At 54.3% G+C, this 62,639-nt stretch overlaps 1 protein-coding gene across 2 annotated transcripts, besides 6 other annotated features; it reads left to right on the top strand.

Annotated features, from left to right (window-relative positions):
* Window positions 10,552-36,315, top strand: HMX1 (H6 family homeobox 1). 2 transcript variants are annotated; one of them, NM_001306142.2, is made up of 2 exons: window positions 10,552-11,170; window positions 36,067-36,315. In NM_001306142.2, the coding sequence occupies exons 1-2, from the start codon at window positions 10,777-10,779 to the stop codon at window positions 36,243-36,245; spliced, it is 573 nt and encodes a 190-aa protein (NP_001293071.1). In that variant the 5' UTR covers window positions 10,552-10,776; the 3' UTR covers window positions 36,246-36,315. The 2 variants fall into 2 exon arrangements, with proteins under 2 accessions (NP_001293071.1, NP_061815.2); NM_018942.3 differs by lacking the exon at window positions 36,067-36,315 and adding an exon at window positions 14,046-15,343.
* Window positions 21,503-22,120: an enhancer, noted in NCBI's record as "H3K27ac-H3K4me1 hESC enhancer chr4:8861997-8862614 (GRCh37/hg19 assembly coordinates)". NCBI's record gives its function as "activates a minimal SCP1, AML or CMV promoter by ChIP-STARR-seq in naive H9 embryonic stem cells {active_cell/tissue: H9 hESC(naive)}" and the evidence as "EXISTENCE:reporter gene assay evidence [ECO:0000049][PMID:30033119]".
* Window positions 22,121-22,739: an enhancer, noted in NCBI's record as "H3K27ac-H3K4me1 hESC enhancer chr4:8861378-8861996 (GRCh37/hg19 assembly coordinates)". NCBI's record gives its function as "activates a minimal SCP1, AML or CMV promoter by ChIP-STARR-seq in naive H9 embryonic stem cells {active_cell/tissue: H9 hESC(naive)}" and the evidence as "EXISTENCE:reporter gene assay evidence [ECO:0000049][PMID:30033119]".
* Window positions 23,328-23,870: an enhancer, noted in NCBI's record as "H3K4me1 hESC enhancer chr4:8860247-8860789 (GRCh37/hg19 assembly coordinates)". NCBI's record gives its function as "activates a minimal SCP1, AML or CMV promoter by ChIP-STARR-seq in naive H9 embryonic stem cells {active_cell/tissue: H9 hESC(naive)}" and the evidence as "EXISTENCE:reporter gene assay evidence [ECO:0000049][PMID:30033119]".
* Window positions 24,416-24,959: an enhancer, noted in NCBI's record as "H3K4me1 hESC enhancer chr4:8859158-8859701 (GRCh37/hg19 assembly coordinates)". NCBI's record gives its function as "activates a minimal SCP1, AML or CMV promoter by ChIP-STARR-seq in naive H9 embryonic stem cells {active_cell/tissue: H9 hESC(naive)}" and the evidence as "EXISTENCE:reporter gene assay evidence [ECO:0000049][PMID:30033119]".
* Window positions 24,960-25,504: an enhancer, noted in NCBI's record as "H3K4me1 hESC enhancer chr4:8858613-8859157 (GRCh37/hg19 assembly coordinates)". NCBI's record gives its function as "activates a minimal SCP1, AML or CMV promoter by ChIP-STARR-seq in naive H9 embryonic stem cells {active_cell/tissue: H9 hESC(naive)}" and the evidence as "EXISTENCE:reporter gene assay evidence [ECO:0000049][PMID:30033119]".
* Window positions 44,519-45,132: an enhancer, noted in NCBI's record as "NANOG-H3K4me1 hESC enhancer chr4:8838985-8839598 (GRCh37/hg19 assembly coordinates)". NCBI's record gives its function as "activates a minimal SCP1, AML or CMV promoter by ChIP-STARR-seq in naive H9 embryonic stem cells {active_cell/tissue: H9 hESC(naive)}" and the evidence as "EXISTENCE:reporter gene assay evidence [ECO:0000049][PMID:30033119]".

Raw genomic sequence — 62,639 nt, 5'->3', positions numbered from 1 at the left:
GGGGCGGGCAGGAGGAGGAGTCCAGTTTGACTCTCAGCAGCGCCCTCCCTGCCCTCCCCGCCTCCCCGCCCTCCCCGCCGCACCCGCTGCAGATGCAGGCCTCCCCTCCCATCCTGAGTTACCCACCCACCCACACCAGGCTCCAGAAGGGTGGGTGCCAGTGACATATTCACTGCAACTCACCAGTCCCCTGACTTTGAGTAAAGACCAATTTACACCCCAGAGAGTAGCCACTACTTACACTCCTCAGTCTGGCAAAGCCTTAAGAAGGAGCTGTGCTACCTATAGGCAGAGGATTTGGGAGAGGCGTCCTCTATGGCGCTGGTGGAAGGCCCAGGGGGGTCAGTCTTTTGGAAAAGCAATCTGGAAAATTGGAGTAACATCAGTGACTACACACACCCAGCCCATTAGGCCCATCAGTACTACACCCAGGAATCTCTCTGGTAGAAACAGCCCCACCAGCACCTAAGGAGGCAGCGGCAGGTTTCTTCACAGGCCCACACGGCTGCAGGGTTATCTGCTGTCACCAGCACTGGAGACAGAGTGAATCCCGTGAATGGGGAGATGCAGAAACGCCCCACCACCACCACCATGGAAATGAGTGCAGCCACTAAACAGGGAGTGGAGGCTAAACCAGAAGACAGAGAGGGGTTTTCAGGGCCCACTGGATGGGAAAGAAACAGGCAGAAGAATGTGTGTCATGGATAGAACACACAGAAAACGGTGAGCCCGAAACCCTACTGCTTGTACATTGCAGCCACACGTGCTTGCGTTGCTCTGCGTCTCTGCAGGATTCACTGAGCATCGAGAGGCAGAGCGATGTGTAAAGACATCGAGCTGGCGATGCAGGATTTGGAGGGGGATGGGATGGGAATGGGTGGGTTCCTGATGGGCCACACAGAGCCTGTGACCCCATGGGCGGGAACGGGACCTGGTATCCATCTGGGTGACATGGCAGGATGTATGGCTGTGGGGGCATGTCAAGGGGGTAGGGCTGTGTGGGCACCTATACGGACCCGTGGGGTGTGTGTCTGTGTGTGTGTGTGTGTGTGTGTGTGTGTGTGTGTGTGTAGGGGGATGTGTGAGGCGTTTACAGGGTGAGGTGTGTATACAGGGGTGTGTGTCAGTGTAGACAGGGGACTGTGTGAGGAGTTTATGGGGAGAGGTGTGCATAAGGGGTTGTGTGGGTGTGGACAGGCACGTGTTTTCATATGTGTGTGTTAAGGCAGGGGTGTGGGTCTGTGTGAATAGGTTTGTAGATTGTGTCTGTGTGCATGGGCCTGTGTGGACCTGGATGGATGTGTGTGGGTGTGTTTCTGTGTGGACGGGGGCGTGGGTGTGTGTGAGGGTGGGGCTGTGTGGGTGCAGGTGTGGATGGTGTGTGTTTATGTGACTGTGTGGGGGTGTGGAGGGATGGGTCTGTGGGCGTCGGTGAGTGTGGGGTGTGCGTGTGTGTTTCGGCCTTTGTCTGCCTAAAGAGATGCCAGGTGAGACCATCCCAGAATGCTGACGGGAGTCTCAGAGTGGTGCGCTTACAGACGGCCTGTTATCTCCGCATCGTGGAGGATCTGTCCAGTTCTCTGTGTTCAGCATGTATTTATATACTATAAAAAGCCATTTTTGTTGTGGAAAAAGAAGGTTGAGGTAAAGGCAGAGACACTGAGGGCCCAAAGGGGCAGCCTGGGCACCGTGAGGCATGGGCCAGGTTTACGCACGTTGGGTTCAGATGGGCTGCGCCAGCGACCTGTGCCCCACCTCGGCTTGTGGGGCTGTGGGGGGTGCCCGAGTCAAGGTGCTGTATGAACTGTGTTTTTTGCTGGTGTTGGTATGTGTTCATTCCTTTATCAGATGAAGAAATTGAGGCTCGGAGAGGCCAAGTGGAGGCTCAGGGTGGCAGAGCAGACTTGGTGGGTCTGGGCGCAGAGCCCACCCTTCCTGCCTCCTCCAGTAGGTAAGGGGGTGACCCCAGGGCCTCCATGGCTACGCTCTGACTCTCCCTCATTTTCACATCGGTGGGTCCATGGCATGTGAAACTGCTGCCCTGCTCCGCCCCCACACACCTGCACATGTGAACCTGGAGGGCCCTCCCAGTCTTTCAGGACCCCCACACCTCTTCCACATCCTTTACTCTCCTTCCACAGCTGGGCAGCCTCTTCGTACCCCAAGCTTCTGTCAGCCTCTACTAAGGGCCAGACACCCCTGACCACCTCTAAGTTATCTCTTTGGTGACTTTTCAGTGTTTCCATTCCATTTTTTTTTTCAAGAAGGGCAGCAGACATTTTAAAAAATTAATACTTGCACTTGGTACAAAACTGAAACCATGAAGTTCTGAACAGCGCAGAGAGGCAGAGGTCGTCCCACCTCTGTTTCCAGCACCCGGTTCTGCTCCAGCGAGGTTCTCTCATCCCTGCCCACAGATAACCTTGTCCGGGGGCTGCAGGAGCCAAGGAATGCTGGGTGCCTTAGAGCCACAGGACTGTATTCTCTCACGGTTCTGGAAGCCAACATCAGGCTGTGGGCAGAGCCAGGCTCTCTCTGAGGCTCTAGGGAAAGATGAGGCCCAGGCCTTTCTGCAGCCTCTGGTGGGTCCCTGGCTGTGGCAGCACTGTCCCCACCTCCGCCTCCACCTTCCCACGGCATCTCCCTGGGTGCGTGTCTGTGTCCACGTTTTCCCTTGTTATAAGAACACCAGTCATGTTGGATCAGAGCCCACCCATCTCCAGCATGACCTCATCTGAACTAATTACATCCGCAACCACCCTATTTCCAAATAACGTCACCTTCTGAGGTTCTGGGGGTTAGGACTTCAACATGTGAATTTTAGGACACAATTCAACCCATGATAGAGGCACACATCATCAACCGTCAATGCATACGTCGACACATGGTTCTTATGTTGACGTAGGTACCAATGGACATTAACCCCCCACCCTTTACTCACTTCCTGTCCTCTACTTGTCTGATTACCTCAATGGGTCCTCGGGGTGGCCGCATAACAAGTGCACCCCATTCTTTCTCCCAGCTGCATAACGCACCAGTGTGACGATGAACGCCTGTGTGCGTCACAGCTTCTGATCCACATGAAGGGTGTTTCCATTGTTTGAAATTACAAATCCTGCGCAGGGAATAAGCTGGGGCGGGGGAGGGGGGTGAATGGGGGACATCATCAGGCCCCACAAGTCCTTGTGGGGTTTTCTGAGCATCCACGAGGAGCCCAGCACGGAGTCTACAGCCAGGCTCAGGTGGAAAGTGGCTGCCAAACCTGTTGAAGCTTCTGACTTCTGCCCGCCTCCGATGTTGGGTGGGGGGCTTGTTCCCTGCCCACCTCCTGCAGCCCTCCCAAGACCCTCCTACGGAAAGGATTGCTAAGCCTGGAATTTTCCTCCAGACTTAACCAGGGATGCCTGGGCCAAACATTTCCCCAGCACCCCGAGCATGAGCATGTGCTCCCCCGCTGCAAGGAAGTCCCGTTGGGTCACGGCATCCATTCTAAGACCAACAGGGCCAAGCGTCTAGACGGGTGGGGTTCCTGTGCTGGCCGGCTGTGGTTTCCAGAAACTTCCCTCTGGCTCCTTGGGAAAAGGCTCTCTCCACCGTGGCTGCCCTAGCCCTGTGTTCCAGACTTGTTCCTCCAGCCCCAAGTCACTTCTAATCAAGGTCACCGGCAGCCTGAGACGGCTGCAGGTCCCCCGTGATTTGGGGAACTCAGAGCACAAATCTGTGCTCCATTGTGGAAACCAAAACCTACCCACCTCGAGGTGCTCTTGATATTAAAACCAGATATTCCCACACCCGGAGCCTTAAAGTGACCACAGCTTCACGTATCTTCATGGAGACCGGGAGAGGCTGGCGTCCAGCGGGCTGTGGCTGAGTGCAAGGCCAGTCTACCTCCAGTGCCTGATTTTGGCATCACACTTCTGAAAGTCATCACCAGAGCATCCATCCTCCAGGCGGTTTCCTGGGGACAGAGGTCCCGAGTTGGGTGTGCACCGTCACTGTCTCCCCCCAGCCACTGCAGCCACTCCCACGGGGCCTCATTATGTCAATTTCCACAGGAAGAAGCGGTGCTCAGGACGATGAATAGCGCTGTCTTCCTGCTGCTTCCATGGCAGAGCTGGGACCCAAACTCACAAATTTCTGCCTTTGTAATGGGCTCTGAGAAGAGAGGTTCTCCAAAGCCAGTCTACCTGCAGGTGTGCTGGGGCCTGCCACACACTATGAAATCAGCGGGGAGGGGCGGGGGACAATGGGGTCCTGGGTGAGGGGGGCAGGCGGTGTTCTCTGCCCAGTTCTTTTCATTGTTGCCTATGTTTGAAAGTTTTCAAAATCGAAAGAAAGTTAAGAGGGAAATCCTGCATTGAATGGAGGGCAAGGGAGCCCAGCTCGGTGGCCCTGGCACAGGGCAGGTGCTGGGGCCAGGCCCTGGGGTTGGGGGAGGAGCAGCCCCATGGGCACAGCGTCCCCTCCCGGGGGTGGCTTTGTTGGAGCCGCTGTCCCTGCTGAGGGGCCAGACGTTGGCGCGTCTGCCTCCCAGGCTGGCTGTGGGCAGGTGGAGGGGACCCTTCCCAGGGACTCCAGCGGCGGAGGCGGCTTCTCAGCTGGCCCCGGCGGTTCCAGGCTCCAGGGCAGTCTCCAGCCTGCAGGGAGCCAGGCTTGGGGGACGCGCACATGAGGCTGTATCCCGGGTGGGCCTTCCCTGGGAGAATGGCACCCATGACTGCCTCAGCTCCCCGGGACAATGAGTGAGCCCAGGCAGGGAGAGGGCTGAACCCCATTGCTGCAAGACCTGTGCAACCAGGAATGCCGAGGTCAACATCTTTCCCCTCCCCCTCCTTCCATCCCTCCCCTCCTCTCCATGCCTCCCCTCCGCTTCTCCCCATCCCTCCTGCACACTTCCCCTTCCCTTCCCTCTCTCCCTCCATATTCCTCCCCTTCTTCCTACCTCCTCTTTTCTCCTTCTTCTTCCTCCTCTCTCCTTCCCCCTCCATTTCTCCTCCCACTCCTTCTTCCCTTCCACCCCCTCTTCCTTCCTCCTCCCATCTCCTCCTCCTCAGGCCCAGTCCTTCCCTCTCTTTTCACTTCCTTCTCCCCCTTTCTTCTCCCTCTCCTCTCCCCTCTCCTCTCCTCTCCCCACTCCTCTCCTCTCTCCCCTCTGGTCCACCAGCCTTTGGGCGTGGTAGTTTATGAAAATTCTTCTCTTTCCAGTTTCTAAAGAGAGACTTTCACAAGGAAGGAATGGCTAGACCCCCAGAAGGCAGCCACAGTAGGTTTTGAACATTTTGATCTTTTTCAAAGCATTTGGTGTCTTTCAGTGTATGCGGAAGGCTTGTGTATGCGGTGATCTGCACTCCCCATATCCCAGCCCAGGGGTGGGCGTTCCTGCTGTTCCCCTCAACAGCGGGGTACATCAAGGTCCCTCAAGGGCAGTGACTTGCTCACACCTTAGTGGGCCAGCGGCTGAGCTGGAGTGAGGTGCCCTAGTTCCGATCCACATCTCCACAGCTGCAAGGACATTTCCTGCTGGCTGCGACGTGGGGATCAGACTAAGACAACGAGAATGTCTCGAGACTGTACTGCTCCCCAGGCCTGAGCGTGAGGGGCTAAAGGGAGAAAATAAGACACAGCCAGGTTCAACAGCCAACAGTTGCCTGGGGCCCCCTCCCTCCACACCCACCGACACTGTGTCTGGCCCCACAGACAGTGGAGATGGGCCTCGGCTTGCCCCTGCCTTCAGGGGGCATTATTGCTCATCCCTGGGCCATGCTGAGAACCTCCACTTGCACCTCCTCATCTCCTGTCCACCCTGCATATGGGTGGTGTTCAGATGACTCTTCCTAGGGTCCAGCTTTAACCCTGCCTCCCCAGCTCAACAACCTTCAGTGGCTCCCCATTGCTTTGCAAATTAAGAACCGAACCGTATTCTTCAGCTCGGCATGCAGGGGTCTTCATAACCAGACCCCAATTCATCATTTTTCCCTCCTTCCCAGCAGCTGTCTCATATAAACCCAACCCTCTAGCTTCCTAACATGCTCAGCTCTGCACCCTCTCAGCAAGCAGAGACCTATCACCCTAAATGCCAGGTTTCCCTTCATACCTGTCACAGCGTCACATGTATAAAAGTCAGATGAGACCAAGTGCTGGCGAAGATGTGAGGAAACAGAAATAGATACAGCTCTTGTGGAGGATGATTCTGAAGTGCTTCACGAAGGTGAGTCTGTATAGATCCATCGCCCCAGGATTCCCATTCTCGGGCATTCATCCCCAGAAAAACTCAGGCTCTTACAGGAAGATGGACTGGTCTGTTCATTCCAATGTTATTTGCAAAAGCGGAGAGTCAGCCTACAGATAGGAAGCAGCCTACAGATAGATCTCCCACCAGGGGAATAAGCTGCCCTGTGGCACCTGGGCTGAATGAATGACCGCAACGGTATTTCTCATTGTTCAGTCTGACAATGTGACTTCCACATTCTTCCTACTGAGAGCTGGGTCCATGTCCCTTCCCTTGAACCTTGATGAGAGCTGTGACTGCTCCAATCAATAAGTATAGCAGAGGGTTCTCTTTCTTCTCACTCTCTCTCTTTCTCTCTCCCTCGGTCTCCGGCCTCCTCCACTTGTCCTGGGAACCCGTGCTGTGAGGAGGCCCAGGTCACATAGGGAGGCCCCAAGCAAGGGTCCCTGAGTGCACAGCCAGCATCAGCTTTTGGATAAAAGATCAAATGGGCTTTGAGAAGAGTCCACCACCCCGGCCCCCGGCTTTGAGTCTTCCAGAGGAGACCCAGATTTCAGGAATTGGAGAGAAGCCATCCCTGACTTGGAGTGAGCATCAGATCCACGGCTGTTCCACACTACGAAGGTTTGGGGAAACACGTGATAGAAACGGAACCGTGGCACATGTGAGTGCTGAGCTGTGCAGAGAGCATAAAGAGGAAATGAGCACTGCTGCATTGGCCAGCATGTCATTGACTTCAAACATATACTTTCAAAATGACAAGTAGTGGAGGTGTGAAATGTCATACTGTTTCTATAAATTAAGACACAAGAGCAGGTACGTGGGGCCGCACAGGTGACGTCAGGACGGGTAAGACTGGGATGAGGGATGAAACAAGCAAGAAAATAGAAAACTTAAAATGGACATTCTCTAAAACTTCCAAAAGAAAAAAGTTGATTAAAAGGAAACCAAACATACGCCAGCGGCTGTGGTTTGCCTCCCCAGATCTATGCTCTGTGGATTCTTCCCACTCACTCATCTGGCTGCTAGCATCCAGCGAGGCACTGGGGACACCGGTGAGGAGGGCTTAGGCCCTGTCAGGCACCTCCCTGTCCAGTTGAGAAGGGCACTGGGTTCCCTGGAGGGCGTTTGCTGGAAGTTCCAAGGTGGGTCAGGATACAAGGGAGAGGATGCACGGCAGGCGCAGGAGGGGAGGGAGGCCTAGGGACTAAAGTGGACAGGGAGGTGGTGGGCTTGGTGGCGCCCTGCCTGCATGGAAGGATGGCTGTGGGTTGGGGATGTGTGTGTGTGTGTGTGTGTGCCCTCACAGGGATGGGGAGACAGGAAGGTGACAACTCATTCACTTTGAGACGTTTTGCTTTTTTTGGATGGGGGAGTCCTTCAGTCCCAGAATTCGGACGTGTCCAACAGTGATCAGAAATCTTGAACCGTGCTCCTGGGAGGGCAAGAAACCCCGACTGAAGGTGACGGCTTTGCGGGGTCAGCCTCCGAGCGCGAGGAGCACGCATCCCGACCTCCCCCTGCCCTGCCCGAGACTGTTCTTGGGCCGTGAACTGCGAGCCTCTCTGACCTGGGGCGCATCGAAATGCGCCACGCCGCGAAGGTAGCGATTCCCGCTTGCGCCTCCGCCGGCAATTCTGTCTCCAAACTGGGCGTCGCCACTCACCTGGACGCAGGACTTCGATCCTGGCCGGCTCCGCCACCAGCACCGAGCACAGAGGCAGTGGCCTGGGCGAGCACCAGTCCGGTCAGTTCGCGCGTCCTGGTCTGACCCTGCGCTTTAGCGTCAACAATCTGCCCAATTGCCCACACCTACGCCTCGCCGACCAGGCTTCGCCGCTGCAGTTGTCGCTGGAAAGTCTCTGGGACCCGGCGTGGGAGACTCAGAGTGTGGACGCGCCAGCCTCTGCCCAGCTGGCGCCCGCTCTCTCCGCAACCCCCAGACAGCGGGCGCCCAGAGGAAAAGGGTGCACGGTCCTCGCTTCGGATCCACCGCCCCTCTTCGCTCCCATCCCAGGCCCCACGCGGCAGTGTGTGGAAGCGCCCCTCTCATGCGCGCCCCCCAGAGGCAGTGGGAAGACACCCGCGAGCGTTATGCGCTCAGGGCCACCACCCGCCTGGTGGTGGCCAGCCTCTACTCCCAACAACCTGGCACCGTCAGGGACGCGTATCGTCCGCAGTTATAGGATCAGAGACACAAGACGCCTCCTCCAGGGCCACACAACCCTAGAGCGGAGGGAATTAGAACTCAGACTCAGAGGAAGCCCGCCAGGCCTGAGGGAGAAATGGAAATGCCACCAACCTGGGCAGGCGCGTGGCTGGACGGGGCAGGAGTGTCCAGGCGCCTCTCACAGACAGACCCAGGGGAGCCTGTGTGAACTGGACGGCTATCAGAAAAACACTTCTCCCCACAGACATTGTCTTTTTATCTGGCCCCTCTCTGGCCTCAGTTTCCTTATCTGTCAAAAGCGCCCTAGTGTAGACGGTGTCTGCCCCAAGGCTAGCGCTCCAAACTAATCGAATCGGGCGCTCTGTCCCAATTTCCTTGGCCCAGCCCCCTCTGGCTGGGGTACCTCTGCTCCTTGGAGTCTCTCTGACCCTGGACATCCCAGGGAGCAGGGCTTGGGAGACCTCAGCTCCTCCCTAAGATCCCAACTCTCTCCACTTTGGCTTAGTGGCCTCATCAACAACATGGAGGGAGGAGCCCCCATCTGTGGGCTGCCTCCAGGCTAAACAACCCGGGGAGTCCCTGTCATTGATTATTTTTGCCCCTCTTGGGCTAGGATGCCGGGGAAAAGGAGATGGGCTGAGCATCTTGTCCTAGAGTCCCTGGAAAAGTCCTCCCACTCGAGATCGCGGCAGCCACTGAGCACTAGAGGTCCTTCCTGGCAGCCGCCAGAAAGCGCACCCAGGACACGCTCCCAAGAGGCGCACCATTTTGTCTCTGCGAACCCAGGCCGCGAGGGCCCAGCTGGCTAGGCCTCAGCCGCTCCTGGAGCCCCACCGCCCTGCCAACCAGCCGGACTCCGGGGCATCAGTGAAGGAATTCCAGGCTTGCCGGAGCCACCTACCCTCTGGGGGAGTCTCTTCTCTCTTCTCCCGTCAGTTTTCTCCGCTGAAAAATGGGGGCGATGCTCCCTCCACCGTGCTTTTTTGGAAGAATTAAACAAAGCGGAAGCCCCAGGCCTGCGGTCACCTCCGGGAACGCGGGCGGTACTCGGGTGGAGAGGGGCCCGGGGCTGGCCCTGGGAGGATGGATGTATCTCTGCGAAATAACTCGCATCGGGTGAAGCCGGCTTAACCCGCGCGTCCGCGCAGTGACCTAATGTAGGTAAGTCTGAAGTCGACGCCGGAACGGAGACAGCTCCAGGGTGCGTTATGTTCCCGAACTTCCCGCTGCAGATATGGGAGGACCTCCCCACCCCTTTAGAGCGAAGAAACGGAGGCACAACGAGGGAAGGGGCCTGCCCCCAAGACCTTCGCCCAGGGCAGAGGCTGGGCCAAAAGCTCCCACCCCCTTCTAAGGCCCTGGCTTCCCCTGGAGCGGGCGGTGGGGGTGCTGGCGCGGTGAAGACCTGCTTGGTAACATCGAGCGGGCTGCCAGCGGAGCCCTGTGGTTGCACTTCCTTACATACTGGTACCGAGCCCGGGAACTGAAGAGTTCTACCGAACTACAGTTGGCATTGAAAGCATCTTTCCTTAAGTGCAAATATTAAGATATGCCACATTTCGCAGTCCTGTTTTGGCAGTGTTCCCATTTTTAAATTACACACAAAGTCTTAAATAAAAAAATGTGGCCCAGCCTCTTGCAGTTTCTTGGGAGCCCCGGGGTCTCCACGCCGCCCTCCACACACACACAGCCATTCAAACGCACACTCGTGCACACACCACGCGCGCGCACACACACAGTTACTCACGGTCGGTCCAACACCCTCCTCGCAGCGGGGTAATTACGGCTCTGGCCGGACGGTGATTGGCCAGCCCGTTCCTCATCGGGGCCCCACAGCCAATGGGTGGCCGCTCAGCCCAGGCCCCGCCCCCACGGAGCGGGTGGCGCGGGACGGGGGAACTGATCACGCGGGATCGGACCCGGCGCGACCCCCCGCCTGCGCCCGGGGCCGCCCGCCCTCGGCTGCGCCGCTGCCCGCGCGCTCAGGTCTGGGCAGCGTCTCCCGGCAGCGGCCGCGCTCGGGGCCGGCGCAGCGTCCTCGGGGCTCAGCGGGCCGCCCTCCCGGCCCAGCCCGCGACCCCCCGCCCCTGCTGGCCCCTCCCCCTCCCCGCCCCCAGTGAGGCCGCCCCGGCGGCGACCAGAACGGCGACCTGAAAGGCGAGCCAGGCGGCTGCCCGATCAGCTGTCGGCGCGCACTCGCTCCCGGCCCGGCCCAGCCCAGCCCGGCGCGGAGGCCGCCGCCTGCCCTGCGGGGCCCGACGCCAGCGGTCCGGGTAGCAGCTCCAGGGCCGGCCCGCGCGTGCGCCCGGGAGCCGCGCGCCACCATCCCCAGCGGGGACCGAGGAGCCCGGCCGAGCCCGAGAAGCCCGCGGCCGCGATGCCTGACGAGCTGACGGAGCCCGGGCGCGCCACGCCGGCCCGCGCCTCCTCCTTCCTCATCGAGAACCTGCTGGCGGCCGAGGCCAAGGGCGCAGGGCGCGCGACCCAGGGCGACGGCAGCCGGGAGGACGAGGAGGAGGACGACGACGACCCCGAAGACGAGGACGCCGAGCAGGCGCGGCGGCGACGGCTACAGCGGCGGCGACAGTTGCTCGCGGGCACCGGGCCCGGCGGGGAGGCGCGGGCCCGTGCGCTGCTCGGGCCGGGCGCGCTGGGCCTCGGTCCTCGGCCGCCCCCCGGTCCCGGGCCGCCCTTCGCTCTGGGCTGCGGAGGCGCAGCGCGCTGGTACCCACGGGCGCACGGTGGCTATGGAGGCGGCCTCAGTCCTGACAGTGAGTGAGGGCGCGGGGAGGGTGGGTCAGGCGGTGGGGCCCGACTTCCTCCCTGCGCATTTGCTGGGGGACTTCGGGCTCGTCGCCGCCCGTTCTGGGCCATCCTCTCCCTTCTGTGGAACGGCGTCTGGGCCTTGTGGGGCCCCCAGGAGCCCCTGGTTGGGCTGGTTTGGAGGCCCACCCTCTGGGGCAGGAGCTCCGCTAACGAGGAGGTTTTGCAGGCCATAGCTTCACCCATTGCCGGGCTCCTCCGGTCCCAGGGAGGCTGGGGACAGGGGACAACAGGAGGCCAAAGAAAAAAGAAAGGAGAGTGAAAGAGGATAGGGAAAGATACAGGAGAAGGCGAAAGAGGCTGAGAAAGAAAATGGGAGGATGGAGGAAGAAAGGAATGTGCTGCGGGAGAGAGAATGGGGTGGGGGGAGGGGAAGATGCAGGAAAAAGAAACCCAAGAGTGATCCGAGAGAGAAAAGAGGAGGAAGAGATGGAGGGAAAGGGAGACAAAGTAGCATCAGACGTGGAAAAATAAAAGGGGGCATTGAGCAGAGGGTGCAGTGTTGTGGGGGTGGGGCCGGGGAGGGGAGCCATCTAACATGGCAGCTGTGCCCCCCCAGAGTCCTGTTTCCTCTGTGCCCGCTGCAGACAGCCTGGGGCAGGGGCCTGGGTCTCCCTCTTGGTCCTTGAGGGGCATGGGCTGTGCCAGGCAAGAAGGGAGCCTGTTCTGAGGCCCCCAGTCCAACCCCTCTCTCTTCTTTTTCTGCCCCTCCCCCTCCTTGCCTTTGTTCCCTGCTGAGGGCTTGAGACTGGGGCTGGGGGTTCTCAACCCCAGAACCCCTTTGCCCCCTTGCTTGGGTATCTGACCCCTTAGTTCTGCTTCCCCTCCCCAGGGTTCCAGGGTCGCTGCCTCCCTTTTGTACCTGCCCTTTAGGAAGACCCCTGGGAGGAAGGCCAGGAAAGCCAGTCCAACCCCCCAAGCCCTGGCTTAGCCAGCCCCCCACCCCCAACACAGCCTTTGGACCTTGAGGCCAGCTGAGGACGTGGGCCCTCTGCAGGCTCCGGCTCTGGGATCCATGCTGTCCTCTGTATGAATATTAGTGTGTGCTGGGGAGTAAGTGGCCTACGACCCTCACTCACTTGTTAGATAACCCTTTCCATGTCGTGGAGTGATCCTTTGCAAAAGCCCCCACATCTCGGCACCCACACTCAGGAAGTCTAGGCCCCCACCCCCTTCACGTAGACTTGAGCAGGGCTTCCGTGGTTTCCCAGAAATCGAGCGACTCTGTCTAGTGCCCTTCTGGGGGAGACTATGGAAAGGGTTTCTCAGGGTGAAATTTGTTCTCCACTCATCCCTGGGGTGCATCCCCTCCTGCAGCCCAGGTGGCACCCCTGCAGAGGCGGCTCCCCCTTATTTCGTGCCATGCGGGTTAGGGTCCCACTTCCTCACTGGAGCTGGCAAGTCAGCCTAGTGCCTTGTGGCAGCACATGGGCCTCTGTGAGTTTGGGGTATTGGGGGGAGGCAGGGACTCCCCAGATCTAGTAGCATGCACCACAACCTGCTGCCTGACTCCCCTGTGGGTGCTGTGAGGGCACACACCATGGGGATTGGCCACGGGCGTGAGTGGGATGTGCACACTCCTTGGGCATGAGGCACAGAGCTGGAACCACGCACAGAAGCCCACCAGTGTGCGCACCCCTTGCATGAGCGTGCAAATGCTGCAAATACACTGCAGGCACACACCCGGCCGAGTGCACAGCCTTCCAGGGGCCCAGGGCCAGGCCAAACTCTGCCTCCACCTCTAACCTGTCAACCTGGGCCTGCCCTTTGCACGGGAGGCTCCAGACCAAGGCAGAAAAGCAGCGGGTCCGAGTCAGCCTCCAGAGCCCTGCAGTGGGAGGCTGCTGCCCTCTTCAATCTGGGCAAGTGCTTCTGGGTCCCGGCTGGCCTCTTTAACCTGACATCATCCCTTGCCAGCCTGTGGGCCTCTTCTTGTTCCTAGGAGATGAGTAGGGGAGCTTGGTACTTGGAACATGAACTCAGACACCGCCTGTGAGCTTCTGGTTTCAGCCCAAACCCATGAGGCTGAACCTCCAGTCTTGAAAGTGTTTGGGGCAGGACTCAGCTGCTGCATGTTGCTTAGAGTGGCATGTGCCCGTGTTCCCTTTGAGCATGATTGTGGCTGGTGTGGACTTGCCTTGTGGACACTGGGTCAGGGCTACAGGAGTATGTGGTGTGGGGGTGACAGCCTCACCTGATGGGAGTTCTCTTTTGGGGATCCTTTGCATTGGTTTGTCCTCCTACTATGGAATGTTTCTGTGCAAGCGGGCAGAGGGCGCGGGAAGAGGCCTGTGAACTCTTCATTCCTCCTTCTGGGGAGCTTGGCGTGGGGCTGGATGCCAGGTGGCAGGGGGTGTCCTGTGCTTGTTTTTCGGTGTGAACATTTCTCGGAAGGACATCTTTCCTCTTGTCCCGGGACTTCTGCGGGAGGTTTGTGTGTTTTTCCGGGCCGCCCGTGGTGCAGCTGGGAGTGGGGAGTGCTCACTGGGGTCAGCCTGCTTTTCTTGTGTAGTATTTTTGTTTCTTTTCTTTGCTCTGCATCCCTTTGTTGTCCTCTGGCATGGGTGTGCGTTTGTGTTTGTGTGTTGCGGGGTGTTGGTGTGTTGCGGGGTGTTGGTTTGGAGCTGCTGCCTGGTCTCTGGGCCGCCTCCCACGGTTCTGACAATGTGTGCATCCCCAGAGCTGCTGGGTGCCCAGCCCTGTGCTGGAAGGTCTTCCTGCTTGTGGCTGTGAGCGACCTCAAGGTGGGGACGGCTGGCCTCAGTGATTGAGTCTGGTAATCAGTGCCCTAGAACCAACGGTGGTGCCCTCTCTCCCCTGCAGCCAGCGACCGGGACTCACCGGAGACGGGCGAGGAGATGGGCCGTGCGGAGGGCGCCTGGCCGCGAGGCCCCGGGCCGGGAGCGGTGCAGCGGGAGGCAGCGGAGCTGGCGGCGCGTGGCCCGGCGGCCGGCACGGAGGAGGCGTCGGAGCTGGCCGAGGTCCCTGCGGCGGCTGGGGAGACACGCGGCGGCGTTGGCGTGGGCGGCGGCCGAAAGAAGAAGACGCGCACAGTCTTCTCCCGCAGCCAGGTCTTCCAGCTGGAATCCACCTTCGACCTGAAGCGCTACCTGAGCAGCGCCGAGCGCGCCGGCCTGGCCGCCTCCCTGCAGCTCACCGAGACGCAGGTTAAGATCTGGTTCCAGAACCGCCGCAACAAGTGGAAGCGGCAGCTGGCAGCCGAGCTGGAGGCGGCCAGCCTGTCCCCGCCGGGAGCGCAGCGCCTGGTCCGCGTGCCGGTGCTCTACCACGAAAGCCCCCCGGCCGCAGCCGCCGCTGGGCCCCCGGCCACCCTGCCCTTCCCGCTGGCGCCCGCCGCGCCCGCGCCGCCCCCACCGCTGCTCGGCTTCTCCGGGGCCCTCGCCTACCCGCTGGCCGCCTTCCCGGCCGCCGCCTCCGTGCCCTTTCTGCGGGCGCAGATGCCTGGCCTGGTGTGAGCCCCGCCTGCCGGGCCCTCTCCCCACGACCCTGTGGACCTGTGTGGACGCGCGATTCAGCGGCAGGCGCAGGGCTCAGGGGGCGTTAGGGAAGGGATGGTCGCTCCTGCGGCCTCCTAGATACCTCGGGAGCGCAGGCCGCGGCCGGGCGGGCCTCAGCTTCTGTGGGGAGCGCCTCTAGAATGTAATGGGACGCCCCACCCATTTGCCAGGCTGGATCCCCACTCGAACAGGGGGCCATGCAGAGACTCTGGGCTGCGCAGCCCCCGGCGCCACGGCCACCCCCCGGCCTCAGCGAGGAGCGGTCGGCCATGGCCACCCGGGGCAGCTGCCCTCAGGCCAAGCCCAGCGCAACAAAGGAAAACTACGAACCGGCTGTCCAAGGCTGAGCGGTGACTGTCCCCACAGACTGCCCCCAACACTAAACGTCCCTTTCCTGGGACCCAGACAGCAGGCCGGCCCGGAGGGCTGTGCTACCCCTCTCGCGGGTGCTGGTGGAGAAAGGACCCTGGACCTGTGGGTCCCATCGTCCGTTCCAGGAGCAGGCAGGCTGGGGCTCTCTGCAGACGTCGCAGCCTCCGGGTTGTTGTTTTTTTAAATGAATCTACTTATTTGCGTATGGAATAAAAAGGGACATTTTCTGGACAGTTTCACTGCTTTGTGATCACGAGGGCAGAGACAGCTCAAGCTGCGCTGGGTGCCGTCCCTCCTGGGAGCACCTTTCAGTGCTGACTGGGGACACCTGGAGCCCAGGGCTGGGCCAGGTGCAGGTGGGCAGGGCAGACCCTAGTCGGAGGTGATGAGCGCTGTGCCCCTCTTCTATGACACACCACAGGGAAGGGCCAGGAGCCGGGAGTAGGGAGGAGGAAGTGATGATGGTGTGTCCCAAGTTCTAGAGCCTTGACTGAAACCGAAAGGCAGGAGCAGGTGAAGGCAGAGGCCCACTGATGGCCGCTGGCATTCGTCACAGGGGCTCGGCTGTGTGGCGCCCCGTGTGCACAGCCATTTCCTATCTGGTATGGAATTTTTCTTTGGGCCAAAACAAAGCCGTGGCACTCAAGGTCAGGCCACCGTGCTCTTGCCTTGGGTCTTCCTCCCGGCCTGCAGTCTCTGGTCTCTGGTCAGCTGGAGGACTCAGGTGGTGGACAAAGCTGTTCACGGCCGGTGATGATGGGATCTGAAGGAGAGCTCGTTCCCCTATTCTGGGCCACTGGGGCCACCCCACCTCCATCAGCCCCAAGCTGGCTGCTTTTGGGTGGGGGAGGGACAGTATTTGGTGTGTGTTTCAGCCTAGGAGAAATATGTTGTTCGGGTTTGAAAAGTTCACTTCCATGGCAGAATTGAGCCCCTAAGAAAACCCATCTCCCTGTCCTGCTTCACTTGGGTGTAGACGCTCCCCGGGTGAGATGGGCAGCAGCCGGGCCATACGCTGGTCTTGGGGCAATCAAGGTAGCGCCAGACGGCCAAGGAGAGCGTGCAGTGGGCCTGGGGGTCAGTGCATCTGTGTGTCTCTACCATCCAGCTCCTGACCCAGAATCATGTCCTCCAAGCCCCAGCCCCCGCCCCGGCCCATCAGTTGGTTCCTTACTGTGAGGCCAGGGTTCCAGCAAGCCCAGGGGGCCTCCTTCAGCCTCTGGGCCCGCAGGTCCACACCTCTGGGTTCCAGGCCCTGTGTCATGACAGCGTGGGCATTTTGAGAGATTCTTAGAGAGGGCAGCCATCCTTGGCCTTGCAGCAGGCCTCCCCCAACCCAGTCCCCACCCTGCAGGCTTGTTGCTGCCTGGGCCCCCTCCAGCCCTTCCCAGGCTTGTGTCCGGGCTCCCTCGCTGCTTTGGGGCTGCGCCCCAACTGCTTTCCTGGCTAAACCAGGAAGTCCGTTCTCACTCGGTTTCATCTGGGAGGGACTCAGGTTAGGCCTCAATAAAACTAATGAAAGCTCCCTGTTGGCGGCCATGAGGGGCAAGGGGTGTCCCAGGAGGCTCTTCGTGGCCACTCAGGCAAAGTCCCAACCCTCACCCCCCGCCCCTTCTGACCCCTCTCCCCACTGGGCCCTCTAGACCTCGCACCCCTGACTCAGGCTCCTGGGACCCTCGCCCTCTGGGCTTCTGTCGCTTTTGTGCTGGCCTCACCCAGTCACCGGGACACATCGCTGCGAGTCCAGGAAAGGGGCCAGGGCACAGCCGGCGACACCGCGGAGCCTCCGAGTCCCACACAGGCCCAGCAAGCAGAAGCAGCAGCAGTAGCCTCTCCTTTTGAGGTCCAGGCACTGTGTGCCGGTGGCACTGCCTCGGCCTTCCCAACGGCGATGCTACTCAGACTGGCGAGGCCTCGGGCACTCGCACCACGAGGACGCCTGCCTCCTCGGCCCTATTAGAAGGGGGTCATTGAAGCTCAGGCCAAAGGGGTTATCGCTGTGATGCAACTGTTTTATTCGACTGCTTCTGGCCGATGTGGGTGCAGTCCCAAGGTTGTGTGGTGACTGCAGGGTGCCTCTTAGCGCAGTGGTGGCGCCCAGGTCCTCAGGCGAATCCCCTTACAGGCGGTTCAGTCAGCACTGGAGCCCTTCACAGGTGGCCTTAACCACTCCAGGAGTCACCTGACTCCGGGCCACCAGGAAGCTGGAAGGGTGAGAGCCCTATGGGTGCCAGTTTTAGATCGTCCACTCTGGCTACTAGGGAACCATGGAACCGGTCACCAAGCCTAGTCTTGGCAGCCAGCATCAGAGGGTGCAGGGTCTACACAGTTCAAATGCAGGGTAGATTTGGAGAGAGTGGATGTGTCTTTCGATAGAATTAATTAAAAATCGGGCTGGAGAGCGTCTTATGGGCCTCGACTCAGGGCTTGCCCTGGTGGGAAGGAGGGAGCCGGCGTGGGAGGAGGGGACCGTTCCAGAGCTCAGGGAAGGGCTGGGGCCTGGAACACTGTTAAGAGAGAAAACAGATCCCAAGCTGGATTAGGCCAACTGGGCGCAGGGAAGCTGGCCCTGCCCTGTTATCCGTGGGGCTCTGGCGTCTTGGGGCTGGCACCAAAGGCAGAACAAACCAGAGAAAAGCAGTGTAGGACCTGGAACCCAGAGAGCCCTGGAGAGCAAGCGGGACCAGGCTGGGGGCAAGCAGGGGGTACGCCTGGCCCCTCTGAGTCCTGAGCTCCGGCGCCATCGATCGCGGGTGCACCTCGAGCGCGTTGGCTCCACCACTGGCAGAAGATGAATGGCTTCGATCTGCCTCCACCACATGCGCCATGCACCCTCCCCCCTCGCGGGTTCCACCCACCTCCTCACCCTCTCCGCACCTGAGTCCGGATTCCAGCCACCCTGAGCTGCTCAGGGCTTCCAGTTGCACAGCTCCGAGCACCAGTGGGTGCAGCGGGCTCTGGACATCCTGGACACACGCCTATACTGGACCCAGTCCGACTTCCCCATGACCGTAATCACACCCCTTCTCTCCTCCAGGCCTCCGTTTCCCCACCGCACACCTATGGTGAGAACTAGGGTCTGTAATTTGTAAATGCTGGGCCTCCTGTGATTTGAGTGAGGCCAACAGGACATCCCTCCCCAGCTCCCAGGGCCCATGCTGTGGTGGGACTGGTGGGTGACCCACCTCCTCTGGGCCTCTCAGTGCTCTGGGACTATAAAAGCTGAATCCCCACTGGAGCTGGCCTGAGAGGTGGGAAATCAGCTCCCCACCCTGCCCCAGTGTTGGGCATCTGGGACCTCCAAAGGCAGAGTCCATACCCAGAGCACCAGGAAAGGCCACTACGGTGGTGTTTGGGCGTGGAGGATGTGCTGTCTGGGCTTAACGGTCCTGTCCTCGGGAAATGACTATAGAGCAGAGATTCCCAGCCTAGGTCAAATTCCACAGGGATCGGAGCTACTGGAATCCTGGAGGCCGACCTGGGCCTGCCCCATTTCCCCTAGGTGGTCCCACCGCCCTTGGCCACTCCAGGCCCTTGGCCGAGAGAGCAGGCAGCAACCAGGGCTCTGTCCTCCCTGCTTCCTCCAAAGCCAAAATGAGAGACAGGCAGGTACCCAGGCAGTGCCCTTGGAGGTGTGGATTCCCCCGCGCGCTCCACCCAGCTTGGCCTTTGCACTCCCGAACCCCCATGGGGCTCCTCTGCCCGCCGACTCCCATTCAGGCGGGAGCACCCTGAGAAGATCCTCATCAGGTGCAGGGGAGGGGTGCCCAGTGCCCTCACCCATCCGCATGCAGGGAGGTTTCCCAGATCCTTGGCTCTGAGCCCACTCCGAAGGCAACCCAGCTGGGCGGAGACGGAAGGCTCTGGACTCTGGCTGGGTGAGCAGCACCAGGGAGGCGGGAGAGGCCGGGTGGGCTTCTCTTTCCCTTTCTGTCAGTGCCTCTCCCCCAAGAGTCTTTCGTGGCCTTCCGCCCCACCTTGCAACTTGTTGGAAAGGGAAACCGGGGTTCTGAGAGGGGCAGGAATTCTGGAGCACGGTGGCACTGAGGCTCCCCGGCGCCCTCCTCCACCCGCCTGAGGGAGGCCAGCGGGCTACTCCTGCGCTGGTGCTGCTGCTGTTCCTCCCCGCCTGTGCACTCATATGCTTCATACCCTTCGGCCACCCTGCCCTTCTGGTAGCCAGAGTGGGCATGCCTATCCAGGGTCCCGCTGGGAAGTGGGTCCCAGCCACCGGAAATTCGTTCGCTGGGCCTCCTGGACTCGCCGATCCCCAGGTCCCCAAGGCGGATCACCCAATGAATGACTGCCCTGGAGGGAAACGGAGAGGTGGACACCCCTTCATAGGTGGGCCGGAGAGGGGACAGCCCTGTCCTCACAGAGCTAAGCTCTGCGTGTCATGCACGGAAGGACACACAGGATCGGGCGCCGAGAACAGCTAAGTGGTCGAAGAGCCAGCCTCACCGCCTGGGGAGCAAACGGCCCTCGCCACGTTCTGGAGCTGTGGGGCTGAGTTTTTGTTTATTTTTTATTACAAAAGTAATAGTGCTTTTTATTATCTGGACATTGCAGTGAAGTTCAAATGGAAATACGTCTGCACTTCCAACATCAAAAGCCAACTGCCTTTGAGTGTGGATTTACTGGGAATTGTAACTTAAGCCGTATTGTTATTTTAAAAAAAGTTATTATCAGTGAAAATGCATTTATGTATTCAGTGAAAATGTGTCTGTGTTTGCTTTATAATAAGGCAACAAAAATAAGTTAGTACAAATAAAAGGAGGCCAATAGAGGGAACTAGATTGGTCACGGTTTAAGAACTGTGGGATAGGGGTGGGTACACGGGAATTCACTTGAAGCCTCCCTCGATTTTGTTTTATATTTGAAAACTTCCATAATAAAATGTTTCAAAAAGTGACTACCAAGAAACATTAGGGGTTTGTGCTCCCCAGCGGCTGAATCTCTGCCTGGGGCTGTTTTGGTTGCAGGTTTATCTACGCCCAATCGGGGTCTCACTTTGGTCCAGCTTGCACTCTGCTTTTAAATTTTTTTCTACTTAGCTAGAATGTTCGCATTTAAACCCATTAACGTGGTCTCTGTAGAATGATTTCAGTCTTAACCCTTCCTCTTTTCCACGCAGCTTTCCCGGCCTCCGCCCCTTCTCCACTGGTCGTGGTGCCCCCTCCGGGTTCCCCCACCCAGGGCACCTGGCGCCGGGGCGTCGCCTCCGCTGGGGAGGCCTCAGACCGCGTCGAGGACATATCAGGGAGGACGGACAAGGGCTGAAGGGTCCTTGGCGCCGCCTCCCGGCTCCCCAGCCCGAGTCACCCACGCGGACGTGGTTCCGACTTCGCTGCAGTGTTTGGGAGGTTGCGCGCAGCGGCCTCCTCTTGGTCCCGGGTGCGTTGTCTTTGGTTTCCGGGCACTTCCTTGACGCACTCGGCGTGCTTGGTCTGCAGCGCCCGACCCACGCGAAAGGTGCGCCCCGCCATCAAGAGGATGGGCGCCTTGATCCCGGGGCTCTGAGGGTCCAGACAGACGCCAGAGAGAGGCGCAGAGGCCCCTGGAACGACGGCGCCCCAGGCCAGAGCTGTGGGCCTCCTCGGGTTTCGCCAACCGCCCGGGAAGGCGCCTGGCGGACACTCCTGAAGCGCAGCCTCGGCCGTGCCCCCGGGGCTCCGCCTACGCTGCTCCGCGGTCCCCTTCGCCTGTCTTCTTCCGATGCTCCTCTGCTCGTCCCTCTTCGCGGCGCACGAGGATCCCGCGCGCGCGTGCATCTGCCCTGGTCACCGAGGCTCCCCCGTCGTTCCCTACCCCCCTTTCCCGAGCGTGATTCTCCCTACTTCTGACCGGCCCGAGTCGGGGTCGGGGAGACAGGGCGTGTTTATTTCTTTGCGGAGAGGCTCCTCGGCACAGGCCGCGGGAAGCGCGGCCTCCGGGGCGCAGCGGCGCTCTGATCCCGACCCGCCCCTCCCAGGCCCCGCGTCGCCCGGTCGGGCAGTGGGAAGTCGGTGCCGCAGCTTCTGGTCCGGGCCCTGCCTGCCCCGCTGGGGCCCTGGAGCCAGGTTCATCCCTGCTCGGCCTGCGCTTCCCAGCAGGTAGAGGAGGGCAGCGGCGCCCGGACCCGCGGGGCTGCCCGACCTAGATGGAACGGAACCCCGACAGTGGCGCCAGCTCCGCTGTGTCCGGGACCCCGCGGACGCGACTCGGCCCCGCCTCTTCACCGTCTCCGGCCGCCCGGGACCTTCCCAGCTCGCGGCCCTCCCGGGCGCCCCGCCCCCTCCCCGCGGTTCCGGCCCCGCCCCCTCCCCCGCCCTCGCCCCCGCCCCCGCCCGGCTCACCTGGCGTCTCTCTGGCGTCTGGAAGTCTGGCTCAGCCTTCAGCCTCGCCCCTCAGTTCTCACCTCGCCACTTCTCGCTCCCCTCCCCTACCCGGCCCCTTACCCCTCGGGGTCTGCACAGTGGAGCCGTCCGGTCTCCGCACCGCCACCCCGAGAAGGGCGGTGAGCTCAAGCTGCGGGCAGGGCATGGGGCTGCGGAGAAGGGAGGCGTCTGATCCGCCCGGGCCTCCTTAGGCTTCTGGAAGGAAGCGGTGTTAACCCGAAGGCTAGAGCGGAGCGAAGCTCGAGGCGCGCAGGTGGAGACACGGCGGGCCGCCTTGCGTCTTAGCCCGTGGCGGGGGACGCGGGGCTCTCTGCCGCCTGGCCCCTTCGGGTCGAGCCCTTCCCTCCCCACTCCCCAGGAAGGGTTAGATTCCTGGACCGTGCGCGGTGCCTTCACTGGCCCGCTGTGTGGCTTTGGGAAAGTCACTTCATCTCTCTGAGCCCGTCTTGCCCATCTGCGGAGTGGTCATCGTAGCGGGGGTGAAGGCGGCGCGATGTAATGACGGGAGCGCGGGTGCATTGCTTGCTGCTGTGTACACAGCCTTCCGTGTTCCCGCTCAGCACCCACCATGACCCGGAGCACCTCCGAGGCGCTCAACGCACGGGCCGGTCCCCTCAGCCTGTGCCCGGACTCCTGCAGTATATCGGTCCCAGCGGTTTTGGCCCCGGGTATAGGAAAGGCCAGGGGGCGCCCCCACTTCCATTTGGCGCGCAGTCATGCTCTCACTGGGGCACCAGGGCAGCCACGCCGCGCGCACCCGGGGGTGTCCAGGCACCAGGGCCCTGCTGACCCGCGCACTTGTGCGCAACGGCGCTCCACGAACTCGGCTTCGCCCCTGACGCAGTTCGCGCTGTCAGCACCGCCGTTGGCCCCGTCGGGGCTCTGCCGGTTCTAATGGGGACCTAAGCCCTCCACTCCCACCACGGGCAGTTGTGCCTCCTTGCTCCCAACAACATGGTGGCGGGAATTGGGTATCCAGAGGTGGACACAGATCCGGGCCCAGAGCCGTGGGCCACTGCCCGCGCCTGCTCTGGAATGGCGAATGGCCCTTCCGCCTCCCCTGGAAGCTTTCTTCGGGCCGGGACGGGAGCTGATCAGCCCTTTGCCCGCCTTGTTCCACGGTATTCCCACGATGACGAAGGGGCGGGGGGATGTCCTCATTCGGGTCCCAGTGCGACTCCACGTCACATAGACCACGCACGTGTGTAGAGAAGGCAGAGACTCTGTCCCCATTTCTCTAGTGGCGGCAATGACAGGGCGAGGAGATGAGGATGCTGAGCCCAGCTCACCCCTGGTCTGGGTGAGTGGGGGAGGGTGTCAGCTCCGGAGGTCTCGCACCCTCCCCACTTCCTCAATCCTCCTCTCCCTCTTCCAGCGGGCTCTCCACATGGGGGTCTGAGAGGCAGTACCCTTGTGCCCCCAGGCTGCACCTCAGAGGGCCCCATACTGTGGAGTGCCTTTTATTTTTGGAATTTTCTAAGTCCCGCGGGCCTTTTCTGGGATTGGGGTGGAAGCTCTAAGCCAGCTCAGACCTGTAAGGCCCAGGTTCTGGGAGGGCTGTCAATCGGGACTAGAGAAATCGTGCTAACGGGATGGTGCTGACATTATGAGTTTGCGATGACTAAAACTGTTTATATAGACAAGAATCCCCCATATTTGCCTGAGGTTCCTCATATCCTGGGGGTGGCACTGTCAAGAGGCGTGGGGGGGGGCCAGCCTTGGAGCGAGCCCGCCTCCCCAGCAGACCCTTAGCCTGCTAGAAGAGACCTTGGCCAACTCTATCTCACCTGTGCCCATTTTACAGATAAGCCCAGTGTGGCCCCAGGAGAGGCAGAGGTGGGCTGCCCAGAAGCCAAATCCACCGGCCTCCTTCCTCCCCACTCTGCTCCTGCACCCAGCAAGGAGTGGGTCCAGCCAGGAGGGCACACCCCACCACAAGGGGTGCCCCAGGAACCAGAGGGGCTATTGCACCCCCCACCACCACCACCACCGCGTGACGAAGAGAGGAGGGAATGGGAGGGCCCAGTGGAAACCGAGTCTTTGAAGAAGCTCGCCCACCCCAGTGTCCCCCCAGGACCTCCCAGTGACGATGCTCCGAGAGTTTCATTCTCGACGGGGCCCAGTGGAGGAATGCACTCAGGACCGACTCCAGGACCTTCGTTTTTCGTTGCCTGGAGCTCAGCGTCCCTAGCGGGCCCGGGGCATTGGTGTATGTGTGCCTGAGTGTCACGGTGCCGACCTCTCCCGGCCGCCAGAAGCGAGGCCCCGGCCGCCCGGGGGCCTGCGCTCAGGGGGCACTCCCCCCATGACGTCCGGGCGAGGGGACTGCACAAGGTAGGGGCTGGCACCTCTCTCTCCCGAATGGACCTAGGCCTCCTGCCGGACTCAAAGGAGCTCAAATAGGCGCCTGGGTCTTGGGGCTCTGGCTAGTTCCTGGGGTCTTGCCGCGCCTGGCCCAGAAGCGCATCCCCAGCCGCGCCGGCCTGTTTTCTTCTGCGAAAATTGCGAGGCTGCTCCCTTTTGCCCCCTCACCCCTCGGTGTGTCTGTCTCGCTCTTTCTCTGCCGGTCGGCATCTCTTTCTGCTTCTCCGGACCTCTCTGCCTCGGCTTCTCACCCCCTCCCGCGGTCGCCGCTGCGCCTTTCCTAGAGCGCTCTCGGGGCTCCAGCTCCGCGCGCGTAACCGCAGCGTCAGCACATCCGGGCCTCGCTCATTTGATTTGGGTTTGTTTCTTAAATCGCGAAAATCCATTTCCCCCAAATGGACGGGGGCCTCGACCGGCTTGGGGGCGGTCGGCCTGCTGCCCCCTCCCCCACGCCGGTCCCCGAGGCCCGGCATTGATCCCCGTCTTACAGTACATCGCATTAGCCCTAATGGCTTAGCTGATGCTTCAACTTCTTTTTCGTTAAAAGCCACCCCTCGGCTTCACCCCTCCTCCGCCTCCTCTCCCCGAGCGCCCGAAGCCCTACTCTCTCAGGACCCACTGGCCCGTAGAGACGCGGCTCCTGGAACTGGGGCCCGGGGCTCGGCACGGCGCGTGTGGATGACCCTGGAGGAGCGCACTTCTCTGGGCAGGGGCAAGGGCAAGGGGAGGAGGAGGGAGGGGCTGCGGCAGTTTGGGATCCTCAAGGACCTCGAGTCCCCTGTCGCGTAAAATGCACGATTTAGACACAATCCAACCAGAAACGTCCAAAATTGTTTCCCGAACCCCCAGACTCAGACCCAGGGCGAACGGCGGAACGATCCGGAAGCTGGGAGACCCCTGCGTGCTCGCAGAGAGGCTCCAGGCTTCTGGGCTGCGGGTTCCACAGGCAGGGGGGCGGGGGGGTGCGGAGGCCGAGGCCAGGGATGGGCTCTAGGTCAGCCGTCACTTCCGAGAGAAGCTGGGCCGGAACCCGCGCCCCACCGGGTGCGGAAACTCGGGGTGAGACCTGGGAGGCCCGGCGCAGCAGGGAAGCCGCGGGGGAAGGAGGAAGGAGAAAGCGGAGGCTGCCCCAGACCCCGCCTCCTGCCTCCTACCTGGGGAGGGGGCCCCACGGGCAACAAGAATGCCACTCCAGGGGAAGGCCGCCGCCGCCCGACCCTCCAGGACTGAGGCTCCGGCTGGGCGAGGTTGGCGGCCTGGAGGCGGCTGCAGGGGAGGAAGTGGGGACGGCGTCCAACCCCATCTGTCCCCGACGCTTCCTCGGCGGCTGCATTGCATTTAATGTCGCAAGGAGACTCTGTTCGTTATTTTAAAAATTCAGAAAATTACAAGCACTGAAAACAAAAGGCATCCCAAGTTCGACTACCTGGAGATAGCCAGAGTTTCGGTTTGTTATTGAGATGGTCCGCTGTGTCGCCCAGGCTGGAGTGCAGTGTCGCGATCAGGGCTCACTGCAGCCTCCATTTCCTGGGCTCGAGTGATCCTCCCATCTCAGTCTCCGAGTAGCTGGGACTTCAGGCGCGGCCACCACGCCCGGCTAATTTTTATTTTTTGTAGAGAAGGGGTGCTGTATGTTGCCCAGGCTCGTCGTGAACTCCTAAGCTCAAGTGGTCCGTCTGCCTCGGCCTCCCCAAGTGTTGGGATTACAGGCTTGAGCCACTGCGCCCGACCAGAGTTTTTGATAAAGATTTTCCCTCATGATGTATGTAGTTTTTAAACAAGCAATGCATCGCCAAGGCACGAAATTCGAACGTATAACCAGGTAGAAGATGGAAAGCCTCCCTCCCCTCCTTCTTCAAAATGGGAAGTGAATGTACTTAGGGAGAAAAGCACAAATTTAAGAGTGCAATCAGAGGAATTTTGATAAATGTGCACACCCGTGTAGCCACCACCCGCATCCCCATTTTTTTAAGAAAGAAAAATGTCTACATAGACGCCTAAACGGTTTAAATTCAGAGAGACCTAGTGCCCCCTTCTTCCTCCCCTTCCCCTGCCCGGCCTCTTCTCCTCCTCCTAGTCTTCATTTGTACCAGAGCTACTCAGCACACAACTTAAAATGTCCTCCACTTCTACAAAGAGCATAAACCACTACCAGAAGAGATTCCTCATCCCACCCCCACCGGAGGACACAGCTGTCAACCCCGCCAGCTCTTTCTGCTTCTACCTGCCTCTATATTTCTAAATAGGACGCTTCTGCCACGATTGCTTGAATTCATTTTTTCGGTTCTTTCTTTTTTAAAAGGAATCTATCAACTGTCTATGTCTTGTCTGGAAGGTGGGAAGTTCACTTGCTCACATGCCACTCAAAAGCACTCAGGGCCCTTCCCTCCCTCTCTCCATTGGACTGAGCTGAGACGGTCCAGCGCTCACAGCGGCTTCCCATGAACAACCTGCACAGCTGGGCGTGCACTATGAGCACACGTTTGTTCTATACTAGTGGCCTTTTCCCCCTTGGTTTTCTGTGGTCCTGTTGTTCATCTGTCCCCAAGCTCCCTTCCAGCATGCTACTGTCCGCTGGAGGGCGTAGATCCCCAGGGACCCCACCACATTGAGTGGGGAGGGGGAGGGCAGGCTGGCCCCGTACAGGAACCTCCTCTTTCCAGCTCCCGCTGGATCCTGCTTTCAGAGAGCAAGTCCAGAGGCTTCTGCAGGTCAGCAGGCAGATTGGCTCTCACTCCCAGCCTCCCACACTCCCCAGGCCCTTCCTGCCCTCACGTGCACCTCCTCAGCTGCTTGAAACTTTCTCTGCGACTTCTGGGTCACATTTCACTCCCGGTTCACACCCAAGCACAGACTGGGAGTCTCCAAGGGTCCTGGCCACATCCCTGGGCTGCAGAGTGTCCTGGAGGGTGAATCCTTGACCTTGCTAAGTGCCAGGTGAGAGAACCTTCTGGACCTCTGCCAGAACTCTTGCACCTGGTGGGTCACCCGGCAGCTGGCCATCTGTCCAGGGCACTCACCTCGACCCCCAGAGTGTGCTAGGAGACCTCCCGCCTGGCCCCCAGCAGTCTCAGGTCCACCCATCGTTGCCTCCCTTGCATTCCCTGAGGTCACGGCTGTTTCTTGTCTGACTTTCTTGTGAGACTGTGAGCTCCTTGGGGACAAGATTCAGGCTCTGCCATCCCAGCAAGCTGCTCAGGGCAGCCAGAGGTAGGCATCATCACTGATAAACGGGTGAATGAGACAGCAGCTTCATCCTCACCGCAGCCACACAGTGGAGGTCAGCCTTGCACAGCCAATTAGCTGCAGCTTGAATCCAGGTCTGTAAAATGAATCTAACAGCGTGGGTCTTCCTGGTCTGTGATGAGGCTGGAGCAGGAGCCTGACGGGCTCATCTGCGTGGAGTCCACGGGGGAGAGGGACTGCAGGCGCTGGGGGAAGCCCATGGTGGAGCGTGGGCGTCACTCCTGTTCTTGGCTGAGGGATGGTTGCCTGCTGGTGTCTGCTGTGTGGTGACTCACTGTACTTAGCAGGACACGTGTGTTTCATGCATAAGAAAGATGTGGGGGAAGAAAGAAGTTGAGTGCTTCTCATGTGCTAGGATTCCCATTGTTCACTGAAATTGTTTTGCACGCTTCTGTATTTACAGATTCATTTTAGGAAGTAGAATGAATCCCTCCCTGTGATTATAGCTACAAAATGGTTTGAAGTGTGCTGGGTGATGTTGGACTTACTACTGTTACTTTAGACTTCATGTTTTGAATGTTTTTCTTCGTATTGTTCTTAGGAATTAGGGTTCTCCAAAGAAAGAGAATCAATAGAATAGTTAGATAGACAGAGAGACAGGGAGCACATATGCAATTTTAAGAAATTCTCTGGCATGAGCGTGTGGTCTGGCAAGCCCAAAGTTTGTAGTGCAGGTTGGCAGGCTGGGAGTTCAGGCAAGAGCCGATGTGGCAGTGTTGAGGACAGATTCCACAGGGAGCAGGCTGGCAGCCCAGGCAGAGTTTGTGTTGCAGCCTGGAAGGGAATTCCTGCTGCTTGGGGGAACCTCAGTGTTTGCACTTCAGGCCTTTAATCCATGTGAAGTTTAACACCCCTCCTTGACATAAACACACAGGAGTGTCCCAGCAGTGATATTTTCACTGGCATTATGGCAAATGTGTACCTGGATTTGAGCAGCCTCTGTGAGCCTCAGGCTCTTCATCCCATTCAGGGTTCTCCCCGGCATCAGCCTGTATGGGGCCCAGGCCCTGCTGGGGGATTGAGCCCAGCCCTCAGCACAGCTGTTACCCTCCAGGGGTGGCCGACAGCCCCTGAGCACTTCCCTGGAGGTGTAGCAGGATCTGTCGACCCCCCACTGCCTGGCTGCGAGCTCCTGGAGGGCAGGGACTTGTGTCCTTCACATCAGGCCTCCAGGACCCATTCGAGGCAGGGTAAGACAGGGAGAAGGGGTGGGTGGGGATGGACAGCTGTTTCTCGCACACCATGCAGGGATCAGCAGGAAGGGATGGCAGGGCAGGGCCATGGGTCGGCTCAGGGCACACACTTCCTCTCAGGCTGGTTCAAGATGTAAACGCAAAAGCAAAAAGCTTTATAAAAAGATTAAAAATACTCATACATTTTTATCTGATCTCAGAGTGAGGAAAGGGGGATCCATTCTTCCCCCGCCCCCCTTTTTTTTGAGATGGAATTTTGCTCTTGTTGCCCAGGCTGGAGTGCAGTGGTGTGATCTCGGCTCACTGCAACCTCCACCTCCCGGGTTCAAACAATTCTCCTGTCTCAGCCTCCCCGAGTAGCTGAGATTACAGGGGCCCACCACCACACCCAGCTAATTTCTGTATTTTTAGTAGAGACGGGGTTTCATCATATTGGTCAGGCTGGTCTTGAACTCCTGACCTCAGGTGATCCGCCCGCCTTGGCCTGCCAAAGTGCTGGGATTACAGGTGTGAGCCACCATGCCCAGCCGCATTCTCCCCTTTTACCTTTTACTAATTGAACCCTTCTGGATTTCAGTTGGGCACTTAGCTAAAGACTACATTTCCCAGCCTCCCTTGCAGCTCAGCCCGGTCACATGATGTGGTTCTGACCAGTGAGCATGAGATGTGCAGCGGGCAACATCTGGATAGATCTTTGACTTATCAGGAAGTTGGGTGACCCTCAAACTCTCCTTCTTGGCTGCCTGGAATGGGGCTGTGATGGTCAGGTGAGGACAATTTAGTTACAGCAAAGCAGAGCCTCGGATAGAAGGAGCCAGGTCCCTGGTGACCTGGGGCAGAGCTGTCCTACCTCCTGGATGGTTTACCAGCTTCACTCATTTATTTGTTTGTGAGAAACAAACAAAACTTTCTGTCTTGTGTAAGCTACCATGACTTGGCTTCCATTTAAGAAATAGAGTCAATACCCTAATACAGGAGGCTCTTGTAAACTGGGCCAGTCAGAATCTGTGTTTGGCTGCTGACAGGGCACTGACCACAGTGGGAGGTGGGCAGCCCAGGGCTAGTGTGGCCAGGAACCCAGGGACTCCTTCTATCTTGCTTTTTTTTTTTTGGCCATCCTTAGTGGATAAGTTTCATCCTCCAGGTCACAGAATGGCTGCTGAAGCACCAGCTCTCACATTCCTGTTTTATTCAGGAATAAGGGGAAGGGCAAGAGGCAAAGGTGGGCCTCCTCTCAGCTTTTAGAGATAGCCCAGAAGCCTCTTTCACTGATTTCTGCTTTCGTTTCTCTGGCTACCCCTATCTTCAAAGAGTTTTGTTGCTAAAGCAGAGGGGACAGTATTTATTGGGAGGCAACTTGGAAGCCCTGCACAGAGGGGAAAATTCACAAAAGAGAATGCTGTCAGTTTTGGCCACAAAGCACCAAAACCAGGACTTGTAAAGCCCTTCAGCTGCACCAGTGACCTGGTTCTTCCCCAGCCCCGGAGGCTGACTCCCGTGAGCTCAGACACAGGGGTGGGATGCGTCCAGTTCCCCACACCCAGGCCCCGCGTGTGCAGCCTCCTGTGAGGCAGCGTGGTGCAGAGCAGGGAGCCCGGGCATTGGAGTCAGGCCGACCTGGAGGAAGTCTCAGCCCCCTGTTTCCTGGCTGTGTGGCTTTGTCCAAGGCTTCCGACCTCTCTGATCTACCACTTCCTCATCTGTCCTAGGTGCTCAAAAAATGATAGCCAAGGTCGTTACAGCTGCTCCGTGACAAAGTGCAGTGGAGCAGATGCAGGGCGTGAGGGCCTGGGTTTCAGGCGGCTCCAGCAGGTTCGACACCTCCCTGCAGCCGCGTTCACTGGATGTCTGCCTTGCTGGCTGAGCCCATCTGTTATTTTTATTACAAATTGCCACTAAATTGGCTTCACCCAAGGTCTGTTACCCAAAATAACATGAGTGATTGCCCATTGAATGCAGGGTCAATACTCATCACGCTCTCCTTGCCCACAGCCCCTTGGAGCCAGAGCCGGGGCTTGGAAGGGTCAGGAGAGGTGGAGACCCTGGATTGCACTCCCACTGCAGTGTCTAGGGACGAGAGGGGCTGCCTGCCCGGGAACCAGCTTGAGCCCTTTATGGTTTTCTGTTGGTGCCTCCTTGACACAGGACGCAGGTTCGAGGCCCTCCCATCTCTGCCTGGAGCTGTCTCCAGCCCGCTGCCTGGCCTCGGGGCATGAGCGGAGGAAAGTGTGTCCCCACAGTGCCCAGGCCTGGGCTGCTGGTGGGAATGATGGTCTTTCCAGGATGTCAGGGAAGCCCACCCCACTGGGAAGCAGGAGGAAGAGTCCTTGGACTTGGGGGTTAGACTTCAGGCTCCTGTTTTATGATGGAGAAATGGAGGCCCCGAGAGGCCCAGTGACTGGCCCACAGGCCCATGGCAGATTCATGCCTGAGACGACCGTGGGTCCCAGGCCTCCTCTTTCCCTTCGGGGGCATCCTGGCCTCAGGCCCGCAGAGCCTCTGGTGATCCGTGAGTGGGCCTCAGGGGGTCTTGTATCCAACTGATGTGTCTGTGCTTGTTCTACAGAGGGCCCTTGGATGGCATCAGAGCTTACAAGGTGCCCCGACCGGTGATGAACCATGAGACCTCCTAGGAGTAATGTGCTGGCTGCCTTCGCTTCTCAGCTGCCCCTTGGGGTGCATTGTACACCCGCGGGAGCCATGGAGGGAAGCTGTGAGAATGCCCACCTCTGCATCCTGTCCTGTCGAGGGCCTGGGTCTCTCCCAAGCTGGATCTAGGCCATCCCTGAGCACAGCCTGTGGGAAAGAAAGCCTGGGATGGGAGTGGGGGCCATTCGTAGGCCTTCTGTTCTGCCACGAAGACCCGAACCCTCTTCAGATCCCAGCCTGTCCTTCCTGTGTTGTAAGGCCCCAAACCAAAGGGGGCCCTCAGGCTTGAGTCAGACACACGGGGTCTGGTCTCCCTGCTCAGTAACGACGGCTGCTTGGGCAGCTGGCTAAGGTGCTCCAAGCCTCTGTTTTTGTGTTTGCAAATGGGAATGCCGTTCAGAATTCCAGAAGCCTGGAGAGTGTCTGCCAGGGCCCCGTGCTAGGCACGAAGACCCAGAAATGGATTCCAGACTCCCTGCCCTGGGGGAGCCCAGTCCGGCCAAGGGGGCAGCTGTGTCTGGAGAGGCAGTGTACTCTCTGGGGCACCCAGCACATGTGGGCACTGTCCTGGAGACCAGGATTCCAGACAACACTGGCGGCAACAGTCCCAGCCTCTCAGGAGCCTGGGTCCAGCAGGAGAGATGCCGGATCCAGACCAGGAGCGAAGACCGAGTCGCAGGGCTGGGTGAGTGGAGTGGTGACGCCCACCCGCGGGGAAGGGCAGGCGCTAACACTGGTGTTCCAGGGAGGCGGAGGGGCAGATAGCCAGAAGAATATTCTGAACTGAAGGGATGGTGTGAACACAGGTAGGAGGTGGGATGGGGTGTGGTGGAGGCGATTGTGGGCAAGTCATGTGTTGTGGGGTGAGGTGCGGATGCTGTGGGAGCCTGAGAGGCCTGGAGTCCAGGGAGCTGGCCAGGGAGGGCAGCAGAGGCTAGGCCTGGAGGAGGGCGCAGTCTGCCCCCCAGCCAGGAGCCTGGGCTTAATCCTGCAGCCCGAGGTCAGGGTAAGGGACAGTGCTTGGAGGGGCCACAATGAGCTTCAGCAGGGCCAGTGGAGACCGGGGCGGTGGGGATGGAGACAACACCTCCAGGAACCCCACCGGAAGGGGTCGGGGCAGAGCTGACCACCCCAAGGTGGTGCCTGGGACTCCCACACTGTGCAGAGGCTCCCCACAGGCAGGCGGGCACGGGCAGAGGTCGGCTCTGAGGGGCAAAGATGTGAGGGTCAGGTGCTGGGCTGAACCTGGGTTTCCGGGAACCCCCATCTGTTTCCCAGCGGTCTGCAACCTGGGCTCTTCCACTCCTTACCCAGCCCCAGCCAGCACCCTGTCTACCTTCACTCATTCAGTCAACAGACTCACCGTGTGCCTATCAGGTGCCAGGCTTGCCACGTGAGACACTCTTCGGCACATGGGTGGGCTGAGGGGGGTTGTGGGGCTGTGGGAGAAGGAGGCCCAGAGAAACCAACACCCACAGGGTTTGGGACACACCCTTGGCCACTTCCTTTGTCACCTGCCCACCTGTGTCCCTCCCATCGGGCCCCCCTGACAGGAAGCAAGGGCAGAGAACCCTCATCTGAAGACTCCGGGCTGAGGGTGGAGTTAAATGACAAATGGCAGACCACACCCGATGCCCGGAGGGGCTGTTCCAGCTCAGAGACCTCCTGTGAGGGTCCCCATTTCTTCCTGCCCTACCCAGCAAGGGCAGAGGATTGGAAGAGAGGGAGAAAAACCCCTGGGGTTGCATCCACATGGGCCTGATGACAGTTGAAGACCGCACGCTGGGGCCGGGGGGACCCCAGGAGAGCTGCCCTGCGTGTGTCTCCGTGAGTGTCCTGGGGCTGCCGGGACCAAGGGCCACAGGCAATGGGCTTCAGACAATTGAAATGTTTTATCTTGCAGTTCTGGGGACCACAAGTCTGAGCCCCAGGCGTCGGTCGGGCTGTGCCCCTCCAGAGGCTCTAGAGGAGAGCCCTTCCTGCCCCCTCCAGCTTCTGATGGCATCTGGCAATCTGTGGCTCAAGGCCACGTGGTGCCAGCTGAGTGCCCGCCTTCTCCTTGGCTTCACGCTGCCCTGCCTCTAGTGAGTCTGTGTCCAAAGTTCTCTTTGTCCTCACACACCACTCAGCTTGGGGTAGGGCCCTGCCTGCATTTCAGCTTGCTTACCTCAGGAAGACCCTATTTCCAAATAAACTCCCGTTCTGGGGTGCTGCCGGTCAGGACCTCCCCATACACATTTGGGAGGACACAGTTCAGCTCATGACAGCTGCCATGGTTGGACCCGTCTCACAACCTCATGAAAAGGCTTCATCCCACACTTCATACCCCCGTTTCACAGATGGGAAAATCGAGGCTCTGAGAGAAGACGTCCACGATGGAGCAGCGGGCAGGGGGAGGAGGCCCACCCCCCTCAGCCGGGTCTCCACCCCCACGATGCTGCACTCTGTTCAGAGAGGAGGAATTGCTCCTGCGGTAACGTGAGCTGGACAGGTTACCCTCTGCTGGATACAGCCCACCTTTTCACAGAGGGAACATTTTTCTCTTTGTAGTTGGAAGGTGAGGCTTTGAGCACGGTGCACAGATGGCCAAGTGTCAGGGACTCCAGGCCCTTCCCTTGGGCAGCAGCCTGTGGTCTTCACCAACCAGGAAAAGCCCTTATGATGTCTCCTTGCTACTTGCCCTGGGGTAATCTTCTGACCCAGGTTGGGTGTCAGGCATGTTGGCATCTTGCTTGGTTCTAGTGGCCTGCAGATCTGTGTTCTTGCAAGGCATATCTGAAAAAAGGGGGATGGGGGAGCCTGGTTTAGGTTGGTCTACAGCAGCCGGCACCTCCAAGCATGCCTGGAGCAAGTGCCAAGTTATGGGCCCAGCTCCATCCACATGCTGTGTGACCCAGGCAACTTACTTGCCTTCTCTGGCCTCAGGTTTCCTATTTGTAAAACAAGGGGATTGAACTAGGGCATTCCAAGTACTCTGCCTAGATGAGTAAAAAACAATCATAAAATTTCCGCAAACTCTTTATTTCCATTTTATCAAAATATCATAGGCTTCAAGGTGGCATTGTCCAATAGAAGCTATGACTGTGAACCACATATGTGATATAAATTTTCTAGTAGCTACATTAAAGAACAAACAGTTGCAAATAAATGATAATTTCATCCAACATGTTCAAAATTACCATTTCAGTATGCAATCAATATAAAAATATTGAGTTGCTTTACATGTTTCGGACTCTCTTTGGAGAGCACAAAAGTATGCATTTTTTACTTACAGCACATCTCCATTCAGATGCCGAAGTTTTATTGGAAATACTTGATCTGAATTTAGCTATCATAAGATTTACAGTTGAAAAAGCAGATTCTCAGACCCAAGTTGTTCCAAACATACTTCAGTGTTGTCCAATAACTGAATCGAGTGTCGAGTTTTAGATTCAAAATTCGGTTCGCTGAGCTCAGATGTCACCCTGGACCTGGCGCTCCAGGGAGTCGGAGCCTGTTCCAGTTACCGTAAAGCCTGGAGTATAGGGGGCTCGTTGATTCCAGTTCAACTTAATCCACTGGCTCTCAGCTCAGGTCCTCTCCAGAGCCACTCCAGCCAACCCCGAGGTTCTTCTTGTCCTTCCCATTCCCCTGTTTCTGAATCCTGTTTCTTTATTCTTGTGTCCAGAAAGCAATTACAGAGTACCAACTGTATGCAGGATATAATGAAGGAGGCAGTATAGTCAAGGCAGGCCTCATATACTGGAAAGACCACAGCTCCAGGTTCAAATCTGGGCACTGCTAGCTCCACGGGAGGCTGTTTCCACATCTGTGACCTGGGAGCCCTTGGCCCTGAGCAGAAGCATCTCTGTGGGGACAGAAGGGGGTGGTTTGCACGTGTCCAGTGTCTGGCCGATGTTCCTTCAGGTCCGCCTGCTCTCGGGACAGGAGTTGTGCCCGGCCCAGCATCTTCCGAAGAGCAGGGCTCAGTGGCTTCCGTCTGTTGGCGGCATCCCGTTACAGAAATAGCTCTTTGCAGATGTGGCTTCACCGTGAACAGCATTTCTCAAACCACGTTCCCAGAAACATCTTGCTCCTCCTGGTGTGAACCAGGAATTCTTAAGTCAAAGATATTCTCAGGAGACATCAGATCACTTAGTGGCTTTTTAAATTAAATTAAATTATTATTTTTTTTAATTTTTAAAGACAGAGTCTTGCTACGTTACTCAGGCTGGACTGGAGCTCCTGGGCTCAACCCTCCCCACTCAGCCTCCCAAGTAGCTGGGATTACAGGCATCCCTCACCACGCCCGGCTCAATGGCTTTGTACTTTTATTTGTAGACTTTCTTAGAGCCCTTGATGTGGCAATGCAAATGGTCAGGGAATTCCCACTTTGCCACTGTGTCAGCAGCCCTGGGCCTGGCACTTTGAGACAGGAGCTGAGTCATAGTCATTTCCGTGTCCCATGTCACTTTTGCACACAGGGAACCCCTAGCTGGCACCCTGCCCTCAGGGGGTGCCTGACAGTGGCCACTGATTAAAATGTGGGCTAAAAAGAAGCACTAAAACAACAACATGCTGGAGATCAGGGGAAGGGCCAATTATTTTCAGAGGATCCAGGAAGACTGCCTGTAGGAGGAGACATTGGAACTGAGCATGAAGGATGAGCCTAGAGACCAGGGTAAGGGGTTCTGGGTACATGAAAGGGGCGTTCACAAGCCCAGTAGGAGCTCCGTGTATGGTTCAATGCCTGGTGGGGTAAGGGGTGAGAGGTTTGGGGTGTGGGGTGTTTGCAGGGGAGTGTGAGAGGTGGAAGAGGCAGGAGGCCTGCTCAGGACTCATGGGGTTGCAGGTGGCACTTCACCCTATGGTCAGTGCCACTCGCCCCAGGGCCACTGCATTGGAATCCCAGGGGAGCCTGTTACACCTGGGTTCCCAGCTTGGTCCTACTTCACCAGTTTCTGGGAGTGGGAACCCCCATGTTGACAAGTTCCCGGGGAGTCCTAGGTCCCTGTAGTTTGGAGACCACTCTGTGAGCCAGGTTTGGGTTTTGAGCCATGTGGCTGGCAGTGGAGCATCCAGGATTAGCTGACACCTTGTGCAGACATGACTAGTGCTCCCAATACCTGGTTTTTCTCCCCTGCAGGCACACAGAAGATTACACCTCAGCCTGTGCAGTGTGGAGAGGGGCAGGTGACCAGAGCTGATAAATACAAAGTGAACAGAAGTGACAGTGGGAGCCTCTGGATGGCGGAGGAGGCCGCAGGGACTGGATGGTGCAGCCACAACACGGTGGAGCCTTTGTCAGCCTGGACCCCCGAGTGACCGCGTGGAGCAGTGTTCCCACAGGGGGCACTCAGTGTGAGCAAGAAATAAACCTTAGTGTGTGCACCCACCTGGATTTTGTTTGTCACTGTCGTGTAACTTAGCCTATTATGATGAATGCACATTCATTCCCTTGTTTAACCCTGGGGGCACACTGTTAAATGTTTGTGGACACAAATTTTGAGCACTTAAAATAGATCACATTCCCTTCCCTTTTCCCCTCTCTCTCCTTCCCTTCTCTCCCTCCTGGGTGGCAGCCAGCCTCTCTACCATCTTTGTGGAAATTAGGAAAAGACTTGCCCTCCAGCTCGATGCAGTTTTGGGCTGTTCAGCTTGATGAGCAGTGAGCAGAGAGTGAGCTGAATTTCAGCCTTGACCCGCTCCCTTGGCCAGGCACTTTTGAGCAGTGCACAACCCATACAACAGTCCAGGGTGACCCAGTTATTCATCCATCCCCAAACTGGGTGTAGAGTGAGTACCAGGCCCTGAGTTGGGCTTTGCAGGTTCAGAGAGCATAGGACGCTCTGTGTGCCTCAAGGAGCTCACTTTGGGGGAAGCAGACAGGACATAGAATAGCTTTCATTCTGGTCAGCATTGAGGGAGGGATCTCAGGGAGCCTCTGACCAGAGAAGGCACAGAAGCTGTGGGAAGCTCCTCAGCAGCACGGCGGGGGCAGCGCACACTGCGAGAGGCAGGCTGTTCAATATCTGACGTGTGGAAGCTTCAGCAGGCAGATGGGAGGGGTGAGGCAAGGAGAATAATAACGATAAATCATAGCTAGAACCTTCTGGACTCTTCTTTGCTAAGAGGAGCTAAGCAGCATTTGCTGCTGCCTAGGGGTCGTTACTTTTGGATTCGTCCAGGGGAACGCTGTGGGGTTGGGGTCTTGGCCTCAGAAGGCCCTTTCTCTCCAGCCATCTCCCCACCTGCTGTGCCCATCTGTCCTTGGCATCATAAGGATGAACATCCAGCCCAGGGCGTGGGGCAGCCGGGAGCACCCTGCACAGCCAGCCCAGGCACAACACGGCAGGGACTCCTCAGCAGCGCAGACTCACCTCCATCCTCCACATGTCCCAGTTGGGAAAAAATTCTTCCATTGATCCACCAACATTTACTGGGGGCTTCTTTTTTAATAACAGTTTTATTGAGATATAATTCACATACTGTAGAATTCAGCCTTTTAATTGTACAATTCAGTGTTTTTTTAAGCATATTCATAGGATTGGGGTGTAACCACCACCCCAATTTTAAATTTTAGGATCTAATTTTAGAGCATCTTCTTTTTCTTTTTTCTTTCTTTCCTTCCTTCCCTCCGTCCCTCCCTTCCTTCCTTCCTTTCTTTTCTTTCTTTCATCTTTCTGCTTTCAGATGGAGTATCGCTCGCCCTGCCACCCAGGCTGGAATGCAGTGTTGCAATCTAGGCTCACCGCAACCTCCACCTCCCTGGTTCAAGCGATTGTCCTGCCTCAGCCTCCCAAGTAGCTGGAATTACAGGCATCTGCTGGCAGTCCACTAATTTTTTGTTTGTTTTTTATTAAAGACAGGGTTTCACCATGTTGGCCAGGCTGGTCTCAAACTCCTGACCTCAAGAGATCTGCCTGCCTTGGCCTCCCAAAGTGCTGGGATTACAGGCATGAGCCACTGCACCCGGCCTCTTTTGTTTTCTTTTTTGAGGAAGGATCTTGCCTTATCACCAGGCTGGAGTGCAGTGATGTAATCTCGGCTCACTGCAGCCTTGACCTCCTGGGCTCAAGCAATTCTCCTGAGTAACTGGGACTACAGGCACACATCACTATGTTCAGCTAATTTTATTTAATTTTTTAGATATGGGGGTCTTGCTATGTTGTCCAGGCTGGTCTTGAACTCCTGGACTCAAGAGATCCTCCCACCTCAGCCTCCCAAAGTGGTGGGATTACAGGCATGAGCCACTGCACTGGGCTTAGAACACTTTCATTACCCCTCAAAGAAACCCCATGCCCTTTAGCAGTCACCCACCTTTTCTCCCTACTCCCAGCCCTGGCAACCACTAATCTACTTATATCTCTATGGATTTGCCTATTTTGGACACTTACGTAAATGGAATCACGTTTGTGGCCTTTCGTGTCTGGCTTCTATCACTTTGTGTAATGTTTTCAAGGTATGTAACAGGATTTCATTCTTTTTTATGGCCAAATAATATTTTGCTGTATGGATAGACCTCTTTGTCCATTCATCAGTGGATGGACATTTGGGTTATTTCCACTTTTTTGGCTATTATGAATGGTGCTGCCATGTACACGCATGCACATCTTTTTAAGATGGTGATGTTCTCAGTGCCCTTGGGCACATACCTAGGAGCGGAATTGCTGACTTATGTCATAACACTCTGTTTTTGAGGAGCTGCCTGACGATTTTCCAAAGTGGCTGCACCATTCTACTTTCAGCAGTGTGTGAGGGTTCCCATTTCTCCACATCTTCACCAGCATTTGCTATTATCTGCCTTTTTTTTTATTCCAGCTGTGATGCTGGGTGTGAAGTGGTATCTAATTGTGGTTTGATTTGCATTTCCCTAATGACTAATGATACTGAGTATCTTTCCATCTATTTATCTGCCATTTTTATATCCTTTTTAGAGACATGACTATGTGAATCCTTGGGCTATTTTTAAATTGACTTATTTGTCCTTTTATTGTTGGGTTGTCAGAGTTCTTTATATATTCTGGATACAGGTTCTGAATGATATATATGTGTTGCAAATATTTTCTCCCATTCTTTGTGTCATCTTTTTACTTTTTGGATGGAGTGCTTGGAAGTAAAAAGCTTTACACTAATTTACGTTAATTTTCAGGCAATTAATAACAATGGTGACTGTCCCATGCCAGAGTAGTGTATATATTGGCCCATTTAAGCTGCACATCAACCTATGAAGTCAGGACTCCCATTGTCCCCAGGCCATAGTTGAGGAAACAGAGGAATGGAGAGATCAAGTAAGAGGCTCCAGACAGTGAACCTAATATAGACAGAGGCAGGGCCTGGACCTGGCATCTGGTTCCGAGCTCTGGCTCTTCACCACCATGCCATCGGGGCTCTGCATTGAAGCCTTCACCATTCAGAGGAGACAGGAAGGTGGGCTTGTAGTTGTACCAAGAAGCATTATTGCCTCTTGCAAGCATCAGAGATCTTCAAGGGAGGGATAGTTCTCTTCCAGGAGTGGGGCATCAGAGGATGGGCTCCCAGGCTCTCAGCAAACAACAATGTTGCTGGGCCTCACTACATCCTGGCTGCTCGTGTATGGCTCTCATTCCCTCATTAAAGAGGCCATTTGCCCCACCACCATCATCTCTACCACATCATCATCACCGTCATCATCACCAGCACCATCATTACCACCACTATTACCACCACCACCATCATCACCATCATAATCACCATCACCATCATCACCACCATAATCACCATCACCATCACCACCATCATCACCATCACCATCATCACCACCATAATCATCATCACCACCACCATAATCACCATCACCATCATCACCACCATAATCACCATCACCACCATCATCACCATCATCATCATCATCATCATCATCATCATCATCATCATCATCATCATCATCATCATCATCATCACCATCATCATCATCATCATCATCATCATCATCATCATCATCATCATCATCATCATCATCATCATCATCATCATCATCATCATCATCACCATCATCATCATCATCATCACCATCATCACCACCATCATCATCATCATCATCATCATGACCATCACCATCAACACCACCATAATCGCCATCACCACCATCATAGTCACCATCACCATCATCACAACCATCATCACCATCAACACCACCATAATCGCCATCACCAGCACATCACCATCACCACCACCATTATCACCATCACCATCACCATCACCATCATCACCACCATAATCACCATAATCACCATCACCAGCACATCACCATCATCACCACCACCACCATCACCATCATCATCATCATTAACATATCACCATCACCACTGTCATTACCATCACCACTGTCACCACCATCAACATCACTACCACCATCACCACCATCAACATCACTACCATCACCACCATCAACATCACTACCACCATCACCACCATCAGCACCACCACATCACCATCACCATCACCACCACAGTATCACTATCATCACCATAATCACCATCAGCATAATCAGCATCACCACCACTAACATCATCATCATCACCACCATCGCCATCATCATCACCACCATCACCATTATCATCAACACTACCATCACCATCACCATCATCACTGTCATCACCGTCACCACTGTCATCACCATCTTCATCATCATCATCATCATTTCCATCATCATCACCACCTCCATCATCACCATCACCACCATCACAATCATCACTGTGGTGGCACTGAGAAGGTGTACTGAGCCCCTCACTTGGGGCCCGGCCCAGAGCTCTGTGCTTTACATCTGTCACCTAATTTAGTCATCCCAGCTGCCCTACAAACTGGGTCTGAGGCTCAAAAAGGAACAGTCACTTACCCCCCAACCCCATAGCACCTGTTGAACCTGACCTTTGCTCTTAACCAAGTCCTGCCCATCCATCTTACAGATATGTGAATGGAGGACCTGGTATTAGGGACTGAGGGAAGGTGAGGGGAGGTGGGTACTGGAGTAAAATCCTGGCCAAAGTGGAGGGCTGGCCAAGCGGTCCCCAGACTGTGGCCTCCAGGAAAAGATGCTTCAGCAAGCCCTGAGAGAGGGAGGCTAGAGGCTGGGCTCCCAGGCGTGAAGCCATTCTGGACAAGGGCAAGGGTTGGGGGACCACGGCCAGCACTATCAATTAGTGCAATTAGGCGTCAGGACGGAGGCCTGGGCGCTAATTGCCTGGTGACCAGCCGAGGTGCTCAATAATGGATTAGCTGAGTGCTGTGGCCACAGCAGAGTATGGCCTTCACCTCCTGGGGTCAAGGCCAAGTGCTCCAGGGATGCTTCCTCTCCTGGGCGCAGCCCAGACCTCCGCAGCTATGCACCGCCCCTCCCTTGCCTCTGCCCTTTCCCCAGGACTGAGAAAAGCCAACCCAGGTGGGCAAATACTGTGGTCACAAGCGTCCTGAGGTCCCTCATCCAGGCCCTGGCGGGGAGGCCTCTCCCTCTGCCGAGACCCCCACCTCTCACACGTGGGCTGTCTGGGGATTTCAGCCCCCTCTCTCCAGGAAGCACTGGGTCAAGCACCATCTACAGAGGGGGACACCCTCTCCTGGCATCTTGGTCCCCCTCTGTAGATGGGGGGCCACTTGCCTACCTTGCCTCCCTGCTGGGATAAGAGGGGTCCATGTTCCTGAAAGCTCCTTGCAAGAGCTGCCACCTGGGGCGGCTCAGCCCCGCTGGTGGAATTGGATAGTGCAGTCCCAGCCACCCAGAATGGTTCCTGTCTCTTCACCCTTCCTCACATACCTGACTGGGCCAGGTGGAAGACAAGGGGGTGGGGCTGGTCTCTAGGGACCTGGAAGCTGGGCCAGGCACGGGACTTTCTCCTGAGGGCAAGGGGGAGTCACTGAAGGGCTCTGAGCAGGGTGCTTTGGGCCCCTTTTGCATTGTAGAACAGTCCCTTGTGGGGGCTGTGAAGAGGGGCTGCAAAGGGGATGGGGCAAGAGCCAGGGTGGAAGGGCCTGTCCCGAGCCAAGCCGGGTGTGGGGAGGAGGCACAGATGTGCTGGACCTTGGGTGACAGTAGGTGAGCCCTTGGGACTGGCTTGAGGGAAGAGGCTCTCTTCACTCTTCACTCACTCTTAAGTTTCAGCTGTTGGCCCCCTCCTCCAGGAATCATCCTGCTCTGCCCCTGGGGCCTCATAACATCACCTTCTTTGTCCCCACCCTCGTCACTCTCTGACCCCATCTCCTGCTCTGGGCTGCAGGCCTCATGTTTCATACCCCCCACCCCGCCCCGGGCAGGCTCGACTCCTCTCTCTGTCTTCCTGGGCACAGAGGAAGTTCCCATGCAACCCTGGCAGGGCTGACCTTCCCAAGGTGCCCAATTGCGCCCATCTGAGTTCCACTGCCTCATGCAGCAGCTCTGGGCAGCTGAGGCACAGGATTGTTGTTATTGTTTTAAATTTAATTAATGAACTTTACTTTTAGAGCAGTTTTAGGCTCACAGAAATATTGAGCAAAAAGCACAAAGAGTTCCCATATTCCCATATCCCCATATTCCAAAATCCCCATATCCCCATATTCCAAAATCCCCATATCCCCATATCCACATAGTCCCATCTTCCCACACCCCCATATCCCCATATTCCAGTATCACCATATCACTGTGTAGCCTTTTCAGATGGGCTTCTTTCACTTTGTGACATGAACTTAGGGACTCTTCATGGCTTTTCATGGCAGAATAGCTCGTTCCTTTTGAGTGCTGAATCATATTCCATGGTCTGTACCACAATTTATGTATCCATTTGCCTACTGAAGGACACCTTGGTGGCTTCCGGTTTCTGGTGACCATGAATAAAGCTGCTATAAATGTCATGTGCAGGTTTTTGGGTGGCTGTAAGTTTTTAATTCATTTGAGTAAATATCAAAGAGCGCAATCGCTGGATTAGATTTTAATTACATTTAGTTTTGCAGGAAGTTGCCAAACTGCCTTCCAGAGCAGCTGTGCCAATCTCTCCAGGCACTCCTCCTGAGTGATCCCGCAGTGGGGCAGGGTGCTGGCTGAGGGCTGCTGGGAGGGGGTGTCCATTTCCTTAGCACCCCCTCAGACAAAGAGACGTGGACAATGTGGAGGGGAAATTAGGAACCGCAGGGCAGGGCCGGACAACGTGGGTGATGGGGGTGCTGCTTTATAGGGGTCAGGGCAGTAACGCATAGAGGTGCTAAGCAGGGCAGGCTGCCACCGACGACCACGGGTAGACGATGTCATGGAGGACGTCCTCTATGGCTGCGTGTCCCTCAGGCTGCTGCACGGGCTGGGGTCTTCCTCGCTAGTCCTCGCCGGCATCCCCCCGGCCTTTCCCGTCCCGCATGAGGAGCAGGCCTGGCTGTGAGATTGGAGGGCATACAGGGCCATCGTGGACATGGCAGCGGCTCTAGTGTTCAGGTCCTCAGAGCCTGATGAAATGCCACAAGTCAGCATGCCTCCAACCCTCCAGTGCCCGGGATCCTGCTGGGCCCGTGATAACGCCGATTCGGAACCTGTGCTAGGGCCTGAAACTGCATTCTAACAAGCTCCCAGGTGATATCAGGCAGCTGGCCCAGCGACCACACTCTGAGAAGCCAGGCGTGAGCTCTAGACAGCCATGCACACATTCTGAAATGTCACCCAGATTCTGAAATGTCACCCAGATTCTGAAATGTCACCCAGAAACCTTCCGGAAGCAGCTTTGAGAAAAAGGATTGGCTTCTCTTTCTGGCTCCAGAACTGATTGGCTGTGTGATGCTGGGACAGTCATGGCCCTCTCTGCTCTGGAGTGTCTTCAGAGATAAAACAAAGCCTGGGACCAAGCCGTAGCAATTCTATAATCTGAGTGCCACCTTCTGTTTATGGAGTGCCTCAGGTATCAAACAGCATTGATTCATGACCAGAAATCTAGAAAACATCACCCCCATTTCACAGGTGAGAAAACTGAGGCTCTGACAGTGTCTCGGCAGGGAAGTTACTGCCCAGCTTTTCGGCGGCAGGGGCCAGCCTTGAACTCGAGTTGGCTAGCTGCAAAGCCCTTGTTTTTTCTCCATCAAGCTGTCTCCTGTTTTACTTGAAGAATAAAATAAAACTTTCTCACAATGAGAGATGAGACGTGAAAAGGGTTTGAATTTCTCAATCCAGAGAACAATCATTGCTTAGGCAAAGGCATTTGTGGTCCTTTCGATTTCCTCTAAAATAGTTTTTGCAAGTTGATGAAAAAGGTTTGTTCTCTGTAGTCTAAGGAAGTGAGTCAGTAAACAATAAAATCGGCATTCTCATAATTAGCTCTTAAACTGTTCCTCCGTATGAAAGTTTCCCCCAGTCCAAGCTCCATGTTGCTTCTTGCACATTCTTACTATACAAATCTGAACAATTTTTGACAAGATTTTTGAGTTTTGTCAGATGTGAATTGTTAAGATTTAATTGAAAAAATGAACAGAACACAGCCACTATTTCAAAGGGAGTGACCCAGAACCAATTAGAATTTAGTAACAATTGACCATTCACCACTGAAATCCATGTTGAGAATCAGATTAAAGCCACTTTAATTCCCCCCCTTGTTCCTGAACTCAAAATATCATTAGTGGGAGATTTCCCTGAATTTTTTTCCAATCAATTTTCCTGGTTTTAAAGGTGAAGTTCAACTGGGGGGACTGTGCTGAGGAGGGTGCCGGCTGGTGATCTCCAGGGCTGAGATGATACACAATATAGGTTACCATCTTGAAAAAACAGGTCAGGCCGAGCAACATTCCTCGTCAAATTGCTGTTGACAGCCCAAACAGGAGATGGAGGAGGGCCACAAAAAGGCCCTTTCATCTGAAGACAACACAGCGTATAATTGGTCATTCTTTCCTTGTCTGGCCTCTCCTTCTCAGCTGGGGGAAATTTCCCAAACAAAGCCAGGCCTTCCTAAGGCAACTTCTTAATCCTTTCTGGCAGATGCGCCCGGGGAAGTGTCGGCTGAGAGGACAGGGCAGGGCGCTGGCTGGGCCTGTGTGGGCACGGTGCCTGGTGCGTAGTAGGCACATAGTAGGTGCTTCTGGCCGCGGAGTCGGTGAATGGTCGGTATCAGGAGCTGTGGCATCTGGCTCGTTAGCTCTGTCTGTGGCACGAGGGCAATGGCCGAGCAGATGTGTGTGAAGCAGCTTTTCCTGATCCATCCCAGACCTCCACTGCATGACCCCATAGCAGGAGCGGAGGCCACATTCTAACAGACGAGAGCCAGAGCTTCACTTGGGCTCCAGCATCTTCCAGTCCAGCCTCATTTGTGCAATCCACGACTGCTTCCTGGGCTTTTCCGGCTCATCTCTGAAGGCCTCCTCGTCTGGCTCCAGGTCCTGGTCTGCTTCTCTGCCCAGCTCCTGACGGTCACCACTGTCTGCCGAGCACACACCAGGTGCCAAGTGCTGCGGGGGCTTTGCGTCATAGCCCTCCGGGAACCCTACAGGGAAACAGAGGCTTGGGGAGGCTGCGTGGCCTTGGACTAGACCCCCTTCCCACCCTGCAGTGCTCACAATCCCACCGCCCGTTTCCCAGCGCTGGGTCCTAGAGCTTCTAGAAGCAGGGCACTGCCCCATTCTGGGTCTAGTCCCAGGGAGTGGAAGAGCTCAAACCCAGAACCAGGCACATCCTGGACTTGATTTTTGCAGGACAAGATGAGTCACAGACACGAATGTCCAGGCCGGACTGTGCCGCGGCTGTTACCTCATTATTACTTTAATGTCACCTTGAGGAGCGCCCTGGAATTCGCTGCCTCCAACGCAGCCTTCCCATTAGCCATGTTGTCACATCCAATCCCAAACTGGTTTTGGTACATTTATTTGCATTTCCAGAAGTCGAGTAAGACCCCAAAGTGTTTTCTGAGTATCAAAGTCCAAACGCAAACAGAAACGAGCAAACAAAAACACCCCACAGGCGTTTAGAATAGGAAGTCTGGGGTGATCTTCAGGGGACCCCTGAGTATTCGCATCTCAGGCAGTTAGAATAGGAAGTCCGGGGTGATCTAGGGGACCCCTGAAGATTATTCAGATCTCAGGCTTTTAGAATAGGAAGTCCGGGGCGATCTAGGGGACCCTTAGTATTCACATCTCAGGTGTTTGGTGTCTTAGTTTGGGTCCCCAGAAGAAGACACGGAGACGAGGACTTATTTGGCAGATGATCCCAGGAAACACAGGTGGGGAATGGGGAAAGGAAGTAGTGAGTGGCTTAGAGTCAGAGGGGCTTCCACAGCGAGCACCTGGAGCTTCATCCTGTTGGGAAGATGTTGGATGCCGTGTAGAACAGGGGCCCGAGAGTTACCCCCAGTGGTGTGGGAGCTGGGGTGTTTATCCGGCTCCCACCTGCTTCCGGGTGGACGGGCCATTCATTCCCTGGGCACATCTGGCTGCCTGCCCTGCACACGGCAGAGAAGGGCCTACCCAGGCCACACAGGCCCCAGGCTGAAGGGTGCAGCTCCAGCCTGTGGGCAGTTGGGGTCACAGCAGCTGCTGCACTGGGGATGGCCTGTCTCCTGAGCATGGCAGCAGCAGCCCATTCAGGCTTTGGTTCAGAGGAGTTGGCAGACCTGGGTCTATCACAGACGGCTGTGTGGCCTTGGGTGAATCACTTGACTTTTCTGAGCCTTTCCTCACCTGTATGATGGGAATAACAGCGCTTGCCTATTAGGTTCATTATGAGGCTTCAGTGAGCCCCCCAAGGGTGTGGCATCTAGTCCCAGAAGGGCCAGTACGAAGAGCCGCACCACAGCTGTGGATGCAGTTGGGTCAGGTTCAGAAGTGCATGGGGCTATTGTCCCCACTGAGGGGCAGTTCACCGACTCTTCTGGGTACCTTGAAGTTGCTCAGAAATTAAGGGTAATTAGATAGTGCCTGAGGTGGTCCCAGGACACAGTGTGAGGTCACGGCAGAGACTGGGCTGTGACACCTGAAAGAGAGGGGATCAGACCCTGAGAACACTGTCTCTGGGAAGAGGGGCTCAAGTGCCCTGCACAGTCCTGAGGTCAGCGCTGGGGACTCCAAGGGGAAGCACCTGTTTCACATGCATTTCAGGAAGGATGTAGCCGATGGTAGAAAGAGCAGGCCATTCAGTGAAGTAGTGAGCTCTCCGTCCCTGGAGGTGTGTAAGAGGCTGGATGTTGTGTTCACTTTTCCTGGTCATGTGGGGACCTCCTGGCCCTGGATGGCAGCAGTGGTGGTGGATGGGGGTGGCTGGATAGGATGCCTTTTAAGATCTTTCCCACCCCAGAGAGTCTAGAATTCCACGTGTCTATGAGGGGCTGAGCGCTGGAAACGTGCTCCTCATTTGATGCATTGCATCTGTGGCTCCTTGAGGCACCCTAGGTAGAGTTCAGCAGCTCGGGCCTGGTCTGAATTAGTGAGAGCGACGTTGAAGGGGAGAGCCTGGCTGCAGCCTGAATGATCTGCTGAGTGGTGGCCTGGAGCCTTGATGGAAAAGGAGCCGCTAGTCCACAGAGTCCCCGGGGCCTCAGACTGGTATGAAAAGCAGAGGGGAGACTGCCCTGATGGGGGTGGGGAAAAGCTTGGGGGGCCTGTGAGTGTCTAGCCGGCAGCTCATGCTTTGGGAAGTGCCCTGGGCAGAAGCCTGTGGGAGGAGTCTCTGAGGAAAAGGAACTGCATTCATGCCCAGCCAGGGGCCACCTGCACACCTCGGCCCATCTGAGCTTCTGGGCCCGGGGCTGGGAGTTCAAGTCCTACTTCCTCCTTTATGTCATCCTGAAAGCTCCCTGAGGCTCTGGTGTTCCTCTGTGGTGAGGTGACGTGCCCCTTTCCTGGGGAGGTAGGTTGGCAACTGTGCCTGGGGATGGGATGCTTCAGGAGACATAGTGAAGACCACACGCTGCCCGGGGCTGCTTCTGCTTCTCTGGCTTGTCCTGGGAGCTCGGGACCCTTGGGCTGGGAGTCCCTGCTGGGGGGCCTCATGGTATGGTCATGTCCCGTCACCCCGTCTATTGCCTGGTTGATATTACAAAGGCTGCCTCCTGTGCAGTGCACAAAAGGAAACCACAGGGACAGATTGCAAAGGAAATCAGAGCCACTCTGCACCTGCTCCAGGCTGTTCACCCAGCCACGGCGGACCCCAAGGTGAACAAGGCAGCCTCAGCCCCTGCAGACTCCTGGCTGTGGGCTCCGGAGGGCTTCATTCATTCATTCATTCATTCACTTGCCTCCTCTGGGCTGGGCTTTGTGTTAGGCACAGTAATTGATCCCTATCGATACGATTGGTAAGTTAGGCATGCAGTAGTTGATGAGGCCTCACGATCTGAGTTTCCTGGGTCTTTATCTAATTCCTGTATCATCTACAGAGTGGATATCCTACTGCTGGGCCCTGCTTGGGTTTTAAAACCCAACAATGCGGCCGGGCGCGGTGGCTCACGCCTGTAATCCCAGCACTTTGGGAGGCCGAGGCGGGTGGATCACGAGGTCCGGAGATCAAGACCACCCTGGCTAACACGGTGGAACCCCGTCTCTACTAAAAAAAATACAAAAAAAAATTAGCCCGACGTAGTGGCGGGCGCCTGTAGTCCCAGCTACTCCGGAGGCTGAGTCAGGAGAATGGCGTGAACCCGGGAGGCGGAGCTTGCAGTGAGCTGAGATTGCGCCACTGCACTCCAGCCTGGGCGACAGAGCCAGACTCCGTCTCAAAATAAATAAATAAATAAATAAAACCCAACAATGCACTATGCACATATTTATAGCTCACTTGCCATGGCCCCATGTGATTAATTTTAGACAGCTTGACGGCTGTGCCTTGAGCTTCTCCATGCCTGGTGCTGGGCCTGGGACTTGAGGTGCAGAGGTGACTGCACCATCCTAGAGGGGCTACGAGAGGCAGAGCCTCAAGGACCAAGGCATTGAGGCCATTCCCCTTCTCTCCTCCCCTGTATAGAACTCAGATGAAGGAGCCAACACGCTCATTACAGAAAGTCACCCGTCCCAGCTAGAGGGGTCTGGGGCAGCCCCTCACACCAAGCTGACACTTGCAGACACCTGGTCAATCAAACCGTGAGATTCACATCACATGGGCTGGAATTTGGCCTCCACCACTCGCTTGTCTCATCAAGTCATTAAGCCCTCTGGGCCTCAGTGTACCCATCTGTAAGGTGGAGGTAAGAGCTTTCCCACCTGGGGTTTTTGTGAGGTTTAAATGAGGTAACTGTGCTTCTAGAAGAGTAACCTGCAGGATTATTGATGGAATTTAATTTGAGCTGTGGAAACCCAGGACACCGAGGCTGACAGAGGCGGGGCTTGGAACCCAGGTCCCCGGGCTTCCAGACTTTGTTGCACGGCCCTTGAAAACCCATACACTGGGAAGGGGTTTGCAGGACAGAGGCCTTGGTGGATTCTGCCTTCACCAGGGGCGCTCCCGTCTTCCTGGAGGACCCGGCTCGCTTAGGGCTCCTTAGGGCTAGGCGAGAGGAGTGGGGCCAGAAGAAAGGCTTGAAACTGTATCCTCCCCTGGCGTGGGGTCAGCGGATCAGACCCCCACATCTTCCCCACCATCAACACCCCCCCTAGGATTTTCTTGAAGTTAAGTTTCACATCATATGGCTGAACATTTGGAACTTTTTAAGCAGAAATGGTAGAAAAGTCTCAGAACACAATACCTTCCTGGCAGGGAGCCACATGAGAAATTTAGCAACAGGCTCGACGCCGGAGAAGAACGCGTCATAATTGTCCATCTGGATTAATCTGGCGTTCTTTACTTAACCTCACGTCAGGCTGAGTGGCTAATCAGGGCTTGGAAGACACTGTCTTTTGTAACTGTACCGAGGCTCCGGTTTCACACATCAGCTAATTTTCCTATCACATTTCCTTAATTGTAAGCTTGGTTTAATGGAGCCCCAGACAAGACTGAGCCGTAAGGAGCATGCTCATGCCCCGGCTAGGGGGTGCCAGGAATGTGTGGCTGAAACATCACAGCTCCTCACCTGTGGCTTAGTGGGCAGTGCTCAAAGAACACTACAAGGCCTCTGGAAAAATTCAATTAGCAGGGGGCCAGGGGCAGGGCATTCGTGGCGTCATGGTCAGGGTTACTGTGTGGGAGAGTCCTGGCCTCCAAACACCCAAGGCAGTGCGGCGGCATCATCCTTCAAACTCTCTGCAAGACGGGCAGCCGGAGTTCCATTCCACAGACGCTGAAACTGAGGGGCAGAGACAGGGTAGATGGGGTCTCCTGTTCTGCTCTGGGACCCTGGGGTGTGTAAGCCTCACCTGGCCTGTGCCTGGCCTGCCAGATGGGTGGGTGGTGTGTCCCCACCTGCCATGCAGGGGTGACAGGAGGAGGAAAGGACCTCTAAAAAGGCCACTCCCACTGGATGCAGGCCTGGGTGCAGGAGGGTTGGGCAGAGCTGGGGGGAGTCCCTCCTTCTCTGTGACAGCCTCCCTCCAACCCAGGCCCGTGGGTCTTTGCTTCCCCGTTTTCCCTTCCTGCACCCTTTCTCTTGCCCCAGATCCTCATCCTCCCGGCCCCCAGCCCCCGCTCCGGTGAGCCCATCAGGCTTGTGATGGGGTTGGTCGCTGTTCTACCCTAAGCCTCAGTTCTCAGGGGCTCAAGCTCATGGGGAGGGGCAGGCAGAGACAGGAAAAGGGGGTGATTTTAAGGTGGCAGGTGGGGTCCCTTTCCCAGGTGACTCTGAATTTACTCTGGAGGCAGAGGAAAGTTCTGGGCCCAGCAAGGGATGCCCCTGCGGTGTAGCTTGGTGCCTCCTCTCCTGTGATGTGAGGAAATTTGCCCAGGGGACACCAAGGCCCTGCCAGTTTGTCCACCCTCTACACCCTGGGAGCTGAGCTCCATCCAGCCCTCAGCAGCCTCGGTCCAGATCTGTCAGGCCAGAGGCCGGAGCGGCTTCCTGAGCTGCAAATCTCTGTGGGCTCCAGAGAGAGCAGTCACCATGCCTGGCCTTCTCTGTTCAGTGGCCAAGGCCACTGGGCCTGTGTGGAGGTTGTCAGAGCTAAACCAGGCTCTGGGTTGATCTCTGTTTCACCAGCTTTCGCTGGGTCCTCTTAGAATAAGCCTTTAGTCCATCCCCACCTGGGGCCATGGAAACGGATTGGACACCGTCCTGCTGTCAGAGAGCACATGGCTCAGGGGAGCTGTTCATCCTCAATCAGAGGTTGTCTTGTTGCCAGTTACAGCACAAAGGCAGGATGTCAACTGTGCTTGGTGCCTCTAGGAAGGCTTCCTGGAGGTGGTGTCACTTCAGAGATTCATAAAGTTTAAAGCGAAAATTGCTAGATGCACAGGGCCCTGGGGGCAGTGAAAACAGAGGAACAGGAAGGAGTAGCTGGTGTGGCCCTCAGGGACCTCGGGGGCTCAGCCTCAGGCCCCCCTGTGGCAGAGGATGTGGTCAGGAGTCTACAAGGGCCTTGACTTTCTGGTTCAGAAGAAAACTTTGTCCAGGGGCAATGGTGAACCTGTGGGATTTTGTTTGCAGGGAAGGAGCTGATCATGCCCTGTTGGTAAGCTCTCCGTCAGCGGGAGAGGGAGAACCGGGGGGTGAGTCTGGGAAAGGTGACCACCAAGAGGTCCTTGAGGATCCAGGTAGGCTGGGGTGTTAGTCCTGCCAGGCAGTGGCAGTAGACCTGGGGGAGCGGACAGACGGGAAAGGTAGTTCTGGAGGGCTTGGTGCCTGGTGGGACGTTGGATGGGGGTAGGGGAACCTCGGCGGGCATCGAGGCTGACTTCCTAGTCCCTGGTCTGGGGGTTCAGACAGATTTGGTGTGGAAGCTGCAGGGACAAGAAAACGTCATCATCAAAAACACTGCAGTCCCCCCAGATTAACCTCCAAGACCCTGGCAGAGTCTTTGAAGATGAGAATGCCTGCTGCTCTGGGGCCAGCCTGGCCCTCTGCAGCATATCAGCTCCTTGGCTGACTCCAAAAAGACCTTTGGACATTTGGGACCAAAGACTTTGCACCCCAGAGTGCCCCTGACACCCCTGCATACCTCCCACATCTCCCCTGAGTCCAGGGAGGGCTCTGCAGGAAAGTCAGATCTGAATCTGGGCCAGATGTGCGCCGGTGCCCAGCAGAGCCACTGCAGGGAATGATTAATGAATGCTCCATCCTCAAAGCTCCGGAGATAAATCCCCACTTGTGTTTAATTCTAGGAAGCTCATCTCTGCAGACCAACTGGTCAAAGGAGACAGGTGGCTCCCTGCGGGCTCCTCTTGACCATGGCTACCAAGCTTGGGTTTCCCTCCCATGCCCACTGGTGTTCTTCTGGCCAGCCTGGGTGCCAGCTGGCACCGGCTCTCTGTCCCCTTCTCAAACTCCTCCCTGTGCCCCACGTGCCAGGTTCTCGGGGACCAGAGTGGGAGGGAGACAGGCAGACACTTACTGGCCCTCCTGGACCACACACATGCATTTTAAATGGTTTTCAACATCAGTCACTTTGGAAGGAGTTGTGATGAATCTCTTTCTGCTTCAGTGGGGACGCCCAGACTCCCCTCCTTGGGTCACACCTCACTGAGTTATTCTTTTTTCCTAATTTCCCCCCAGACTTCTGTACTTTCTCCATCACCTTGCTCAAATAGGGCTCCTCTCTATGGTCTTCCCTGATTACCAGGCTGGGGCATGGAAGATTGGTGGCAAAAGTGGCCCAAGTCCTCCACCCTTCTCTGTAGCTGCAGTTTAGCCAGATAAGTCTTCAGGGTGGTGTTGGTGCCCAGCCCTGTGCCTCAGAGACCCATGACTTGCTTTGGTCAATAGAACATGGCATTAGTCACAGTGTGGCCACTGCAAGCCGAGGCCTAAAGAGATGGCATAGATCTTCATGAAGTCTCGGGACCAATATTTCCCTTCACAGTGTGCATTTTTTGGCATTGTGTTTAGAAATTCCTTCCTACTCTGGGGTCATAAAAATATTATTCTATATTTTTTCCTAAAAGTTTTGTAGTTCTTTTCACATTTATGTCTTTAATCCATCTGGAATTGATTTTTCTGTACAGGGAGGTAGGGATTTAACTTTCTCTTTTTCCTTGTGGAAAACCCACTGTCCCAGCGCCACGAAGGGCTGATCTGTCCTCTTGGTGCCGATTTGTGTTGCTGTTTCCATCGAAAGTGGAATTCCCACACTCCTACATGTTGTTTCCGTGTTTCCTGGTTGGCTCCCTTTGTCTTTCTGTCTCTTCATGACCCACTCACATACTTTCCTAATGACTGTAATTTTAAATTCGTAGGCTTTATTTTTAAGAACAGTTTTAGGTTCACAGTACAATTGAGCAGAAGATATGTTCAGGGATTTCCCATTTCCCCCCTGTTCTGACACATGCATAGCCCTCCTCTGTACCAACATCCCTACCAGGGTGGGACACTCCTCACAACTGGTGAGTCTCCACAGGCACACCATTAGCACTCAAAGTGCAGAGTTCGCAGGAGAGTTCGCTATGGGTGTTGTGGGTTCTATGGGTTTACATGAAGGTACAAGGACAGGTATCTCCATTTTACTGTCATACAGCATAGTGTCACCACCTTAAGCTCCCCTGCACTTCACCTGCTCATCTTTCTCTCTCCCCGAATCCCTGGAAGCCACTGATTTTTTTTCCTCTCCATAGTTTTGCCTTTTTCAGAATGCCACATGGTTGGAGTCATATAATATGTACTTTTTTTTTCAGTTGGGCTTCTTTCACTTAGTAATGCACATTTAAGTTTCTTCCATGTCTGTTCATGGCTTGATAGCTCATATCTCTTTAGTGCTGAATAACATTTCGTTGCCTAGGAGTTCTACAATGTATTTATCCAATCAGTTACTGAAGGATATCTTGTTGTTTTTTTTTTTTTTCCCAGTTTTTGGCAATTATGAGTAATGCTGCTCTAAATGTTTATAAGTAGGTTTTCGTATGGATATAAGTTTTCAACTCCCTTGGGTAAATAAATAACAAAGAGAACAACTGCTCGATCTTTTGGTAAGAGTATGCTTAGTGTTGTAAGAAACCACCAAGCTGTCTTCCAAAGCAGGCATACCATTTGGCATTCCCACAACCCAAGAATGGCAGTTCCTGTTTCTCCACATCCTTGTCAGCATTTGATTATGTCAGTAATCTGGATTTGGGTCATTCTACTAGGTGTATAATGGTGTCTCATTGTTGTTTTAATTTGCAATTTCTTAATGACGTATGATGTGGTTAATCTTTTTATGCTTATTTGCCATCTGTGTATCTTCTTTGGTAATATATCTGTTAAGATCTTTGGCCCAGTTTTTAGTTGGGTTTGTTTTCTTATTGTTAAGTTTTTTAGAGTTCTTTGTACATTTTGGATAATAGTCCTTTATCATGTATGTCTTTTGTAAATATTTTCTCCCAGTCTATGGCTTGCCTTTTCCTTCTCTTGACAGTGGCTTCATAGAGCAGAAATATTTTAATTTTAATGAAGCCCAGCTTATCGATTCTTTCCTGGATCCTGCCTTTGGTATTGTATCTAAAAAGTCATTAACAAACTCAAGATTGTTTAGATTTTCCCCTATGTTATATTTTAGGGTTTTATAGTCTTGAATATTATATTTAGGTCTATGATTCATTTTGAGTTACATTTTTGTGAACTGTATAAGATCTGTGTCTAGGTTCATTTCTTTTTCTTTTTGCATGTGGGTATTCAGTCATTCTGGTACCGTTTGTTGAGAAGACTATCTTTACCCCATTCTATTGCCAATCCTTCTTTGTCAAAAATCAATTGACTATATGGGTCTATTTCATGGCCCTTTATTTTGTTATGTTGATCTATTTGTCTTGTCTTTTGCCAATACCACACTATAGTTTTCTTTATGGTAAGTCTTGAAGTCAAGTAGTGTTGATCTTCTAACTTTGTTCTTCAATATTGTGTTGGCTATTCTGAGTTTTCTGCCTCTTCATATAAACTTTAGAATTAGTTTGTTGATACTCATAAAATAGCTTGCTGGAATTTTGATTGGGATTGCATTGAGTCTATAGATCAAGTGAGGAAGAATGGGCATCTTGATAATATTAAGTCTTTTTATCCCTGAATGTGGAATATATCTTAATTTATTTAGTTTTTCTTTGATTTTTTTGATGAGAGTTTTGTAGTTTTCTTTTTATAGATCTTATACATATCTTGTTAAATGTATATTTAAGCATTTCATTTTGAGGGGGTGCTAATGTGAATGGTATTGTGTTTATCATGTTTTAAATTTTGAATTCCACTTGTTCACTGCTGCCGTGTAGGAAAGTGACTGAATTTTGTATAAGAACCTTGTATCCCACAATCTTGCTATAATTACTTATTAGTTCTAGGAGTATTTTTTGTAAATTCTTTTGGATTTTTTTTACATGAACAATGATGTCAACTGTGAACAAAGACAGTTTTATTGCTTCCTTCCCACTCTGTATATGTTTTATTTCCTCTTCTTGTCTTACTGCATTAGCCAGGACTTCTGGTATGATGTCGAAAAGCAGTGGTGAGAGAGGACGTTCTTGCCTTGTTCCTGATCTTAGTGGGAAAGTTTTGAATTTCTCACCATGAAGTACAATGTTAATTATAAGATTTTTGTAGACATTCTTTATCAAGTTGAGAAAGTTCCTCTCTATTCCTAGTTTACTGAGAATTTTTATCATTAATGCATGTTGGAGTTTGTCAAATGCTTTTTCTGTGTCTATTGATATAATCATGTGATTTTTCTTCTTTAGCCTATTGATGTAATGTATTATATGAACCAGCCTCGAATACCTGGGATAAATCCTGTGGTGTATAATTCTCTTTTATACATTGTTGATTTCTATTTGCTAATATTTTGTTAACTTTTGCGTTTATGTTTGTGACACATATTGTTCTGTAGTTTTCTTTTCTTGTAATGTCATTGTTTTTTGTTTTATTTTGTTTTGAGACAGAGTCTTGCCTTATTGCCCAGGCTGGAGTACAGTAGCACTCACTGCAACCTCTGCCTCCCAGGCTCAAGTGATCCTCTCATCTCAGCCTCCCGAGTAGCTGGGACTACAGGCTCATGCCACCATGACAGGGTCTCACTGCGTTGCCCAAGCTGTTCTTGAACTCCTGGGCTCAAGCAATCCAGCTGCCTCAACCCCCCAAAGTGCTAGGATTACAAGCATGAGCCACTGTGCCCAGCCTCTTGTAATGTTTTTGTCTGGTTTTGGTATTAGGGAAATGCTGGCTTCAAAGAATGAGATGGGGAGTGTTTTCCTTGCTTTTGTCTTCTAACAGAGATTGTGAAGAATTAGTATAATTTATTTCTTAAATGTTTGGTAAAATTTACTAATGAACCCATCTGGACTTTCTCTTTTGGAAAGTTATTAAGTATTAATTCAATTTATTTAATAGATACAAGCCTGTTCAAATTGCCTATTTGTTCTTGCATGAGCTTTGGCAGGTTGTGTCTTTCAAGGAATTGGCCCATTTCATCTAGATTATCAAATTTGTGAGCATACAGTTGTTCATTGTATTTCTGTATCATCCTTTTCATGTCCATGAGATCTGTAGTGATATCCTGTCTTTCATTTCTGGTATTAGCTATTGTTGTCCTCTTTTTTTCTTAGCCTGGCTAGAGGCTTATTGATCTGTTGATATTTCAAAGAACAAACTTCTGGTTTCATTGATTTCTGCTCCAATTTTTATTATTTCTTCCTATTTTGGAATTAATTTGCTCTTCTTTTTCAGTTTCATAAGGTAGAAGCTTAGATTATTGACTTTAGATCTTTGTTATTTTCTAATATATGGATTCAAAGCTATAAATTTCCCTCTGAGCACTGCTTTTCTTTCATCCAACAAATTTTTATAAGTTGTATTTCATTTTCATTTAGTTGGAAATATTTTTAAATTTCTCTTGAGATTTATTCTTTGACCCATATGTTATTTAGAAGTGTTTTGTTTAATCTTTAAGTAATTTAAAATTTTCTAGGCATCTTTTTGTTATTGATTTCTGATTTAATTTCATTGTGGTCTGAGAGCAGATATTGTGAGATTTCTATGCTTTCAGTTTGTTAAGGTGTGTTTGATGCCCCAGAATGTGGTCTGTCTCGGTAGTTATTCCATGAGAGCTTGAGAAGAATGTGTAATTTGCTGTTGGATGAGGTAGTCTATAAGTGTTAATCATATCCAGTTGATTGATAGCGCTGTTGAGTTCAACTTTGTCCTTACTGATTTTCTGCTTGCTGGATCTATCCATTTCTGACAGAGGTGTGTTAAGGTCTCCAACTATGATAGCAGACTTATCTGTTTCACCGGGCAGATCTATCAGTTATTGCCTCAATGTAGTTTGATGCTTTCTTATTGGGTGCATAAATATTAAGGATGGTTATGTCTTCTTGGTGAATTGAATTTTTTATCATTATGTAATGACCCTCTTTATTCCTTATAACTTTCCTTTTTCTGAAGTCTTCCCAAATTAATTTTAAAGTAATCCTTTATATTTTTATGTTCTAAAAATGTGCGTTATTCTAGTCATTTTTTCTTCCATTATTCTTTTATATTAGCTTTCCATGTCCTATGAGGAAAACTTTGTTAGAATTTTTGATTCAAAAATTGAGAGTACATTGACTCTAAAGGCTAATTTAGGAAAAATTAATGTGTTTCTGATACTGAGTCTGCCTATCCATGAATATGGTATATTTCATAATTTTTCCCAGTAAACATATCACACAGTTCAAAATATTAAAGTCTTGGTTGCCTTTATGATTGGGAATCTTTTCTCTATTTTATTATTGATGATTAGTGGCATATATAAATTCTCTTGCTTTTGTATCCAGCAAACTTACTAGTTATTAGTTATACCTGTATTATATTTATACTACTTATACCAGTTTGTCCATAGATTATTTTAGATTTCCTGTGTGGACAATCATAGTATTTTTCAATGTCTGCATCTTTGAATTTTTCCTTGTCTAAATCTACAAGTACAATGTTGAACATAGTGATGAGGAATCCATCCTTGTCTTGATCCTGACTTCAGTGGGAATACTTTTAAACTTTAATAATTAAGTATAATGTTTACTCTGTGTTTTAGATAGACACTTTTTATCAGCTGTAGCAGAGCCTGCAAACAGACCCTTCTTACCCCTTCTCCCTTATTTTTTTTTTATTTTAGTAATAGATCTCCTTTGGATTGTAGACGAACATGTGTCTACCTAGGTGAAAAGTACATTTCCACTTCCCTTACAGCCTGGTGTGTCCACATGACCAGGTTCTCATTAATAGGCATGGGAGAAGTGATGTGTGCAAATTATATATCACGTTTCCTCTTTGTCTTTCTGTGGAAATGACAATAGTGAATGTACTTTGACTCTGTGGATGAGGACAACATTCTAGAACGTGTAAAACATCACAATAGGAGGCACCTGTGTCTCCAGTGCCTCTGTCTCCCACCTCCCCTGCACTGTTACATGTCACAGACACAAACTTCTCTCCCATCCCAGCCACCTGGCTTTGGTGTCCCTTTGTTCACAAACTCCACTCCCATCCCAGCCACTCTGTTTTGGTGTCCCTTTGTTCAGCAGCTTAGCATCTTTCTACCTTGTCTAAATGTATCCAAATAAGAAAACTTCATGCTATTCATAGTTTGCTAAGAATTTGAAAAACTCAATCTTGAATAAATGCTGAATTCTACTGAATGCTTTTTTAGTTTCTATTAAGATGATAAAATTGGAGTCTCTCATCCTCTCCTCTCTTAATATGTCATTGTTTATTCCTAATTTTTTTTTTTTAGATGGAGCCTTGCTCTATCACCCATGCTGGAATGCAGGGGTGCCATCTCTGCTCACTGCAATCTTCGTCTTCTGGGTTCAAACGATTCTTATTCCTCAGCCTTCTGTGTCCTGGGACGACACGTGTATGCCACCACACCAGGCTAATTTTTTTTTTTTTTTTTTTTTTTTTTTGAGACAGGCTCTCGCTGTATAGCCCATAGCCCTGGCTGGAGTGCAGTGACATGATCTCGGCTCACTGCAACCTCTGCCTCTTGGGTTCAAGCAATTCTCTGCCTCAGCCTCCTGAGTAGCTGAGATTACAGGTGCCCACTACCATACCTGGCTAATTTTTTTGTATTTTTAGTAGAGACAGGGTTTCACCATCTTGGCCAGGTTGGTCTTGAACTCCTGACCTCATGAACCACCCACCTCAGCCTCCCAAAGTGCTGGGATTACAGGCGTGAGCCACCGCGCCCAGCTTAATTTTTGTATTTTTTTAGTAGAGACGGGGTTTCACCATATTGGCCAGGCTGGTCTCTAACTCTGGGTCTCAAGTGATCCACCCACCTTGGCCTCCCAAAGTGCTGGGATTACAGGCGTAAGCCACTGCGTCCGGCCTATTCCTAAATTTTTGAAATGAGTACTCTCCTTGACTTTCGGAGGTAAACTAAAATGAGCTGTCATTATTTTAATATGCAGCAAGATTTGATTTGCCAGACTTTCCCCTAAGATTTTCAAAATCTATGTTTAGAATTGAAATTGGCGTGATATTTTCTTTTCGTAAACGGTCATGTAACTTTAGTCATTAGCTTATACTATTCTCTTAAAGTAAATTGATAAGTTTCCCATTTTTTTCCCTTATTCTCTGCAATAGTGTGCATATATTAGGGATCATTTGTCTCTTGAAGATTTGGTGGCTCTTGCTGTAATACTACCTGGGCTTGGTGACTTTTGTTTGTTTTCTTTGGGTATATAAATGTTTGCTAATCAATACTATTTTTTCACTGGTTATTGCTTTGTTTGTGTCTTCTATTTCAACTTGAGTTAATTTTGGTAATTAATTTTTCTTCAGGAAAAATGTTCATTACACTGAAATTTAAAATATATTGGCATAAAGTTGATTGCAGTATCCTTTAACAATTCTTCTAAATCTCTTCTGCTTCCTTCTTCATTCCTAATGTGATTTGTTGATAGCACTTTTTTCTTGATTAGTCTTACTAGAAATTTTTCTATTTTATTTTCTCTGAGGGCAGAATTTTGCTTTTGTTGATAATTTCTATTTTTCTTCATTTTCTATTTAATCCATTTCTTCTCATATCTTTACTTCTTTTCTTCTATGTTCTTTAGAATTATTGTCAGTTTTCTATTTTTAGTTAAGATTGTACCTTATGTATTTGTAAGTTTTCTTATTTTTATAATAAATGCATAGTTTACAAATATACCTCTAAAAACTAATTTGCTACAACCAAGAAAACTGCTATATAATGCCTCCCACCCTTTTTTTTACATTCAGGACTAAATCATTTGTAATTTCCATTGCAATCTTCTCTTTAACCCACAGGTTATTTAGGATCATGTGTCAGTCTTCTAAACCTATATAATCTTTTTATGTTATCTTTAATCTTTTTTTATGTTACCTTCTAAATGAATCACATTGTGGTCAGACAATATACTGCATATGAAAATCATTCTTTGAAATTTGTTGAGGTTTAATTTTTGACCTGTAGGTCGTCAAGTTTTGTAAGTGGATTTCCTGTGTTTGAAAGAGAGCTCAGACTCTCCTGCAGAAGTGCCGTCATATCATCGTGTCATCGTGGAGACTGCTTTTCACCATGTTCAGTGCTGGGCAGCACGGGGTGCTTTTTTATACCCTTATAAGTGGGTCCAAACAATCCTGGGAGGGCGGCAGGGCAGATAATAGCCCCATTTTATAGGAGAGGGATTCAGGTTAGAGAGGGAGAGTCATGAGCCTGAGTTCCACAGCTGCCTGGTGGTGAGTCCCTGTGGAGGAGCACAGCTCCTTCCTTCTGTTGCTGTGGGGCACCTTGATGGTGCCAAATGGAACAGTGTTGAACACCATGGAACAGCATGGGAGGGTGTGTGGGTTCTGCCTGCCATGAGCACTGGGCCCTGGTCCTGATACAGGCCAGCAGTTACGGTGCCATGTCTGCTGCCACACATTCTCACATCTGCAACCCCAGACCCTCATTGCGCCCCTCCAGCCTCCCTCGCTTAGCTGAAGCTGAGCCCCCGTCGGAAGTGCCTTCTCCAGCCCACATCATTTCGGTCCACCCCATCCAGCCTTCCCTCTGAGGTCCTCCCCGGCCTTCATGCTTCCTGCTCTCCGTCAAGTGGCCTGTCACCACCCCAACATGGGCCGCACTTTCTGGCCTCCAGGCCTTTGCTCAAGGTGGAATAGCCTCCCCGGGGGTTTCTGCAAAGCCAGTGTGACTTTGCTCAGCACTCTGTGGAGCCTGCGCCCCCCTGGACTTCCCTCAATCTAAGGCATTATCCGGCCACGCCTTTGCCTGCCCGCTGCGATCACATGGGGTGTTTCTAACACATTGAACGCCCTTCTCCTTGTCTCATCCCCTCGGCGCCTCCCACCGCCTTGCTCACTTCCAGCCTCCCTCCTTTTGGCAGCCCATGCTTGAGTTACGCAAAAGAGTTCCATCTCTCTGCCCTCTTTGCCCAAAAATCGCTGCCAGTGCTGTTTTCTGTCTAGCCCCCTCTTCTCCTTCAGTGATTTCTGGCCAGTGCTACCCATCCTTCAAGACCCGGCTCCATATCCCCTCCTCCAGGCAGCCTTCCTTGGTCTCCACGCTGGGTTAGGAACCATCTACCATTCCATTGAACCTGGGGCCTCCTTCAGTCAGGGCTTGGATGGTGCCATGTGGTTGCTGCCATTTTACTTGGCAGCAGGGCTGGCCCCTGGTTTAAACCTCTGAACCGGGCTGCCTGTCCTGGCTCTGCCCCACAGGTGGGTCTTGGCGTAGGCTGACCGCCAGACAGTTGTCCTCTGAGCTGCTGGCAAGTGTTTGGGGTGGGGCGGGCGTGGCATCACTGTCTCCTGTGTGTCCTTGCAGTGACCCCTGGATGGAAAGCCCAGCCTGCTGACCAAGGTCAACGCCCTTTCCAACGGCCCTTCATTAGCGAGTGGACATCTCGCTGAGTCAGCGGGGACCTCTTCACCGTCCTGTTCAGGGTCACTAGGTCCCTGGAGAATGTGGCCGAGGGTGGCTGGACGACAACAGGGGCCATTGTCCTCGCCTGCAGCGGACGGAGTCGGCCCAGGCCCATCTGGACAGGGCAAGGGGCGTGACCTCAGTGTGCCCGAGAGGTCCCACTGAGCCCCCCCGGGTGCAGCCAGGCTGGTGAAGGGGGCGCACAGATGGCGTTGTCCTGAGAGAGGCAGGCCCTCTGGGAACAGGTTTTAGGGTCCAAGGGGGCAGCTCCAACTCCTCCACCCTCCTCACCATCCCCTACCCCCTACGAGGGACTCTTCTACAGCTTCCCCAAGGCGAGGGTCAGTCGAGTGCCCGGCGATGGGGACCTCTCCCTTCCATACAGTTCCCTCATCTCTGGCACTTGTTATCCTAGCCTGCTGGCCAGAGCGCAGCTTTCAGGGACGGGACCCCCAGTGACTGCACCCCCCCCACCTCCTCCACTCCACCCCACTCCCCACTGCTCCTCAAGAAGAGGAACCTCAGCCCCTCACCTGCCCTCTGCTGGCCATGGAAACAGCCAGGGATGCTGGTGCCAGCAGGGCATCCATGGAGCATGGAGTCTATGAGCTCATTTTCACGGGAGCTCACTCACTGTCCATATCCCCGGGATCAGGGGCCTTCCGCAGGCCTCGCAAGAGGCAGAAGTCCCAAAGCTCAGAAGCACTCTGCCTGGGCTCACTGGATCACCGGATCACTGGGACACAAGGCTGCAGCCAGCAGGGAAGGAGTGAGCCGTGCATAGTGTGGGGCTGGCCAGAGTGGGCGGCTCCGCAACGTCCAGGACTCCCTCCAGGGCTGAGGCCCCTT

Source organism: Homo sapiens, chromosome 4 (assembly GCF_000001405.40).
Source record: "Homo sapiens chromosome 4, GRCh38.p14 Primary Assembly".
Classification (NCBI taxonomy): domain Eukaryota; kingdom Metazoa; phylum Chordata; class Mammalia; order Primates; family Hominidae; genus Homo; species Homo sapiens.
This window is presented reverse-complemented; position numbering and strand designations above follow the sequence as displayed.

What these genes read in the sequence shown, in the direction of transcription:
- HMX1 (NM_018942.3), top strand. Translation starts at nt 10,777, where the DNA reads ATGCCTGACGAGCTGACGGAGCCCGGGCGCGCCACGCCGGCCCGCGCC. An exon ending in AGGCGGCCTCAGTCCTGACA is followed by an intron (nt 11,171 to 14,045) that starts GTGAGTGAGGGC and finishes TCTCCCCTGCAG; the next exon opens with CCAGCGACCGGGACTCACCG.